General features: G+C 43.9%; 1 protein-coding gene across 2 annotated transcripts; it reads right to left on the reverse strand.

The window, feature by feature from the left end:
- Nucleotides 1-6772: 6772 nt before the first annotated feature.
- On the reverse strand, nt 6773-60087 carry LOC139390266 (amyloid beta (A4) precursor-like protein 1). Of its 2 annotated transcripts, none has more exons than XM_071137517.1 (17): nt 59845-60087; nt 22132-22311; nt 19595-19724; nt 16934-17046; nt 16114-16304; nt 15661-16028; nt 14726-14853; nt 14147-14221; nt 13862-14020; nt 13341-13469; nt 12648-12747; nt 12135-12302; nt 11974-11997; nt 11789-11853; nt 11346-11411; nt 11048-11191; nt 6773-10058 (listed from the first exon to the last, which is right to left on the reverse strand). In XM_071137517.1, exons 1-17 carry the CDS (start codon nt 59908-59910, stop codon nt 9957-9959), a joined length of 2208 nt encoding a protein of 735 aa, XP_070993618.1. In that variant the 5' UTR covers nt 59911-60087; the 3' UTR covers nt 6773-9956. The 2 variants fall into 2 exon arrangements, with proteins under 2 accessions (XP_070993618.1, XP_070993620.1); XM_071137519.1 differs by having other exon boundaries at nt 6773-10055; nt 59845-60085.
- Between the last annotated feature and the right edge of the window lie 263 nt (nt 60088-60350).

Below are 60350 nucleotides of genomic sequence, written 5' to 3' on the forward strand. Positions count from 1 at the left end.
GTTATCAGTATAAAAGACACCTGTCCACAACCTCAAACAGTCACACTCCAAACTCTACTATGGCCAAGACCAAAGAGCTGTCAAAGGACACCAGAAACAAAATTGTAGACCTGCACCAGGCTGGGAAGACTGAATCTGCAATAGGTAAGCAGCTTGGTTTGAAGAAATCAACTGTGGGAGCAATTATTAGGAAATGTAAGAGATACAAGACCACTGATAATCTCCCTCGATCTGGGGCTCCACGCAAGATCTCACCCCGTGGGGTCAAAATGATCACAAGAACGGTGAGCAAAAATCCCAGAACCACACAGGGGAACCTAGTGAATGACCTGCAGAGAGCTGGGACCAAAGTAACAAAGCCTACCATCAGTAACACACTACGCCGCCAGGGACTCAAATCCTGCAGTGCCAGACGTGTCACCCTGCTTAACTTCTTGGATATAGGGGGCGCTTTTTTAATTTTTGGATGAAAAACGTTCCCGTTTTAAACAAGATATTTTGTCACGAAAAGATGCTCGACTATGCATATAATTGACAGCTTTGGAAAGAAAACACTCTGACGTTTCCAAAACTGCAAAGATATTGTCTGTGAGTGCCATAGAACTGATGTTACAGAAAAAACCCAGATAAAAATCCAATCAGGAAGTGCCACATTTTTTAAAACTGACTCATGCCAATGACTCCTTATATGGCTGTGAAGGAGCTAGGAGTCAGTTTACGTTTTCCACGTTTTCCCCAAGGTGTCTGCAGCATTGTGACGTATTTGTAGGCATATCATTGGAAGATTGACCATAAGAGACAACATCTACCAGGTGGTCGCTTGGTGTCCTCCGTCGCAATTATTGCGTAATCTCCAGCTGCAGTATTTTTCCATTTGCTTCTGATGAGAAGCCAACTGCCACCACTGATAGATTATCGAATAGATATGTGAAAAACACCTTAAGGATTGATTCTAAACAACGTTTGCCATGTTTCTGTCGATATTATGGAGCTAATTTGGAAAAAAGTTTGGCGTTGTAAGTGACTGCATTTTACGGTCTTTTTCTTTGCCAAACGTGATGAACAAAACGGAGCTATTTCGTCTACACAAATAATATTTTTGGAAAAAATTAACATTTGCTATCTAACTAAGAGTCTCGTCATTGAAAACATCTGAAGTTCTTCAAAGGTAAATTATTTTATTTAAATGCTTTTCTTGTTTTTGTGAAAATGTTGCCTGCTGAATGCTAGGCTTAATGCTATGCTAGGCTATCAATACTCTTACACAAATGCTTGTGTAGCTTTGGTTGAAAAGCATATTTTGAAAATCTGAGATGACAGTGTTGTTAACAAAAGGCTAAGCTTATGTTTGAATATATTTATTTCATTTCATTTGCGATTTTCATGAATAGGAAACGTTGCGTTATGGTAATGAGCTTGAGGCTATGATTACGCTCCCGGATACGGGATTGCTCGACGCTAGAGGTTAAGCCAGTACATGTCCAGGCCCGTCTGAAGTTTGCTAGAGAGCATTTGGATGATCCAGAAGAAGATTGGGAGAATGTCATATGGTCAGATGAAACCAAAATAGAACCTTTTGGTAAAAACTCAACTCGTCGTGTTTGGAGGACAAAGAATGCTGAGTTGCATCCAAAGAACACCATACCTACTGTGAAGCATGGGAGTGGAAACATCATGCCTTGGGGCTTTTTTTCTGCAAAGGGACCAGGACGACTGATCCGTGTAAAGGAAAGAATGAATGGGGCCATGTATCGTGAGATTTTGAATGAAAACCTCCTTCCATCAGCAAGGGCATTGAAGATGAAAAGTGGCTGGGTCTTTCAGCATAACAATGATCCCAAACACACCGCCCGGGCAACGAAGGAGTGGCTTCGTAAGAAGCATTTCAAGGTCCTGGAGTGGCCTAGCCAGTCTCCAGATCTCAACCCCATAGAAAATCTTTGGAGGGAGTTGAAAGTCCGTGTTGCCCAGCAACAGCCCCAAAACATCACTGCTCTAGAGGAGATCTGCATGGAGGAATGGGCCAAAATACCAGCAACTGTGTGTGAAAACCCTGTGAAGACTTACAGAAAATGTTTGACCTCTGTCATTGCCAACAAAGGGTATAAAACAAAGTATTGAGAAACTTTTGTTATTGACCAAATACTTATTTTCCACCATCATTTGCAAATAAATTCATGAAAAATCCTACAATGTGATTTTCTTTTCTCATTTTGTCTGTCATAGTTGAAGTGTACCTATGATGAAAATTACAGGCCTCTCTCATCTTTTTAAGTGGGAGAACTTGCACAATTGGTGGCTGACTAAATACTTTTTTGCCCCACTGTATGAGCCCTGTATCAACAGGTATAATAAACATATATATATATAGAGTACAGGGAACATAAGGTTGAATATATTATTATAGACCTGCTAGATCTACTGTCTCATTTATATTATGACAGACCAGCTAGATCTACTGTCTATTTTATATTATGACATTTCAGCTAGATCTACTGTCTCTATTATATTATGACAGACCAGCTAGATCTACTGTCTTTATTATATTACAACAGACCAGCTGTATCTACTGTCTCCATTTCACTTTGGCCATTGTTGTGGGCCTGCCCTCCCCTCAACATCCTCAAAAAGGCTATTTCATGTGGGGGTGGGGTGGGGTGGCAGACACACGCATCTCACATTTCATTATATTACATTTCTATATATTGCTACTAACATTTTAAAAATCACAAATAATATTTTATATTATTAATTTCAAACAACGGCATTAGCATGAGAAGAAATTACCAGTCCAAAACGACGTCTTCTCCGTTCAAAAAATATACCTCCATTTGGGAATCGCTAAATGAATCGTCCTCCAACAATCTCTGTCTCACTTTCCCGATCAATTTCTTCTAAAATTGTGTACATCTGTATATCTAGACTTAGATTTAGCTTTAGCTTTCCCTGACTTAGTCGCCATACTGATTGATATATAAACAGCTGAAGATGCGCTTTACCAAAACAACGCTGTGCGTAACATGCATTGCTCCTTCCGGTATGAAACTTCAATGACGAATGACCCTCTTTACGCCGTAGTTTACGACTTAAAATACAGTCAATCAACAAAACAGCGGTCATATCATTGGTGCACAATGTCATTACTTGTTGTCTTTAAATCGGTTTATTTCAGTCAATACATCCAGTGAAATGACCCATCAAGTTTGGTTGTGTTTCAAACAAACCAGTTGATTGCAATGAAACCAAACATGACTAGAAAAGTCACGTTTAATGTGTGTATTTACATCGAATGTGTCGTCAAAAATGGAATGAGGCGGAATTCACGACACAAGCGGTTCACAAAATGTTTCGTGTTAGGCTATAAAAATAGATTTTCTCAAACAAAAGACCATTTATTGTGTAACAATGAGCATTGGGATTGCAAACAGAGGAAGATCGTCAAAGGTAAACGATTTATTTTATTGCAGTTTGTGATTTTGTTATGCCTGTGCTGGTTGAAATACACTGCTCAAAAAAATAAAGGGAACACTTAATCCACACAATGTAACTCCAAGTCAATCACACTTCTGTGAAATCAAACTGTCCACTTAAGAAGCAACACTGATTGACAATAAATGTCACATGCTGTTGTGCAAATGGAATAGACAACAGGTGGAAATTATAGGCATTTAGCAAGACACCCCCAACAAAGGAATGTTTCTGCAGGTGGTGACCAGGCCACATCTCAGTTCCTATGCTTCCTGGCTGATGTTTTGGTCACTTTTGAATGCTGGCAGTGCTTTCACTCTAGTGGTAGCATGAGACAGAGTCTACAACCCACACAAGTGGCTCAGGTAGTGCAGCTCATCCAGGATGGCACATCAATGCGAGCTGTGGCAAGAAGGTTTGCTGTGTCTGTCAGCGTAGTGTCCAGAGCATGGAGGCGCTACCAAGAGACAGGCCAGTAGATCAGGAGACGTGGAGGAGGCCGTAGGAGGGCAACAACCCAGCAGCAGGACCGCTACCTCCGCCTTTGTGCAATGAGGAGCAGGAGGAGCACTGCCAGAGCCCTGCAAAATGACCTCCAGCAGGCCACAAATGTGCATGTGTCTGCTCAAACGGTCAGAAACAGACTCCATGAGGGTGGTATGAGGGCCCGATGTCCACAGGTGGGGCTTGTGCTTACAGCCCAACACCGTGCAGGATGTTTGGCATTTGCCAGAGAACACCAAGATTGGCAAATTCGCCACTGGCGCCCTGTGCTCTTCACAGATGAAAGCAGGTTCACACTGAGCACATGTGACAGACGTGACAGATTCTGGAGACGCCGTGGAGAAAGTTCTGCTGCCTGCAACACCCTCCAGCATGACCGGTTTGGCGGTGGGTCAGTCATGGTGTGGGGTGGCATTTCTTTGGGGGGCCGCACAGCCCTCCATGTGCTCGCCAGAGGTAGCCTGACTGCCATTAGGTACCGAGATGAGATCCTCAGACCCCTTGTGAGACCATATGCTGGTGCGGTTGGCCCTGGGTTCCTCCTAATGCAAGACAATGCTAGACCTCATGTGGCTGGAGTGTGTCAGCAGTTCCTGCAAGAGGAAGGCATTGATGCTATGGACTGGCCCGCCCGTTCCCTAGACCTGAATCCAATTGAGCACATCTGGGACATCATGTCTCGCTCCATCCACCAACGCCGCGTTGCACCACAGACTGTCCAGGAGTTGGCGGATGCTTTAGTCCAGGTCTGGGAGGAGATCCCTCAGGAGACCATCCTCCAACTCATCAGGAGCATGACCAGGCGTTGTAGGGAGGTCATACAGGCAGGTGGAGTTCACACACACTACTGAGCCTCATTTTGACTTGTTTTAAGGACATTACATCAAAGTTGGATCAGCCTGTAGTGTAGTTTTCCACTTTAATTTTGAGTGTGACTCCAAATCCAGACCTCCATGGGTTGATACATTTGATTTCCATTGATAATTTTTGTGTGATTTTGTTGTCAGCACATTCAACTATGTAAAGAAAAAAGTATTTAATAAGAATATTTCATTCATTCAAATCTAGGATGTGTTATTTTAGTGTTCCCTTTATTTTTTCGAGCAGTGTAGCTCTATCCTCAGATAATCGCATCGTATTCTTTCGCAGTAAATCCTTTTTTAAAACTGACAACGCAGTTGGATTAGCAAGATTCTAGGCTTTCGAAACATGTGAGACACTTGTATTTTGATGAATGTTTAACATGACTATTTATGTAGCGATCGCCGTATGTTGTCGAATTTCATCGCAGAGAGGTTAATGATGGGTAAAGAGAGATTTGCACATACATTTTTGCAAGTCAAAGGCACAATTCCCTTTACCCAAAGTACCCATTCATGTGAATGTAGACCTATGTATTTTACAGGAAGTGAGCTATAATCATCCATGTCATGACAACATAATGAAAGAGCCCTAAGCTTTAATATATAAGATTCATAATGTTAAAATACCATAATCCAATTGGTAGCATATTACATAGGAAATGCATGCTTGGTGTATAATTTACAATGTTATAATGCGTGTTAACTGGTGATTTCTATCCTTTGGTGGGCAAATTTCACAATTTAATTTTAATTTATAAATGGTGGCTTTGATCACAGTTTTGAGGTTTAGGTTGCTGGTTGTTTATAGCTAGCTAGCAGCACACGCAAATATTGTTGTGCAAATCTCTCTTCACCCGACATTAACACCAACAATCTCTGAAATCCTCCTCCGTGCCATTGACCTTATGATTTTGTCTCGTGTTGTAGCAAAACAAAATCATATAGAATTGTAAAAACAGACACAGCGATGATTGGCTATCCTCCAACTTTTTTGGTTGCGTTTGTCTGAAACTAATGACAGGCGGAACTGTTTCATGGGTGGGAGATTTTTAAGCAAAGATCTACTCCTCACCTGATTGGTTAACGACAGCGGTGTCTGCATGCAATTTGCATAAAGTAGAGCTGAACTTTTTCTATCGCTCTGCTAGCAGGGTTCGTGCTGCGCATTGGTCAGCATGCTTCCGTTGAAAATAAATGGGCGAGGACCTTCGTCTGGCGAATACGGAAGTTGTGGAAACATTACGTGAGAAAAGGGGACACCAAAGATGTTTATTGCTAAACTCTCTCATTGTTCTATCTGTGGGGACACCGTCTTCCAACTGATGGCGAAACTCAAATCGCACTGAATTATTTCTGCCTCATGCACCAATTCATGTTGTTACATGCATATACTGAATTACAGTCTGTGATGTTTAAATACTGGAATGGACAATTTGAGGTGAAAGAACAGGATGTCATTGTGCTTCATGTTCTATTGAATCTAAATAGGTGCTTGGTTGATGTGTGAAAGTGTTAAACTCCCCGTTCTGACATAAAAATGCATAAACACCATTGCAGAACACTTGAGGTTTTATTCCCTTAACTATCTATGTTGGCTATGTTTTGTACAGATATGAAGGTAGGTTTCAAAGACCTCAAATCCCAAATATGGCAGCACAATGTTTATAGTGTTGCACACAGTGTACCTTCACCAATCTAGATCATACATTAGGCTACACCCAGCCACACAACATAAGCCATACTTTACAACACTCCACTTTCCTGTGGGTGGTGTGTTTATTAATGTGTTATTATAACCAGAGAATATCTCTCTGGTTATAGCTGTGACAGAACACATGCGTCTCTCTTGGTGACCCCATGCTGGCTGATATTATAAAATCAAGACAACTATCCTATCCTGTGCTCAGAGGTGAAGTACAGTGATTCAAGAAACAGTGTTTCGTGGGTTATTTCAAATTTTATTACAGTTTTAATTAGCTTAATCAGATCTCCATTGCTCAGATTTCTTGCACATGAATTACACAACATAGCTCAGGGACAATTGGTCAAATTAGTCAGTTGTCTGACCTCTTCTAGAGCAAAGCATGTGTTTGGTCAAGTTCTGAAGGGATTTGAAGATCAGCTCCCTCAGTGATGTCATCAGTATCATTCCAATCAGAGTATAGTCAAAATGGTGGGAGTTCACATTATATACAGCCAGTATCTGTGTCTGACAAAGAGCAATCATTTGTTCACAGTTGTGCTTGGCGCCACACCATGGACAATTTAGTTATAGACTTACTGACAGAGTATGTCCACTGTATCTGAACTGTTAGACATCACATAACCTCTTTAGGGTGCCTATAGGTATTCTTATACAAGCTACTACATTTTTCATACAGTGAGAAAACATGACCCTCAATCCAATTGATTATTAGAAATAAAAATACATAATTACATCCAAAACACAGCATTGTAAAAGGCAATAATGCAGCAATTAAACTCTCCATATAATTGTTTACATTTTCATTGGCTGGGGAGGGGAGGAAGGCCAACATAGAAGTATCTTAATCAAGAGAGGACATACAAATGTGTGTTCAGTCACTACACTATACACCATTCTACATCTGCTAAATGCTGGTAGGAAAACCTTGAGTCTTTGGGGAAACATAGGCAAGCTTATTCTCTTCTATGGTTTCAGTAGTATCGATACAAGGTTCAACTGACTTAAACTGTGAACATACGTTTTTCACGAAACAGAGCTGTACAAATTATACAAAGACTACCTCAGCTCTCTAATTATCTTGATGCAGTAACCACAACCTGTGATTCCCACAATCCAAAAGCAATACATGGAAAATTCAAATCTCTGAGGTCAAGTATTTGAACTCATCTTCCCCATATTCAAAGCAGTGTTTGAATAAAAAAACAGAATGGTTTGAGGGTGAGTCAGCCACATCTCTCCTCTGATGTGATCAATAATTTACTCCCTTGTGTCACCAGTGGTTTCATGGAGTACACAGCAGAACAACCTAGCCATAAGTTACAAATAAATTATGAACCTTTCAGGATGTTTCAGGACTGGTGGTGTTTTAAAAAATAACATTTTCAGAATTCTGAGAGTAGTGAAAGATGATTGATTTGGTTAGGATCATCTGTAGTACAGTAGGCCAACAGTAGTTACAGTTGACACTGTTGATTATGAAGAAACCTCCTACTGTGTATGTAACCATCCAACACAAAGAACTCTCTCTGGTAACAAAATCATGTAGTGGAAAATAAATTAAATATAAAAGCCATCCAAGAGGTCAACAATCAGCCATTGAAAAGGGGACAATCCCTTATTATCTATATACAGTGCATGATATTGATCATAATAACTGTGACAGATGCATCAGTGAGATGTGACATCTCCCTAGTGGACTAACATTCAACTGGTTTATATACAGCGTCTATATGCTCATCCTGCCTGAAACCTGCTATGTCCCTAATAAAGAGTCAACTTGAATTTGAAGCAATAAACTGAAAATAACTCACTAAGGTGTGCTAGAGCAAATATTGTGGTCCCACCCAATCTGAGCAATAGTCCAGTCCTCGGCATACCTCCTTTACATGCAACTGTTACCCAAGATCACCATGTTGTCAACATCACTATGTTCCCTAATGCTGAAGTCCATTGCACCACAACAATGATTGACATCCCACTGTTCTCATTCAAACCTGCAAATAGTGAAAAGAGACATTCAGTGTTAAACTAGTGAGATAATGAGGAAGGTTTTGGACATGTAGCTTGTCTACTGATTACAGGTTTGTCCTTGGGATTCTACTAGGGGAGTGATGCACTATCGAAGAGGAAATGGAGTCTCAACGTCTACCTAAAATACATTCAGTCAGAAGTTAATTGTGTCATCTTGTGCTGGTTTTTACAACAGTCCGTTTTCAATCAGCCATGTTAGGAAAATGTTCTCTCTCTGAACAGCACAAGGTATTCTTCTTTTTTGTTATTATTCCATTACACTGATGCAAATTCATTCTAGAAATGTCTATTTTGAAGTCATATTTTTTTCTAAAGATATTACATTTCCATCTTATCAAAAGCAAAGAACAGGAACAACACAAAGACGGTAGCATCATACACCAAATCTGCATGCTTTCATTAAAATAATGGACTTTTCATTACTTTGTTACAATTTTTTTAGGTAGCAGTCATTCACTTAACTTAAATGGTACATTTGGTACATTAGTTCAATTATATAGTTCACATGACATGGAATAGGCTCTGGGTGCTGATTGTGTCAGATGTCACAGACTGAAGGATGAGGTTGGGCTGAACATCAAAAGACCACCAACCCATTTTACTATGGATTGATAATATATGTTGGTGTAAGTAATACCTAAGTAACAACTAAGTCAATCAAGCTTCAACACCTCACATTCCCAACCTCCTCATCTCTGCTTAACCTTTACAACTGTGCCTGGCTTTGAAAGAAGATGTCCTTCATTGACTCATGGAGGTGGGGCTGGCTTGGTGGTCATCATGTCAGAGTCATTGTAGCTTTAGATAGAGAACCAGTTTGTGTGGAGTTTTAGATCAGCTATACTATATTGTTTGTTCACATTTTACACCATTTATCTGAACTGGAATATAATGAATCAGAGCTGCAACACAATCCAATAAAGAATAAACAGATGACATACAAAACAAAATGCAGTGTTCAACATTGAGTCAGTTTCTGACAAATACCAATCCATTTTATTAAGAATAAGGGGGTCAACTCAAGCCATTCCAATGGCATTCCTATCCAAGTAGACAGGAGTGAATCTCTCCAAAGGAGATGATTGTTACACTGTGGCATTAATGTCCACCCCTTTATTCTAGACCAGAAGAGTAAGAGGATGGGTCAGTTGGTAATACGTCTCTGTTACTGGTTTACATTCCAAAAACTGATATGGGGACATGGTTGGTCAGAGGTTTGGGGCGTATACCCCCTATTTGCCTGTCAAGTTACATTAAAGTGTTGGTCGTAATGATACATCTTAATACATCATAGGGGGTGTGACTGGGACTGCCCCTAGGAGGGGAAGCAAGGAAAGGGAGCGCCTCGTGTGATTGGGCATGACCGGGAGGCCACACCCACCGCCTCAGTTCATTTGCTCAAAGAATTTGTAGGTGGGGTTTTCGTAGCCGTGGTTCTGCATCTTGTTTAGTTGGCGCTCCTCTGGGGTCAGCATGGGGTCAACCTGCTATGAGACACGGAGGGTCAAATGTCATACTGATACAGATACAGTACAATGCTACGGTATAAGGAAGTGCTATCAGCAGGAAGGAGACACTGTATTGTGCTATAAGCATAAAGTGCCTCTCCTACCTGCCGCTGCAGGGAGAGACACTTTGAATACCTGCCTACGACAAGGCAACTGACATTTACTCCTGAGATGTTGCTCTGTTGCGCCCTCTATAGCCACCATGGTTATGATTTGAACCTGCTGGTCATCTATGAACAAAAATGATCTGGCCTTAATGGCCACATGCATCTCCACTCTGGCCACCCCTCAGAGCCTGATCTCGCTCTAGGTTTCATCCTATAGTAGGTTTATGCTTTTTAGGGAGTTTTTCCTAGCCTCTAGGCTTCCACATCTGCATTGCTTTCTCTCTGGGGTTTTAGGCTGGGCATCTGTAAAGCACTGTGACAACTGCTGATGTAACAAAAGGTTTTATAAAATACATTTGTTTGATTGTGTTTAGTTTTAGTTTAGTTTTATTTTGCATACAGCTAAAAGCTGTACAAACAAACAACTAATCAACAAATTGTGAGAATAATTCATGTACATACTACCTCAATTGGCCCGACCAACCAGTGCTCCCGCACATTGGCTAACTGGGCTATCTGCATTGTGTCCCACCAACCCCTCTTTTTACGCTACTGCTACTCTCTGTTCATCATATATGCATGGTCACTTTAACCATACATACTACCTCAATAAGCCTGACTAACTGGTGTTTGTATGAAGCCTTGCTACTCTTATTTTCAAATGTATTTTTACTGTTGTTTTATTTCTACACACACACACACACACACACACACACGGTTAGAGCCTATAAGTAAGCATTTCACTGTAAGGTTGTATTCAGCGCACCTGACAAATACCATTTGATTTGATTTAATGTGCAATAACGAGATCTACTGAAAGCATCAAAGTGTCCAGGTTCTGTCAGATTCCCTGCCTCCTACCTCCACAATGCCGTGGCTGATGGTGCCATACGGCTTCCTGCGCACCAGCAACAGACTAATCACCATCACCATGGCGATGGCCACGGCAACCACCAGCAACCCCACCATGGCCCCGCGGTTGAACGTCTCCAGGGCATCTGGTTGCTAAGGACAGAAACAGAAAAGGTGAAGAGAGAGCACAAAGAGGGGAAGATGGAGAAATTAGAGGTTGATATCATCATGGGAATGACTTACAAGACCACAAGAGGGGACGGGTCCGCCCAGCCCATCCAGACACTTATCTAGGTAGCAGACTCACCAGTTCATCGGTCTGGATCTCAGGAGACTTGTAGACCACCTGCTTGAGCTCCACAGAGGTGTTAATCTAGAGAGTGAGAGCAAGAGAAAGAGAGAGAGAGAGAGGGGGTTATTTAATAGGTCATTACAGAGGAAGTACCACAGAATTAAATATAACACATTAACTACATATCTATGGGAGTTGACTTCCTGCTGTGGGAGGATGTTATAGTAAGTGAGTAAAAATGTAGCAGTTGATCATGTGGAGGCTGCAGTGCGACACAAGCCATTTTTCCATATACACACGAGGGGGTGAGATTTAAAGTGGGTAGGGATGAGGGAGAGATGATTGACATAATGTGTGTCAGCGTATCTCTTGGCTGTGCTGTAAACACAAGTGCAAGTAGGATGCCATGTCTGTAAAGTGACGTGTATGTTTGCAATAAAAAAATAGATGTTTCTCACTTTCTCCTCATATTCATACGTGGGGCTTCTCTCAGATGTGGCATAGTCATATTCGTCTGTAGAGGCTGAGTGCAAAGACAGAAAACACACAGATTCAGCCATGATCAACTTCAACTTTTTCTTTCTTTAAAAATTACATTTTGGCAGACAAATATCACACTTAATGTCCCTTCCCTTTAACTCACCTTTCTTAGTGTTGGGCTGTGGGTCTTGACAGGACAGAAACAATAGAGAAAAGTAAAAATGTTAACTACTGCTTGTATTCAAATAAATAAATAAATTCCTGAACTATTTGAAGAGGAAACATTTTGTGTGTATGCGTGCATTCATGAGGGTGTGTCCGTACCAATGCGGGGTGGGTAGGGCCTGTTCTGGAAGGCTCTCTCCTCCTCCTCCTCGTCATCCTTCTCCTCCTCACTCTCAGCAGGAAGTAGCTCCTCGGTGGTGCGTGTCTCAGAGAAGGAAGTGGTCATGAGCTCACTGATGTCTCCTCGCTCCGCCTTCACCAGCTCCTCTACAGGGAGGGAGGGAGAAACAAGCAGGTTTTAAACACAAGCTGCTACCCAGCTTGATATACAGTACAGTATAATGTATTTACGGTAAAACGTATTTACACCTCATATACACCAATCCTTTATTTTCTGAATGAGAGTTCCCTAGAGACATTACAAGATAATAATAACCTACTAATTAGATAATGTGTATTTGGAACTTTGAATGTCTTACAAAAGACATCATGATAAATGATAGCTTATCTCTTTCTAAATGTCTTATGAATGAACTAAAACATGAATATTAGGACAAGGGCAGTAACCCCACATCCTGGTCTACATGGAGAGTAGAGAGGAGTGTAGCGTACGGATATCATCGTGCAGCTCCTCAGCCAAGGCAGGGACCTTGTAGAGTAATGCCAAGCTCTGGTTCATCCTCTCCTCAATCACATGGAGGTGGGTGTAGACCTGCAGCCCCAAGAGATCAATGCTGGTTAGGTTCATTACAAGACAAAGCCCCCACAGAGTCTGAAAGAGTCAAGTGTTGGTTTAATGTATTGACATTTACAAGTGAAAATGAGTTTTGCTGTTAAGGATGATTATGACATCAGTTTTGATCATTTTGGTAAAGGGGCAATCTGTAGTTGCTACATGCATTTTTAGACATATAAATAAATGATATGTACCCATTGATTCTTGACAAATATAATTTATAAATGCCCCATGAGCTTAGTTCAACTGTGGTACCCCATTAGAACCCAACCTATAAGCTTGTTTTACTCCAATAGCCTCAAAAACATAATTGATATCATGAATGGTCAGTCACAGTATCCATAGCTCTGTCTATAAACTTGAGTGGTTACATTTCTCCAGCCCGATCCCTCAGCTTTTTACCGAAACAGGGGCAGGGATACACTTTTTTAGTTATTGTTTCAACAGCTGATTGCCCCTTTAAGAGTTATTTCATGAGCATCAATTTTTCATGAAGCAGCATCACTGCTTAAGGAAGATGTACAGTATCTTTTCATCCTAGTATATTCCGGTATATTTTCATTTCACACCTGGAACTTCATCTGCTCAGCCTTCTGGGGGTCGACGGCCTCAATGTGCTGGTAGTGTCTCAGAGTGTGTCTGCGGTCCTTCTGCTCTGCTGCCATGTATCGCTTCAGAGACTGCAGCACCCGCTCCGGCTGTTGAGAGGAGAGGGATATTATAGTCAGAGAATGGAGGGGGTGGAGAAGGTGTGGAAGAAATTAACAACACATTACAGTCCACTCATACTCTCTGCCTAACAAATATACACTGAGTATACCAAACATAAGGAACACCTTTCTAATATTGAGTTGCACCCCTCCCTTTGCTCTCAGAACAGCTTTAATTCAGGTCATGGACTCTACAAGGTGTCAAAACCATGTTGACTCCAATGCTTCCCACAGTTGTGTCAAGTTGTCTGGATGTCCTTTGGGTGGTGGACCATTCTTGATACACACAGGAAAATGTTGAGCAGCGTTGCAGTTCTGTACAGTCATGTTCTCTGCCTAAGAAAATGTAGATATCCCTGCTGCCCCTGCTGTCTGCGGACCTGAGGGGGCTCTGCCTGCACGGCGGTCAGGTAGCTCTCCAAGGCCAGTCTGCGGTTGTCGTTGAGGGTGGCCACCACGCGGGCCAGGTGGGTCTCCACCAGCCTCTGTCTCTCCCCTGCCACCTGCTCCTCCAGAGTCTGCAACACAGACTGGAAATGCTGGGTGGAGAGGAGAGGGGGATCATTGTTGTGTTAATAGGTATGAGTGTCCGTCTCCCATATTTTCTTCCTTCTTTAATCCCCTTCTCCTTTCTTCCATCCCCTCTTCCTATTTCATCTTCTTACCTCATTAAGGGCCTGGCGGTCAGACTTGGGCAGGTTCTTGGATTGGTTGTCAGCCTCAGCCCATTCCTTCATGATCTGAAAAGGCAAGACATGTTAAAGTCCTTCACACACACACAAACAGATTTCCGCAGATAGGAATCCACTGAGGACCATTCTGATGTTTAAAATGCTCCATATCCGCCTCAATCTACAGCTACTAAGAAAGTCTGTCTGTTTATGGGTATCCACTTGGCTTGGTTCACTTGAACAGTGGGACAATCTCAATTGCATACTCCTCGCATCCTCTCTCCTCACCTTCTCAAAACCGATTGTATGAGAAAGCCAGCATCCCCCCCTCCCCCGACCTTCTCCTCCAATGGGTTTTGAGAAGGAGTTGAGAGGACACAAAGAGTATTCAATTGTGATTCCCCCAATATATTAATATTGCATTAAGACCTCACTTCAGGTCCCAGAGCAATTTGCCCCCGACTGTCAACAGTGGGTTCTATAGGAGATCACAGATATGGAAACAGCACAGCAGGTCTGGCCTCTTCTTATTGGTTCATTGCCTGTCCAAACCCGCCTCCCTGTCCACCTTACCTCATTGATGCGTTTCATTCGCCGCTCCTCCAGGTCCATCTTGGCACGCAGGAAGTTGGCGTGTTCACTGTCGTCCCCTGGCATCTCGAAGTAAACATCCACACCATCTGTGGGGCGAGGGGTGGGTACTGCAGAGGAGAAGGAGGAGAGGGGGATAAGGAGAGGAGGGGAATGAGAGGAGGGAGAATAAAGGATGGAAAACAAAGGAGAAGAGAGAGCGAGACAGAGATACAGGCAGTGCAGCAGAAAGAAAGACAGGGGGAAGATGAGGGAGACCAAAAGATATCCCAATCATTGCCATTACCCGGAGAGAGAGAGCCAGACAGCCATTGATCCAGATAGTAGGGTGAACAGTCAGCATTATTGATTTGGAGATGTGTAGTGCTGTAAATACATCAGCCAGCCACTCCCATCTCCTATATCCAGCCAGACAGATAGGCATGGTGAGTGTGTGTGCGCACGCATGTGTGTGTATGCCCTTACATTCATGCGTATGTGTAATCAACCTTAGTCTATTACAAAGATAGCGTGAGAGAGAGAAAGTATTGGAGATGCTAACTGGGCACTACAGTTCATTCCCCAGTAAGTAAGAGTAAGTGGGAGATGGGAGAGTGATGTCAGCATTTACCCAGTCTTTTTACTGCCCTGTTAACCACTAAGGCTAGCAACTACAGTCCATTCCCTTACTGAGACTGGCCTTTAGAGAGAAAGGTTCAGACTAGACACAAAACCTAGACACTACTTAATACCCCACTTCTCCACTTTTGTAGGTAAGAATATAGAAAATATGGATAAAATTCCATTTAGGGCAAAGTGGTATTCCAATAAAGCTTATGCCCATGAAATCCTCTCAGATCTAGTTGAGAGTAGGGGCTAAGAATTGTTTCTGGACAGGGCGAAGATAACTGTGAAATAGAAGGTAGATGGTTACTCACGGCTGTCTCCCCTGGTCTGGGGTGGGGATGTGGAGGGGTTGCGACCAGTCTGACCCTGGCCTTTCTCATAGTAGAAGGAGTCTGTGTAGTCAGAAGCCTGGTAGGGGCCAGAGTCAATGGAGTACTCATACTCCTCTGGGTCTTTCACTGCTGCTGCTTCTGCAACCTCCTGCTGCTGCTGCTGCTCCTCCTCCTCTTCCTCCTCCTCCTCCTCCTCCTCATCATCCTCTACTGCCTCCTCCTCTTCCTCATCCTCTTCCACCACCTGCTCATTCTCTTCCACCATCTCATCGTCTTCCTCCTCCATGTCTGCCTCATCCACATCGGTGTCAGGAGAGGGGCTTGGGGAGGGTGTTGTCACTTTGACTCTGGCAATGGGGTACAAGGTCAAACATTATGATCATCATCATCTCCCCCATCATCACCACAGACAGCAGGGGTAATGGGACTCACCCTGTGTTGACTTTGACCTGAGGGGTCAGGGCCTGGGGTCCTGCTGGGAGAACATCCCCTCCCTCGGTCTCCCCCCTGCCACTGGACCCACCCCTCCCCGGGCAGCACACATACTCCACCCCACGGAAACGTTCGCCGCACGGCAACAGCATCCCATAACTATGCAGCTCCAGACCGTCTGCGGTGCAGGCCTTAAACAGAAAGGATGAGAGAAATCTGTTAAACATGGATCAAGATTGGAAAAGACCAAGGTGAACGAGAGAGTTCAGGGGTGTATAGAAAAAGAGAGGAAATGTGAGTGTGATCAAAGGGAACTAACTAGCAGGAGGAATAGAACACGACCAGCATGATGAAGGTGAATTATAAAAACTACAACCTACATCACCTCCCCGGCCTCCAATAAACGGCCTCACCTCCCCGGCCTCCAATAAACTGCCTCACCTCCCCGGCCTCCAATAAACTGCCTCACCTCCCCGGCCTCCAATAAACTGCCTCACCTCCCTGGACTCTAATAAACTGCCTCACCTCCCTGGCCTATATTAAACCCCTCTAGCTGCTCTCTCTGCTGATACAGTATGGTACTGTATGTTACACTACACCCAGCTGGGTACAGTTAGCTTCCAGCCCCAGTCTTTTACTGTAGTCTACATTGCAGTTTAGTCATTGACTCAATTAGTCCAAGTCCAAGTTTAATGTCTCTATGCTAACTCTCTATAAAGAGTCCTAGTGGTGTTAAAACCCAATTAAAACTTAAGACATTAATTGAAATTTCATTAACTCTAATATAATCTTAGATAATATAATGTCGCTCCACCCGCACCTCCTTAGCTATGTTGTGCCAGTAGACGTAGCTCTCACAGGCATCCATCTGTTCCTGGTGCAGGAAACGGCATCGGTCTGGAACCAACAGGGCTTCACTCACATACTCACCCACTGCAGAGCAAGAGAGAGAGGAGGGAAATGGAATGAGAGGGAGAATATTTTAATACTTGCCTTGGTTGTAACATTTTTTAATTGATAAAAAAACATTGATAAACATCCATAAACCAGAGAGCGAGAGAGAGAGAGACTTGAACTAGAAAGATCCAGTATAATAATATAATGCCAACTCATTACAGTGCCTCTGCACTGTCTGGGCTGAGGAGGGGAGTGGAGATTGATCCAGAACACAATGGTGTGCTGCTGCCTGCAGTTTTACTTTCAATAGCTGCAGGCAGTCAGTCAAGGACAGAAAAATGTGAAATATGCTTAATTTCAGATTTTAATTTAAGTAATTTGATTGCATCGTTAACAATAGTGAAAAGAATAACTTTTGTACTTCACATGCTCTAGAGAAGTTAAAGTTGTATTTATTAACAAATAAGCAATATATTATGCATTATAAAGGTGTCGAGTATGATTAAAAATACAATTTTATTAGGGGCAGCAGGTAGCCTAGTGGTTAGAGCGTTGGACTAATAACCGAAAGGTTGCAAGATCAAATCCCGAGCTGACAAGGTAAAAATCTGTTGTTCAGCCCCTGAACAGGCAGTTAACACACTGTTCCTAGGCCTTCATTGAAAATAAGAATTTGTTCTTAACTGACTTGCCTAGTTAAATAAAGATAAAATAAAAAAATAAATAAAAATTTTAAAAAATGTGTCACCTGCGCCGAATACAACAGGTGTAGAGACCTTACAGTGAAATGCTTACTTACCGACAAAATAAGAATAAGAAATAAAAGTGACAAGATATTAAAGAGCAGCCGTAAAATAACAAGACTGGGGGGTACCGGTGCAGAGTCAATGTGTGGGGGCACCAGTTAGTTGAGGTAATATGTACATGCAGTTATTAAAGTGACTATGCATAGATGATAACAACAGAGAGTAAAAGAGGAGGGGTGGGATTTTGCAAAAAGTCTGGGTGGCCATTTGATTGGGTGTTCAGGAGTTTTATGGCTTGGGATAGAAGCTGTTTATAGACCTAGACTTGCCGTGCGGTAGCAGAGAGAACAGTCCATGACAGTTTTTAGGGCCTTCCTCTGACACTGCCTGGTACTGCCTGGTATAAAGGTCCTGGATGGCAGGAAGCTGGGTCGTTCGCACTACCCTCTGTAGTGCCTTGCAGTTGCCATACCAGGCAGTGATGCAACCAGTGATGCTTTCGATGGTGCAGTTGTAGGACCTTTTGAGGATCTGAGGACCCATGCCAAATCTTTTCAGTCTCCTGAGGGGGAATAGGTTTTGTCGTGCCCTCTTTATGACGGTCTTGGTGTGCTCGAACCATATTGGTTTGTTGAACTTGAAGCTCTCAACCAGCTCCACTGCAAGCCAGTCGATGAGAATGTGTGCGTGCTCACAGATCATTACACTTGTACATAGCCCATCTGTAAATAGCCCATCCAACTACTTCATCCCCATACTGTATTTATTTATTTATCTTGCTCCTTTGCACCCCAGTATCTCTAATTGCACATTAATCTTCTGCACATCTACAATTCCAGTGTTTAATTGCTATATTGTAATTACTTCGCCACCATGGCTTTTTTATTGCCTTACCTCCCTTATCTTACCTCATTTGCACATACTGTATATATACACTTTTCTACTGTATTATTGACTGCATGTTTGTTTATTCCATGTGTAACTCTTGGCCAGGTCGCAGTTGCAAATGAGAACTTGTTCTCAACTAGCCTACCTGGTTAAAAATAAAAATGGGTATATCATTCAGGGCTAGGATATGGGTATATCATTCAGGGCTAGGATATGGGTATATCATTCAGGGCTAGGATATGGGTATATCATTCAGGGCTAGGATATGGGTGTATCATTCAGGGCTAGGATATGGGTATATCATTCAGGGCTAGGATATGGGTATATCATTCAGGGCTAGGATATAGGTGTATCAGTACTTGATTGTATCAATATTAGGGTATTGGCATGTGGGTGTTAGCGTTAGGGCATGGGGAGAGAGGGATGGGGTGTGTGGGTAATTGGATTGAGGTGTGTAGGTAAATTAGCTGAGGTATATACAGTAGATATTGGGGCAAATGTCTGTTCATTTTATTATTATAGGCAGAGCACGGTATGTTCCCAGCACTCACAATTATTTGTACATACTTTCCATTACTATAATTTTTTTAAGCAATTTGGATTACACGTTAGGGTTACTAATGGTATAAGATGTGCATAGTGGCATGTTTGGAAAAATGTGGGAACAAGTGGGTTAAAATTCAACACAGACTGAAAGACCTTTCCACCATTTTGATGGAGTGAAGCCCTTTGGTAGACCTGACAAAGCTTTGACAATGGAATCCATTCATATGAATTCATATGAACTATGTCCGTTTCTATTATTACTTCCCCGAGGCTGAATTTGAAGTATAGGGAATAGGGAAGTTATGCAATGTTTTGAGTGATGTTTGTGTAGGGATATGCTGAAGATTAGAAGGATGATGATGATGATGCTGAGGGTGCAGACATTGCAGACGTGTTGTTCTTACCCTGGCAGCGGTAGGGCATGACGATGAAGGGGCGTGTCTGGCAGTGGCCCCAGCCCTTCTTACACCAGGCTGGGATGGTGACGGGGCTGGAGGACTCCTCCACATGGGAGATCTGTAGGGCTGGGTACATCTGGTTGGACAGATGGACAGGCAGACAGACGGCGGGAGAGACAGACAGAAAGACAGAGGGAGGGACAGATGGATGGATGATATGGACAGACAGGACATCAGGGAGGAGTTAGGACAACAGAGAGGAGAGAGGCAACAGGGTCAGACAAATGCAGAGGGGAAAGGAGGGTTGAGGGGGGAGGAGACGTACAGTACAGACAGAGGGACAGAGGAGGAGAGGGAAAGAGGAGGAGAGGGCAAGAGGGAAATAGGAGGGGAGGGCAAGAGGGAGCGGGAGAGAGGAGGAGAGAGGAGGAGAGAGGATAGCACAATCAATAGGGAGAAAGGTAAAAATAGGAGAGACTCATGCAACGGTCTGAAACACTTTGGCCCTAAGGGTCTATTTTCTGACTATGCACGTCATACACTGATATTCTCCTTAAGTTGTAAGGAAAATTCCAGTCTGAAAAAAAGTTAACCTATACAATCCCATTTCCAATTCTTTCAATAATCCCAATTTCACATCTGACTACTTTCAATTAAAATGTAGGGCAATGGCATAAGCACAGCCCTATAATGAGGTTTAATGGATTGAGAAATGTATTTGGCACGCTGTCTGAGAGCCGGATCCACAGACTTTGAGGAAAAAGGAACGCTTTTGTGGAAAAGCAATCACAGACGCATAATGAGCTGGGTAATCACATTACAGCCATTTCAACTGTGTGACTGCTGTTTTCTTTACCCACTGTGCTTCATTTAGCCACCAGGTGGCGCATGATATCCTTTTATAAAAACAGGCTCCTTGCTCTCGTCGGGGAGGGGGAGCAGCGAGTCTCTAATCAAACCAAGGCTGTGGCTAGCCCTGTCAGGCCATTGATATGCCTTAAGTTTGGCATGCAGAAGACTTAAAGGAATTAGGGGGATAAACGTGGCAGGAGGAAGATCGATGGATGGTAGTATTAATATTCAGGAAATATCAATAAATATTTCCTCCTGACCACCATCACTCTACTATATATATATATATATATATATATATATATATATATATAGAGAGAGAGAGAGAGAAATATATAGATTTGATAGGACAAGACAAACCAATTGAGACACATTGGAAGATTAGGGTTGGTTACTCCTGCTCCTATTCATGATGTTGTGTGAGGTATCTATACCAGTCTGTCCACCCATTTACAGTGCATTCAGAAAGTGTTCACACCCCTTGACGTTTTCCAAATGTTGTTGTTACAGCTTGAATTTAAAATGGATAAAATGTAGATGTTTTTGTCACTGGCCTACACACAATTCCCCATAATGTCAAAGTGGAATGATGTTTTTAAATGTTTTCAAATCAATTTAAAATTAAAAGCTGAAATGTCTTGAGTCAATAAGTATTCAAACCCTTTGTTATGGCAAGCCTAAGTAAGTTCAGGAGTAAAAATGTGCTTAACAAGTCACATAATAAGTTGCATGGACTCACTCTGTGTGCAATAGTGTTAAACATTATTTTTGAATGACTACCTCATCTCTGTACCCCACACACAGAAATATCTGTAACGCCCTTCAGTCAAGCACTGAATTTCAAACACAGATTCAACCACAAAGACCAGAGATATTTTCCAATGCCTCGCAAAGAAGGGCACCAATTGGTAGATGGGTAAAATTATATATATATATATATATATATATATATATATATATATATATATATATATATCCCTTGAGCATGGTGATGTTATTAATTACACTTTGGATGGTGTATCAATACACCCAGTCACTACAAAGATACAGGTATCCTTGCTAACTTAGTTGCCGGAGAGGAGAGAAACCACTCAGGAATTTCACCATGAGGCCAATGGTGACTTTAAAACAGTTACATAGTTTAATGGCTGTGGAGGATAAAACTGATCAACAACATTGTAGTTACCGTATGCCACAATACTAACTTAATTGACAGACTGAAAAGAAGTCTGTACAGAAGAAAAATATTCCAGAACATGCATTCTGTTTCCAACAAGGCACTAAAGTAAAACTGCAAAAAATGTGACAAAGCAATTACATTTTTGTCCTGAATATGTTTGGGGCAAATCCAACACAACACACTACTGAGTAACGCTCTCCATATGTTCAAGCATAGTTCTGACTGCATCATGTTATGGGTATGCTTGTAATCGTTTGCAAAAACATTTTCACTTTTGTCATTCTTTTTTTTTACTCCATATTGAATTCAGTTTCTAACAATAAGTCAAGGGGTATGAATACTTTCTGAAGGCCCTGAATCTACCACTATCTTTATATCCATAAACCTATTTAAAGTATCTGCTCTCTAGTATGCTATTGCAGCAGCATTGGAGATGAGCTGAGCATTACAGTGCAGTAGCAGTGCAGTATGAGGTCGATCTCATAACCATAGCAGTGTTGTTGGCTCCTACCTCTTGGCAGTAGGACAGGATCTGGTTGGGCTCTGTGAAGCAGCCCTGGCGGCCCTGAGGGTCAGGCTCCCATTGGCCAGTCTCAGGGTTCATGTGCAGCAGCTGACGCCCACAGAACATGGCAATCTGCGGCTCGGCCACCAGGGGCCCTGGTCCATTCACCTCAGCCATGGCCAAGGCCTAGAGAGAGGGAGGTAGATAGGGAGAGGAGAGGAGAGGGGGTGAGGTGTGGTAGAACGAGAAGAGAGAAGTTGATAAATAGAAAGAGTAATAGATGGAAGGAGAGAGGGAGGAAGGTAGAAAGGTGGAGGGAGAGAAATACTTTGTTATGATTGTCCTGAGAGAGAGTGTAATGTTTACTGTTAATTTGTATTGTTTATTTCAATTTTGTTTATTATCTACTTCACATGCTTTGGCAATGTTAACTTATGTTTCCCATGCCAATAAAGCCCTTGAATTTAATTGTGTTAAGAGAAAAGAGTTGTCAATACAAACAAAGTGGTTGGATAATATTGAGTTTGAGAATGAAGGACAGGACCTTAGATTAGTCTAAATGTACCAGCTGATACAGTCTCTCTGATCTATCTCCCAACACAAACAATGGCTTAGCTGCAGAGAGAGAGAGTGTGTGTCTGTGTGTATACATTGTTGCATCCATTCTCCGTGTGTGTTTATGCATATATATACAGTTGAAGTCATAATTTACATACACCTTATTTAAACTCAGTTTTTAACAATTCCTGACATTTAATCCTAGTAAAAATTCTCTGTCTTAGGTCAGTTAGGATCACAACTTCATTTTAAGAATGGGAAATGTCAGAATAATAGTAGAATAGTTTCTTTCATTACATTCCCATTACATTCCCAGTGGGTCAGAAGTTTACATACACTCAATTAGTATTTGATAGCATTGCTTTTAAATTGTTTAACTTGGGTCAAACATTTTGGGTAGTCTTCCACGAGCTTCCCAGAATAAGTTGGGTGAATTGTGGCCCATTCCTCCTGACAGAGCTGGTGTAACTGAGTCAGGTTTGTAGACCTCCTTGCTCGAACACGCTTTTTCAGTTCTGCCCACACAATTTCTATGGTATTGAGGTCAGGGCTTTGTGATGGCCACTCCAATACCTTGACTTTGTTGTCCTTAAGCCATTTTGCCACAACTTTGGAAGTATGCTTGGGGTGATTGTCCATTTGGAGACACATCTGCGACCAAGCTTTAACTTCCTGACTGATGTCTTGAGATGTTGCTTAAATATATCCACATAATGTTCCTCCCTCATGATGCCATCTATTTTGTGAAGTGCTCCAGTCCCTCCTGCTGCAAAGCACCCCCACAACATGATGCTGCCACCCCCGTGCTTCACGGTTAGAATGGTGTTCTTCGGCTTGCAAGCCTCCCCCTTTTTCCTCTAAAAATAACGATGGTCATTATGGCCAAACAGATCTATTTTTGTATCATCAGACCAGAGGACATTTCTCCAAAAAGTAAGATTTTCTTCCCCTTGTGCAGTTGCAAACCGCAGTCTGGCTTTTTTAATGGCGATTTTGGAGCAGTGGCTTCTTCCTTGCTGAGCGGCCTTTCAGGTTATGTCGATATAGGACTCGTTTTACTGTGGATATAGATACTTTTGTACCGGTTTCCTCCAGCATCTTCACCAGGTCCTTTGCTGTTGTTCTGGGATTGATTTGCACTTTTTGCACCAAAGTACATTCATCTCGAGGAGACAGAACGCGTCTCCTTCCTGAGCGGTATGACGGCTGCATGGTCCCATGGTGTTTATACTTGCATCCTATTGTTTGTACAGATGAGCGTGGTACCTTCAGGCGTTTGGAAATTGCTCCCAAGGATGAACCAGACTTGTGGTCTACAATTTTATTTCTGAGGTCTTGACTGACTTCTTTTGATTTTCCCAGGATGTCAAGCAAAGAGGCACTGAGTTTGAAGGTAGGCCTTGAAATACATCCACAGGTACACCTCCAATTGACTCAAATTATGTCAAATAGCCTATCAGAAGCTTCTAAAGCCATAATGTCATTTTCTGGAATTTTCCAAGCTGTTTAAAGGCACAGTCAACTTAGTGTATCTAAACCTCTGACCTACTGGAATTGTGATACATTGAAATAATCTGTCTGTAAACAATTGTTGGAAAAATTACAGGTGTCATGCACAAAGTAGATGGCCTAACAGACTTGCCAAAACTATAGTTTGTTAACAAGAATTTTGTGGAGTGGTTGAAAAACAAGTTTTAATGACTCCAACCTAACTCTATGTAAACTTCCGACTTCAACTGAGATATATATATATAAATATGAGGAGAGAGAGAGAAAAATTGACTTTCAAGCTAATGCATGTACCATTTAGTCTCACACACTGTAGCTACAGTGATAGAGAATATTGGCAGAGACAAAGCTCAGAAAATATTTATACCAGATCATGCATTGAGTGACACCAAAAGCAGATGAATAAACCTGATTTATCGACTGAAACTACGCCCTGATTTTGTTAGCAATGTTAAGAGTTGAGAATATAAAGATAGGAAATGTACAACAACTATATACTGTAAAGCTTGCTTTATCTGTCCCTCTTTTATCCTCTTTCTACCACTCCCTCTATTCTCTCATTCTCTGCCCTTCCGTTTCTCTCCCTTAGCTCGCTTTTTCTCTTTTCCTCTCCCGCTCTTTCTGCCTCTTCCTCCCCCCTCTCTCCACCCTCCCCCCTCCTTCCTACCCTCTCTCAACAGCCTGCTAGGATGTTGTTATTGATCATGGGATCCGTTCCATCTGCCTGCAGCCTGGGGGTCGGGCCCAGGGGAGGCACCGTGGAGGAACAAACACCAGCCGGCCCCAGCCCCGCTGCTCCCAGTCAGGTGTTAATACAAGCTCATTGACCGCCGGGCCACTTCAAGTACATTAACACACAGGAGAGGGAGGGAGGGAGGGAGGAGGGGTGATCGTAGGAGAGGAAGGGAGAGGAAAGGAGGAGAGTACAGTAGAGAAGGGAGGGGAGACAATGATGTACACACTGCAGGAGATAATCTCCCCAGATGTAGAGACCAAACGTGCTCGTTTTGTAACACAAGCAGAGTATTATGACGTCAATGCCTCACTAAGATTATTTTAGAAAGGGACATAGAGGGATGGAGTTATCAGGTGTTGTGTTCACACGTACAGTATATATAGCACAGAGATATGACTCCTCTTTGGTGCGGAAAAAGTAGAGGAATATTTCAAAGACATGCTTGAACATCTACCTAACAAATACTTTTGCTCAGTCTTGCCATTCTTCTGGCTTAACAGCCAAGAGTTACTTATGAAAACTGATATGACAGAAAGTTCAAACAATATCCCTATCCACACTGAAAGTGGCAACCCAGAACCCATTCAACCCGTCTTGTGACTGGCCCGACTGCTTTAATCTCCATAGACAGACAGATGGACTGACAGGCAGGAAGAGCAACACTCAGCCTATTAGCATCAAGATGCCCAGGGGTAAGGGGGAGAGGAGAGAGAGAGAGGAAAGCAGGGCGAGTGACGTCTGATCAAAGGGAAGCTCTGCCTCAGCATACTGCTGCTAAAGTGTTTGAAGTTCTAATTAACATTTATATCGGAAATAAAATATATACAAAACCCATGAATAAATATACAATAAATATAATAAGGACCGGAGGAGTCTGAGCATTAGAGCCCCACTAGATATGAATGGAAACTATGATAATGAGTTCATTGGATTATAATTAAAGCTGTATGGACGTGGCCGAGCGAGGCCTTGAGGAATGGGGTTTGGAGATCCAGAATGGTGCAGAGACATCTAATTTATTTGGAGTTCAGCGATAATTAACAAAGCATAGAGCTAAGGTTAAAGTCTCCATGAGTGACTACTGGTACTGTAGTGACTTTATTGATTCAAGTCTTTATGACTACTGGTACTGTAGTGACTTTATTAATTCAAGTCTTTATGACTACTGGTACTGTATGGGACTTTATTAATTCAAGTCTCTATGACTACTGGAACTGTATGGGACTTTATTAATTCAAGTCTCCATGACTACTGGTACTGTAGTGACTTTATTAATTCAAGTCTCTATGACTACTGGAACTGTATGGGACTTTATTAATTCAAGTTTCTATGACTACTGGTACTGTAGTGACTTTATTCATTCAAGTCTTTATGACTACTGGTACTGTAGTGACTTTATTCATTCAAGTCTTTATGACTACTGGTACTGTATGGGACCTTATTAATTCAAGTCTCTGACTACTGATACTGTATGGAACTTTATTAATTCAAGTCTTTATGACTACTGGTACTGTAATGACTTTATTCATTCAATTCTTTATGACTACTGGTACTGTAATGACTTTATTCATTCAAGTCTATGACTACTGGTACTGTAATGACTTTATTCATTCAAGTCTCTATAACTACTGGTACTGTATGGGACTTTATTCATTCAAGTCTTTATGACTACTGGTACTGTAATGACTTTATTAATTCAAGTCTCTATAACTACTGGTACTGTAGTGCCTTTATTCATTCAAGTCTTTATGACTACTGGTACTGTAATGACTTTACTCATTCAAGTCTTTATGACTACTGGTACTGTAGTGACTTTATTCATTCAAGTCTTTATGACTACTGGTACTGTAATGACTTTCTTCATTCAAGTCTATGACTACTGGTACTGTAATGACTTTATTAATTCAAGTCTCCTACTGGTACTGTACTGGTACTGGTACTGTAATGACTTTATTCATTCAAGTCTCTATAACTACTGGTACTGTATGGGACTTTATTCATTCAAGTCTTTATGACTACTGGTACTGTAATGACTTTATTAATTCAAGTCTCTATAACTACTGGTACTGTATGGGACTATTAATTCAAGTCTTTATGACTACTGGTACTGTAATGACTTTATTAATTCAAGTCTCTATAACTACTGGTACTGTAATGACTTTACTCATTCAAGTATTTATGACTACTGGTACTGTATGGAACTTTATTCATTCAAGTCTTTATGACTACTGGTACTGTAATGACTTTACTCATTCAAGTCTTTATGACTACTGGTACTGTAGTGCCTTTATTCATTCAAGTCTTTATGACTACTGGTACTGTAATGACTTTACTCATTCAAGTCTTTATGACTACTGGTACTGTAGTGCCTTTATTCATTCAAGTCTTTATGACTACTGGTACTGTAGTGACTTTATTCATTCAAGTCTTTATGACTACTGGTACTGTAATGACTTTCTTCATTCAAGTCTATGACTACTGGTACTGTAATGACTTTATTAATTCAAGTCTCCATGACTACTGGTACTGTAATGACTTTATTAATTCAAGTCTCTATAACTACTGGTACTGTATGGGACTTTATTCATTCAAGTCTTTATGACTACTGGTACTGTAATGACTTTATTCATTCAAGTCTTTATGACTACTGGTACTGTAATGACTTTATTCATTCAAGTCTTTATGACTACTGGTACTGTAGTGACTTTATTCATTCAAGTCTTTATGACTACTGGTACTGTATGGGACTTGATTAATTCAAGTCTCCATGACTACTGGTACAGTAATGACTTTATTCATTCAAGTCTCTATAACTACTGGTACTGTAGTGACTTTATTGATTCAAGTCTCTATGACTACTGGTACTGTAGTGACTTTATTGATTCAAGTCTTTATGACTACTGGTACTGTAATGACTTTATTAATTCAAGTCTCTATGACTACTGGTACTGTAATGACTTTATTAATTCAAGTCTCTATAACTACTGGAACTGTATGGGACTTTATTCATTCAAGTCTTTATGACTACTGGTACTGTATGGGACTTTATTCATTCAAGTCTTTATGACTACTGGTACTGTAGTGACTTTATTAATTCAAGTCTCTATGACTACTGGAACTGTATGGGACTTTATTCATTCAAGTCTTTATGACTACTGGTACTATAATGACTTTATTAATTCAAGTCTTTATGACTACTGGTACTGTATGGGACTTTATTCATTCAAGTCTTTATGACTACTGGTACTATAATGACTTTATTAATTCAAGTCTTTATGACTACTGGTACTGTAATGACTTTATTATTTCAAGTCTATATGACTACTGGTACTGTATGGGACTTTATTCATTCAAGTCTTTATGACTACTGGTACTATAATGACTTTATTCATTCAAGTCCTTTTGACTACTGGTACTGTACATGACTTAACCTCCTATATACAGTAAGTGGACATAGAAACTGTTTGCATATAATTAAAGAGTGGAGCTAAGAGATGTTGATTTCTGCTGAACTGGCAGCTTTCTGGGAGCATGTTATTGATGTGTGTTAAGGAATGTGTGTGTGTGTGTGTGTGTGTGTGTGTGTGTGTGTGTGTGAGAGAATAAAAGTGCCTGCTTAAGCTACACAGCCCACACTGACAAGCCACTGTGAATGCTGAGGTAGTGGTTAAATAGATATAGATATGTCTCTTGACTCAGGGAAGGTCAAAGCCACAAAAAACTATTCTGGATATTTGAGAAGATGACCTGACAGCTCTGCTGTGCTCCAGCCTTCATCCTGCACTCTCCACTCCTGTACTCTCCACTCCTGCACTCTCCACTCCTGCACTCTCCACTCCTGCACTCTCCACTCCTGCACTCTCCACTCCTGCACTCTCCACTCCTGCACTCTCCACCCCTGCAGAAAATCAATGATGTTCGCCTGCAACTGAATCGCCAGGCTCTCTCCGATCAATAGGAGCCCATCTGGAGCCAGATGGCCTGACCTCCAGCGTGGAGAGGATGCTCGGCAGCACCTCAGCCAATCCCAGTTCTCCCTGATTCACCACCAGATTAGATGGGCCTGCCGTGAAAACAAATCCTAATCACAAACACTGCCTGCATTCCCTCAATGAGCCCTGGATTTGTTTATACATTGTTCCATCTTCTCGTCCTCCTCTCTTTCTCTCGCTCTCTCCTCTTCAAAGTTACCATGTCCTGCTAGCAGTTATAGACATGTTGTCTTTGACCCACTTTGGGAATAATCACTCTGCATTTCACCATCTCACCACCATGACAACCAACACGCAAGGACGTACATCACACCCTCCCACTCTCTCCTACTCCTCCGTGGTGTGACTGCCACCCTACCACGCAGTGTCTCAGCATGGCGCTGACTGGGAGTCACAGGTCTGATGGCACCACTGCAGGCTATGATAGTCCAACTTTAAAATGTTTCAATCAGAGCTTCAGTTCAGTAAATAAAAGCCCTGGCATATTTGCATTATAGTCATTTTCAAACTCACAATTCAAATTCTGAATTACATCAAGGCTGCCTAGCTTCATAAAAAGGTACAGTATCTCTGTTTGTGTGTCATTCATAATTGCATGAAATCAGTCTATTTCAATAGAGAGACCCAGGAGAGAAGTAAACTCTCCCACTCAACACAGACTCATTAAAGAAGCCTTGTCTCTCAGTTGTCAGTGAATCAGACAGGCTGACTAACACTGTTGTTTCCAGAAGGAACGGTACAGTTACATGCGTGTGAACAGGAACTAGCTGCCGTCACTCATTTACTTATGACAATTGTTTAGCACGCCTGTTCTACAGTCACCCAGGGCCTGTTCAATCTGGTGGGTTGCAGATAGAAATGTACTGCATAGACCTGGCATGACAGCTTATTACACATAATATAATGTCATATCTATTCTATACAATAGAATATGGAACATTTTGAACATCAACATCCTAACCATTTAGAACCCATCTCCTGACAGGGACCTATCTGGCTGTGATTGGTTGGTCAGACAAAATAGCATGCCCTCTGCTAATTGGTCTAAATTACTTTTTGAAGGAAGTACCAAAAACCTGAATGAAAGGTGCTGGTGTGGTCTTGGCGCTTGCCTTGGTACACTAGGGGAATCTGCCAGCCAGTCACTAATCTAGTTTAAATGGTCAAATCAAACAAACAGTCAAGTGTAGCCCCCACCTAAACAAGGCAGTCAACTGAGAAGATGCTCTTGCTAAAGGGTAGCAGGAATAAAGCGCCAGATCAAACATTCCTAGGTGTAATTTATTTTTCTATATATTCAGTAGACTTAATATTTGTCCTAATGGAATTGGTCTCACACAAAAAGTATGTTTTGTCAGTTTGACTCCTCTTAACTCTCTCTCTAATTGTCTGCTCATTCTCTGCTCTGCTCAGTTCCTCTGTCTGCCAGGATGGGGGCTTTTCATTCTATTTCTTAGTCAATTAGGCTTAAGACCACTAAGACCTCTATGCTGTGACCACAGTGGCGTGAGCCTCTCAGACAGACACCCCGGCCGGGCGACGTCCTGATCCACAATAACACTTCCCAATCTGTTAACAATTACCCAGCTCCTCCACGGAGAGAGAGATGAGAGAGGTGGAGGCTGGAGAGCTGCTCTGTTCTGCTCTTTTCCCCCCTGGGCCAACCTTAATTGGACGGTAAAGACCTGGATGTCTCCCAGAGATGTACAGTGTGAGCTGAGGTGTGTGTGTGTGGAGTGTGTGTGGTGCCCCATCCCCACTCTTCTCCCTCCACCTCCTTCAAGGCCCTCTCTCTCTCCCCCTTCCCCTCTCTCCCACATGTCACACCTTCCTGCTGAGGGAGCTAAACATAGTGGACAGGAGAGGAGTGCTCCCTGACTCCACCACTGCACAGAGGCAAAGAGCCAGAGCACACCTCATCATTAATAATTGCCTGTTGACACAAGCCCAGAGACATTGATTGCCTTTTTGCTTTTCCTGGTTCCTTCCCGCTCTCTTGCTCCTTATTCTCCGTTGATATTTCCCTCTTTTTTTCTCCAGCATCCACTAACTAGGGATGGATGGACTCTACTCTTTTCATGAACAGTACTCCCTAGTCCCTATGTTCCCTATTCTCCAAGGAAGAAAACATCACAAGGAGTTATTGAGTATCTGACACAAAGAGCAAAGGGCAGAGGGAAGCACAGTGGTCTGGGGATATCCTAGCATAGCATGAAGAGAGAGAGAGAGAGAGAGTCATCCTCATTTCTCAGATACACCTCTGATAGGAGATAGTTAAGCTGCAATGCAGATGTGATACGCTGATGCATGTGTGTGACTGAGTACAGGGGGACAAATAAAGAGACCAAACAAAAACCATAATCTTGCCCATAAATATCTGTCAGCTGGGCTGAGCTCGTGCCAGGCCAGGGCCGCCATCAAATTTACATATTCCTCTGGCATCACCACGTCCCACCCCCTTGTCTAATTAAATATGGAGCACCTGTTCCCCCCCTGCTTGCCTTTTGTTGCAGGATGACTTCATCCTCTGTAATGATGAAACCTCCCAGCCCTACATGGCAAGGCCAGGCAGCGGAGGGGGAGGAGCCACTCCATCATCTGTCAACCCCTTTAATCCATCAGATGGCCCTGCCATAAATGTTAGCTGAGCTGCACGTCTGACACCGACTCATCTGGCTCATCACTTCCTGTGTGTGTGGGGGAGGAGTCCAAGCCTAATGACGCTGATCTAAGGTCAGTTTGGTTTTCTTCCCTGTAGTGGTTAAGGTTAGGACTTGGGGAGGGTCAGCTGATCCTAGATCTGTAGCTAAGGGCTGTGTGATGAGAGGATAATGTTAAGTCTATGTTCAGACTGGTGTACTGATGTTGATGGATGTTTAGTAGGGTCGGGTGCTGAAACGACGACATGGGACCTCTGAGGGGTTAATCCCCTGGCAATAGGGATCTGGGTTATTTCACCTGCTTATTTACAACCCGCCTCCCTGAGGGCTGGCTGGCCGGGTGCCACCGCTAGGGCGAGGCACACACACCGCACACACAGACAAGCACATACACTGGGATAAACACTGTACACAAATGTACTCACACACACGGATTCAAACACATTAATGCACATGAACAGATGCACAGAAATGCATGCACGTACGTACACACACGCTGATACGCACACTTACAAACACACAGCCAGAAGCCTTGCTGTGCCGGTCTCTGTGGTCCTCTGCAGCACAGATGGTCAGATAGTGTGTGGCTCACCTCCCTCCCTTCCACCTTCCCTCTACTCTCTGTCCTCTCCTTCCATTACCTCTACTCTCTGTCCTCTCCCATCCTTCCTTCCATCCCACCCACCTTACCTCTGCTTTCTGTAACCTCCCTCTCAATCCCCCCTCCACTCTGTCCAATCCTTCCCTCCTAGACTATCCCTCCCACATTCCCTTTGATCTCTGTCCTCTCCCTCCCTCTCACCAACCCCCCACTCTCTGTCCTATCCTTCCCTCCTAGACTATCCCTCCAGCCCTCCCACATTCCCTTTGTTCTCAGTCCTCTCTCCCTTCTATTAATCTCTCTCCCTCTCAATACCACCACTCTCTGTCCTATCCTTCCCTCCTATCCCCATCTCCCTTCTATCCCTCCCTCTCTCACACCTCCCACTGACTTCTGATCTGGGCACTCTCCAGACAGCTAGCCTGTCCCACCCCAACCCAGCCTCCCTGCCCTCCCTACCACACCTTCCCTCCAAACACCCCTGCACCTTCCCTCCCCAAACCACACCTTCCCTCCCCAACCACACCTTCCCACCCACCCTCCCTTCACCACACCTTCCCATCCCCACCCCTCACCGCCTTCACACAAAGCCTCACACTCTGCTGTTGTTCCATCCCATCGCTAGGCTCAGACTATATGGTGAAATAGATTAGGGAGCATTCATCATCGTAATCACAGTGTTTAATTATTCATTGGCTTTGCCAGGGTCTCTTCCACATCTGCCAGGCAGGCTGGGCCCATGATAATGAGAGAGGAGCGTCAGACACACAGGGATGCAGAGTCTGGTCTGGTGGAGCGTGGAGACAGTTAAGGTGTGCGTCCAAAAATGGTGGCCCTGAACACAAATAGTGCACTATATTTATAAAATAAATATAAAATACATTTGACTATATATGGAATAGCGTGCCATCAACATCGACCCCATCATCGCTCCATACTAATTAAAACCCCACTGCTAAATTGTTGTGGTTTCCAGTCTGTGTTGGGTACCTATCAAACCAGCTTAGTGACAGATTGGTAGACCCTTAACCTGCTAGTCTTAACCCCCAATGTATGCCATCTCTGTTGAGTGGCCAATCTGATACGCAATTTGATATGCACAAGAGAGATCCAATTTGACATGCATAAAAGTAGACATACCAGGGATATGGTTAAGAGGCCACAGTTCAATAAAAGCTGTCAGGTTCCAGGCTAAGATGCCAAAATATTATTGCACTGCAAGAACGCACTTCAGATGCATTCAATCAATAGAACAATATTTACTATGATCTTCGTGGGCTATACTCAGCCTTATCTCAGGGTAGTAGGTTCGTGGTCTGTTGATATCCCTTGGGTGGTGTGGGGGCTGTGCTTTGACAAAGTGGGTGGGGTTATATCCTGCCTGGTTGGCCCTATACGTGGGTATTGTCGGACTGCGCCAGTGTCACCCGACCCCCCCAGTCTCAGTCTTCAGTCCTGTCTTATCTGGCGTCCTGTCTTCATGGATCTACCTGTGCCTGAATACCCAAGACTCGATCCGGGAGCGTCTGGATCCAGAATTCTAAATAATGTCACGGAAGTTAGGAGATATTTAAATCAATGGAAGATGTCATTACATTTATGAAATAAAAAGTTAAAGGAGAAGGATAGGCTACAACCAGGCTGCTACAAATAACCAATAGGTAGGCTGCTACTTAATATGCTGAAAGGAGATGATGTTTGTAGGATGCGAAAATGCATGCAGCCTCAAATAGCCTAGCTAGCTAATGTTAGCTTAAATAGTTTCTCCCGGTTTGATGCATTCAAGACAGACACTATGTAGTCATTGGTGATAAATAACCTAGCTATGGCAACTTAGTCTACTACAGCGGCTTGCGAAAGAATCCCCCCCCCCTTGGCATTTTTCATATTTTGTTGCCTTACAACCTGGGATTTAAAATAGATTTGGGGGGGGGGGGGGGGTCTATAATTTGATTTACACAACATGCCTAGAACTTTGAAGATGCATAATATTTTTTTATTGTGAAACAAACAAGAAATAAGAGAAAAAAACAGAAAACTTGAGCGTGCATAAATATTCACCCCCCCTAAAGTCAATACTTTGTAGAGACACCTTTTGCAGCAATTACAGCTTCAAGTCTCTTAGGTTATGTCTCTATAAGCTTGGCACATATAGCCATTGGGATTTTTGCACATTCTTCAAGGCAAAACTGTTCCAGCTCCTTCAAGTTTGATGGGTAGTGCTGGTGTACAGCAAAGTTATTCCACAGATTCTCAATTGGATTGAGGTCTGGGCTTTGACTAGGCCATTCCAAGACATTTAAATGTTTCCCCTTAAACCACTCAAGTGTTGCTATAGCAGTATGCTTAGGGTCATTGTCCTGCTGAAGGTGAACCTCTGTCCCAGTCTCAAATCTCTGGAAGACAAACAGGTTTCCCTCAAGAATTTCTCTGTATTTAGCACCATCCATCATTCCTTCAATTCTTACCAGTTTCCCAGTCCCTGCCGATGAAAAACATCCCCACAGCATGATGCTGCCACCACCATGCTTCACTGTGGGGATGGTGTTCTCGGGGTGATGAGTTGTTGGGTTTGCGCCAGACATAGCGTTTTCCTTGAAGGTCAAACAACTCAAATTTTAGTCTCATCTGACCAGAGTACCTTCTTCCATATGTTTGGAGAGTCTGCCATATGCCTTTTGGCGAACACCAAATGTTTTTTTTTTTTTTTTCATTAAGCAATGCTTTTTTCTGGCCACATCCGTAAAGCCCAGCTCTGTGGAGTGTGCGGCTTAAAGTGGTCCTTTGGACAGATACTCCAATCTCCGCTGTGGAGCTTTGCAGCTCTTTCAGGGTTATCTTAGGTCTCTTTGCGGCCTCTCTGATAAATGCCCTCATTGCCTGGTCCGTGAGTTTTGGTGGGCTGCCCGCTCTTGGCTGGTTTGTTGTGGTGCATATTCTTTCCATTTAAAAAAATAATGGATTTAATGGTGCTCCCCTGATCTGTACTTCTCCACAACTTTGTCCCTGACCTGTTTGGAGAGCTCCTTGGTCTTCATGGTGCCGCTTGCTTGGTGGTGCCCCTTGCTTAGTGGTGTTGCAGACTCTTGGGCCTTTCAGAACAGGTGCATATATAGACTGAGATCATGTGACACTTATATGGCACCCAGGTGGACATTATTTAACTAATTATGTGACTTTTGAAAGTAATTGGTTGCACCAGATCTTATTTAGGGGCTTCATAGCACCACTTTTCTGTTTTGTATTTTTCTTCAGTTTTTTTTAACCAAGTTATTTTTTTCATTTCACTTCACCAATTTTGACTATTTTGTGTATGTTCATTACATGAAGTCCCCAAAAAATATATTTAAATCAAAAGGTTGTAATGCACCAAAATAGGAAAAAATGCCAAGGGGGATGAATACTTTTGCAAGGCACTGTATAGCGCTAGACGGCTTGGTTGCTAGCCGTCTCTCCCTCCCTCCTCCCTGTGTCACTCGCTCACAGTACAGCCCCTCCCACACCTGCTAGAGTGGCATCTCTTTGCCTCTCGCGCTTTATCAGCTCCGGTTAACAAAGTAAATAAAAAAAATATACTTTTCTGCTGCTTCCCTCATTCAGATTGGGTCTGGATCTGACCAGGTCTATACAGAATGGTTCTAGTTGTCATCGGGTCCATTCAGAAGCAGTCTCCATATTAAACAAATAAATGTATGCAAATCGGGTCCGGTTGGGAAAGCCTAAGGTTATTTCGGAATGTCGAAATCATAAGAATGCTCCCTCTTATTCGCCCATCTTTCTCTCCCCTCCGGAGAACCTGAGCCCAAGGACCATTCCTCAAGACTACCTGTCCTGGCTGTCACCAGTCCACCTGGTTGTGCTGCTGATCCAGTTTCTGCAGTTCTGCCTGCGGCTATGGAATCCTGACCTGTTCACCAGACATGCTACCTTGTCCCCGGACCTACTGTTTCTACCCTCCCTCTCCCTCTACTATGAAAAGGCAACTGACCTTTCTCCTAAGGTGCGACCTGTTGCACCCTCTATAACTACGGTGATTATTATTTGACCCTGCTGGTCATCTATGAACTTTTGAATATCTTGACGAATTATCTGGCCTTAATGGCCATGTACTCTTATAATTTCCATACAGAAGATAATATGGATTTGGTCTTTTACCAAATAGGGTTACGGCAAGAACAGCTCAAATAAGCACAGAGAAATGACAGTCCATCATTACGTTAAGACATGGTCAGTCAATGTGGAAGATTTCAAGAACTTTAAAAGTTTCTTCAAGTGCAGTCGCAAAAACCATCAAGTGCTATGATGAAACTGGCTCTCATGAGGACCGGCACAGGAAAGGAAAACCCAGAGTTACCTCTGCTTGTCACGCCCTGACCATAGTTTACTTTGTATTTTCTATGTTTTGATTGGTCAGGGTGTGATCTGAGTGGGTATTCTATGTTTCATGTCTTGTTTGTCTATTTCTATGTTCAGCCTGATATGGTTCTCAGTCAGAGGCAGGTGTTCGTCATTGTCTCTGATTGGGAACCATATTTAGGTAGCCTGGGTTTCACTGTGTGTTTGTGGGTGATTGTTCCTGTCTATGTGTTTTTCACCAGATAGGCTGTTTAGGTTTTCGTTACGTTCGTTACGTTTTGTTTTGTAGTATTGTATTGGAGATTCGTGTTTCGTATTATTAATAAACATGGATCGTAAACCACACGCTGCATTTTGGTCCGACTCTCCTTCGTATGAAGACGAAACTCGTTACAGAATCACCCACCACAAATGGACCAAGCAGCGTGTCAACAGGCAGGAACAGCCCAAAGTGGAGTACAGTATGGACTATACTTCTTGGGAGGAGATAGACAGGTGGGCGGTCGACCCAGGGAGAGTGCCGGAGCCCGCCTGGGATTCGATGGAGCAGTGCGCGGAAGGATATAGGAGAATGGAGTTTGCGAAGCAAGCAAGGCGGCGCGGACGGAGGCCCCAGAGTCAGCCCCAAAAATTTCTTGGGGGGGGGCTCAGGGAGAGTGTGGCAGAGTCAGGAGCCAGACCTGAGCCAACTCTCCCTGTTTATCGTGAGGAGCCAAGGAGGAGACCAGAACCAGAGCCGGTGTTGGAGGTGAGCGAAACAGAGACTGTGAAGGAGTTAATGGGGAAATTGGAGGAGAGAGAAATGAGGGAGTTGCTGTGTTGGTGTTTTAAACATGGAATTCGCCCGACGGAGCGTGTCGGGGATTTGATGGCACCTGGGTCAGCGCTCCATACTCGTCCTGAGGTGCGTGTTAGTCGGCTGGTGGAGATGGTGCCAGTCTCACGTACCAGGCCTCCTGTGCACCTCCCTAGCCTTGCATGTCCTGTGCCAGCACCGCTCTCAAGATCTCCAGTACGCCTTCACGGTCTAACCCATCCTGTGCCACCTCCACACCCCAGCCCTCCGGTAGCAGCTCCCCGCACCAGGCTTCCCGTGCGTGTCCTTGGCCCAGTACCACCAGTGCCAGCACCACGCATCAGGCCTACAGTGCGCCTCGCCTGTCCAGCGCTGTCGGAGCCCTCCTCCTCTCCAGCGCTGTCGGAGTCTCCCGCCTGTTTAGCGCTGTTAGAGCATTCCTTCTCTACAGCGCTGCCGGAGTCTCCCGCCTGTTCAGAACTGCCAGTTAGCATAGAGCTGCCAGTTAGCATAGAGCTGCCAGTTAGCATAGAGCTGCCAGTTAGCATAGAGCTGCCAGTTAGCATAGAGCTGCCAGTTAGCTTAGAGCTGCCAGTCTGCAAGGAGCTGCCAGTCTGCAAGGAGCTGCCAGTCTGCAAGGAGCTGCCAGTCTGCATGGAGCTGCCAGTCTGCATAGAGCTGCCAGTCTGCATGGAGCTGCCAGTCTGCAAGGAGCCGCCAGAGCTGCCTGTCTGCAGGATGCCGCCAAAGCTGCCAGTCTGCAAGGAGCCGCCAGAGCTGCCAGTCTGCAAGGAGCCGCCAGAGCTGCCAGTTAGCATGGAGCAGCCAGGGCCGCCAGTCAGCATGGAGCAGCCAGGGCCGCCAGTCAGCATGGAGCAGCCAGGGCCGCCAGTCAGCATGGAGCAGCCAGGGCCGCCAGTCAGCATGGAGCAGCCAGTCAGCATGGAGCAGCCAGTCAGCATGGAGCAGCCAGAGCTGCCAGTCAGCATGGAGCAGCCAGTCAGCATGGAGCAGCCAGAGCTGCCAGTCAGCATGGAGCAGCCAGTCAGCATGGAGCAGCCAGAGCTACCAGTCATCATGGAGCAGCCAGTCAGCATGGAGCAGCCAGAGCTGCCAGTCGTCCAGACTCTTCCAGATCTGCCAGTCGTCCAGACTCTTCCAGATCTGCCAGTCGTCCAGACTCTTCCAGATCTGCCAGTCGTCCAGACTCTTCCAGATCTGCCAGTCGACCAGACTCTTCCAGATCTGCCAGTCGACCAGACTCTTCCAGATCTGCCAGTCGACCAGACTCTTCCAGATCTGCCAGTCGACCAGACTCTTCCAGATCTGCCAGTCGTCCAGACTCTTCCAGATCTGCCAGTCGTCCAGACTCTTCCAGATCTGCCAGTCGACCAGACTCTTCCAGATCTGCCAGTCGACCAGACTCTTCCAGATCTGCCAGTCGACCAGATTCTCCTAGATCCGCCAGTCGATTCTCCCAGCCAGTCGACCAGATTCTCCCAGATCCGCCAGTCGACCAGATTCTCCCAGATCCGCCAGTCGACCAGATTCTCCCAGATCCGCCAGTCGACCAGATTCTCCCAGATCCGCCAGTCGACCAGATTCTCCCAGATCCGCCAGTCGACCAGATTCTCCCAGATCTGCTAGTTGACCAGGATCTGCTGAAACCGCCAGCCAGCCAGGTTCTGGTAGTTTCTACTACCTGCCTGGGCTTCCTCTCAGTGCTGAGCTTCTTCTCAGTGCTGAGCTTCCTCTCAGTGCTGAGCTACCTATCTGTCCCGAGTTACCTCTGTCCCGAGCTGTCCCATGTTATCATTGTGGTGGGTAACCTATTTAGGGACGTTTAGGAGGGGGATTAAAACTGTCATGGAGTGGGGTCCACGTCCAGCGCCAGAGCCGCCACCGCGGACAGATGCCCACCCAGACCCTCCCCTATAGGTTCAGGTTTTGCGGCCGGAGTCCGCACCTTGGGGGGGGGGGTACTGTCACGCCCTGACCATAGTTTACTTTGTATTTTCTATGTTTTGATTGGTCAGGGTGTGATCTGAGTGGGTATTCTATGTTTCATGTCTTGTTTGTCTATTTCTATGTTCAGCCTGATATGGTTCTCAGTCAGAGGCAGGTGTTCGTCATTGTCTCTGATTGGGAACCATATTTAGGTAGCCTGGGTTTCACTGTGTGTTTGTGGGTGATTGTTCCTGTCTATGTGTTTTTCACCAGATAGGCTGTTTAGGTTTTCGTTACGTTCGTTACGTTTTGTTTTGTAGTATTGTATTGGAGATTCGTGTTTCGTATTATTAATAAACATGGATCGTAAACCACACGCTGCATTTTGGTCCGACTCTCCTTCGTATGAAGACGAAACTCGTTACACTGCTGCAGAGGATATGTTCATTAGAGTTACCAGCCTCAGAAATTCCAGCCCAAACACATGCTTCACAGACTTCAAGTAACAGACACAAAATTGAAGATTTTTGGTTCCAACCGCTGTGTCTTTGTGAGATGCGGTGTGGGTGAACGGATGATTTCTTCATGTGTATTTCCAAAGGTGAAGCATGGAGGAGGAGGTGTTATGGTGTGGGGGTCCTTTGCTGGTGACACTGTCAGTGATTTATTTAGAATTCAAGGCACACTTAACCAGCATGGCTACTACAGCATTCTGCAGCGATACGCCATCTCATCTGGTTTGGGCTTAGTGGTGGGACTATCATTTGTTTTTCAACGGAACCAACAATGAACCAACACACCTCCAGGCTGTGCAAGGGCTATTTGACCAAGAAGGAGAGTGATGGAGTGCTGCGTCAGATGACCTGGCCTCCACAGTCCCCCGACCTCAACCAAATTGAGATTTTTTGGGATGAGTCGAACCGCAGAGTTAAGGAAAATCAGCCAACAAGTGCTCAGCATATGTGCTCAGCATATGTGAGAACTCCTTCAAGATGGTTGGAAAAACATTCCAGGTGAAGCTAGTTGAGAAAATGCCTAAAGTGTGCAAAGCGGTCATCAAGGCAAAGGGTGGCTATTTGAAGAATCTCAAATACAAAATATATGTTGATTGGTTTAACAAAAAAAATGGTTACTACATGATTCCATATGTGTTATTTCATAGTTTTGATGTCTTCACTATTATTCTACAATGAAGAAAATAGTACAAATAAAGAAAAACAGTTGAATGAGTAGGTGTTCTAAAACTTGACAGGTAGTGTATATAAAACAAAACAAAATTAACTGGCCATCTAGTGAAACACATTCTCTCCCTGTAATGGAGGATTTTTGTTTTTTCTGACAACCCAGAAACTAGTCGACACCTTACACAATCAAATAAAAAAAACATGGCTTTAGATCACCCTGGTGGAGAGTCTTATTTATGGTTTTGCTGTGACATCATTGTCCCTCAGCGACCCTGACATCATCCAACCAGATTACAGCAGTGCCCCGTCCAGCTGGGCCCACTGGGAGCAGATGGTCGATAATAACCCTGGCACCACACAGGTCATTTAGGACCACAGCACCGGCCAGAAACCAGCCAAAAACCACAGAGCAACATTTAATTTAATTTCAGATGTGGCTTAAAATAAGGGGTGTAGGCGATCAGCTGCCACAAACATCAGAGAGTCTAGAGATGGAGAGATTGGTCAGTAGTTATATAAACCAGTTCATGATGGTGATAGAAATAGAATCCCCAAAATATGACTATGGTGGCTATACCTCTTAGAAGTAAACCTACAGTGTGTATAATTTTTCAGAGTCATATTTGCGCTGGTCTCTACATATACAGAATCACAGATACTTAGTAGAAAAAACCTTACTAGCCTACAGCTCCATTCTCTGAGCTCCTGCTTATCAGGAGCTCAGTAGTATACCACCCTGCATACCACTGCTGGCTTGCTTCTGAAGCTAAGCAGGGTTGGTCCTGGTCAGTCCCTGGATGGGAGACCAGATGCTGCTGGAAGTGGTGTTGGAGGGCCAGTAAGAGGCACTCTTTCCTCTGGTCTAAAAAATATCCCAATGCCCCAGGGCAGACACTGCCCTGTGTAGGGTGCCGTCTTTCAGATGGGACGTTAAACAGGTGTCCTGACTCTCTGAGGTCATTGAAGATCCCATGGCACTAAGAGTAGGGGTGTTAACCCCGGTGTCCTGGCTAAATTCCCAATATGGCCCTCAAACCATCACAGTCACCTAATAATCCCCAGTTTACAATTGGCTCATTCATCCCCCTCCTCTCTCCTGTAACTATTCCCCAGGTCGTTGCTGTAAATGAGAACGTGTTCTCAGTCAATTTACCTGGTAAAATAACGGATCCATTTTTTTAAATCCTGACCTATCAGGCTGTCGCTTGGAGAATAAGCAGCACAGTAAGTTGTGACTTACAGTTGTCATCTCTCCTCTGCAAAGGTCCCGAACTTCTCCTGAAGTCTTTGAAGCTGTGGTTGGCTGGCAAAGTTCTGTCTCCCACAGACCAGTCCAGGAGCATTCCACCCAACAGACTTGTAGGCATCTCCTCCACAAAACTCCCACATTCATACAGATGGGTTCGCAGCCGTGACTCATCACACACACACACACACACACACAGTATTTGTATCAAGTGTAGGAGCACATTTTAATCATTCAATGTATCCGTCTTCTGTCCACATTGTCTCTCCACTCCTTTATCAGTGGTTTGTTTATGCATTTCATACACAAAGGGTTTTATCTAGCTGTTTTCTTCCATTAGAGGCAAGGCTTTAGTCATTTGAAATATGGACTTACACAGAAACAAGCACTAGTGCACCACTTTTGTTGTTATCCATTTGTTTCCCTAATACTTTCTCTCCATTTACTAAACAATAGAACAGAGACTGAAGACACAGCACGAGTCATCCTAACAGTCAATGAAAACCTTACAATTCAATCAACACTAACTCCCATTGACACTAAAACGATTCATCTGCTCTGGAATGATTCCTATTGAGAGGCACTCATTACCAGACTTGTTATATTGACGGTTCTATTGTAGTGTGGATTTCTCTTTAGAGAATGTAGTGTTTGGTTAGAGAGGCCATTCCACCTCATTTCTCTCTCCCCCTCTCTGACTCCCACGTCTTGACAGATGCGTTCTATCTCTGAGTCATGCACCTTTGTCACACTAGAAGTGGGAACCTACGTGCGTACAGTAACTGTTCTGCTCTTCAAACAACATAAAGAGGTCTGCCCAGAACGTCCTGCTGTGCCAACGTCTCTACTGACTGACTACAGACATTGAAAACTGAACTTGTCTAACTTTGCATTAGTAGGCTGTAAAATGTTCCTGTGCTTCAAAAGGAGACTTCCTAACATGCAAGTCCAGCAGTCAGTCAATACCCATCAGAAGATCAACATCATGTCCACTGAAATTCACATTAGATAACCTGGTCCATCGATACAAACCATGAAATACAATTTCCATGTAACATACTGGTCGTCCATGACAGTGAACATCACACTGGTAATGTCATCATGTTAATGCCAAGTGTTGTGTAACTCTTCCAGATGTGATGAAGGCCTCCCAGCTAAAGTGTTACAGATATAAGATCTTAATTTTAACACTCTTTTGTTGCTGAGAATTGTATAACATACTATATAATAAATCTGGTCAAATTAAGATCCTACATCTGTACCCTCAGGGGTTTAAGGAATCAAAGGCTTAGCTCTAGTTGGAGCGCCACTACAGATCTCTCTGACTGCAATACCCAACTGTCAACTCAACTGCCACCCAATCAGAGATTGAGCACTAGAGACTTCACTCAGCAACTGGCTGATTGCCTCAGATAAAGACGAGCAGTATGCAAAGCAGCCTCAACATGCCTCAAAAGACAATATTATCCTCCGCAAAAGCTCATCTATAAAGCTGGTGTGCAACAGAGATGGTATGTTTACTCAATATGCCAATGGTTTAAATTGCTAGATTAAATTATGAAACCATTCTTATACGATACCATGTAAGATGATTCCAGCTCTCCAGAGACATCAATTCAACATCTATTCCACGTTGGTTCAACCTCATTTCATTGAAACAACGTGGAAACATTGTGGATTAACCAGTGTCTGCCCAGTGGCTTGTCTGTCATTTTATTGCATGTGTGTTTTATGCCATGGCCAAGGTGACAAAATAATATCCCTACAGGGATGAATAAAGCATAGGCCTAATACTAATCGCATATGTTCTGTCCCTATTCAAATGAAACATCAAAAATATAAATCCATAGATAGTGAACCAATACAGTGTGGGCTTCAGCTAAGCAGGAGAACCAGGCCTCTAGCTGTAAAGGGCAGCAGTCAGGACAGGACAGCCAGAACAAGACAGGAGAAGACGGGACGGCAGCTGAATCTCCTTTCCTCCTCGATTTGAGTGTGGTGAATCAGCCGCCCTACGTATAACTGGCTGACAGACAGCCGGTGCTTTGAACTGGGTATGTTACCAGTGTGAAATTATTAATCCACCTTTGGAACTGACCACTTTTCATCCCAGGTTATTGGAGATTAGGGAATATGCGTGAGATAGGGGGGGGGGGGGGGCCAGAGACATTGTAGACTACTGCACAGGGGCCAGATTAAAACAATGTCATAATAGATTTAGAACATCCAGATAAACATTTGATCCACTCATTCATGTGTGTTTCCTGTCAGGAAGCATCTCTGATCTATCAGCTTTCCTTTCCTGCTCTAGGCCTTGGTCCCTGCAGCTCTCCATCTCTGCTGACATCTTTATTGAAGTCTTTCCCTCCTCTCCCAGGAGATGTCTTCTGTTCTGCTCGGTCGCTCTTAAAATGGATATGCGTGTCATTTTCTCCCCTTCTCTACTCCACTACCCACATACTTTCTCTGTAAATGGCTTCCTGAGTAGTTCTTTACGTCCTACTCTGTATGCAGGAGCTTTACCTCAGCAGGGCTACTTGGCGCGGGGGGTCCCGTGGGCCTGTGGTACGTGTGCATATTTAAAAGATGGCGGTGGCTTTGGAATATTCCTCCGCTTGATCTCTCAGCCCTGCCATAAACACAGAGTGACTCCTACACGAAAGGTAGTTAAAACTGGAGTGTCTCGGAGAGGGAGGGTGAGAGAGGGGGGAGAAAGAGAAAGGGAGGGCGAGAGAGAGGGGGGAGAAAGAGAGAGGGAGGGTGAGAGAGAGGGGGGAGAAAGAGAGAGGGAGGGTGAGAGAGAGGGGGAGAAAGAGAGAGGGCGGAGAAAGTGTAGTAACATGAGCAGTGCATGCACCTAATTTATTTGATCCTATATGAGATTCAGCTGAAGACTACAACTTCACATTTTTACCTATGGGACTCATCCCGCTCTCCTTCACTTCTCTCCTTTTCTCTCTCTCCCCCTCCCCCATCTTTATCTCCCCCACACAAATTTGTGCCCCCGCAGTTCTCCAGGGTGCCTGTATGGCAGATACATGATATCGAAATAAGACTTTGAAATGAGGTATTGCGTGAGTGAACTGATGGATGGTGGAGGTGGTTAAAATGAGAGATTATTTTGACCGCCTCCGCTGATATCACTCCACAAAGGCACACACATACACACACAAGGGCAATACACACACCGTGAAGCCCACAGCAATAACACACTGTGAAGCCCACACACCTCACAGGTTTGACCTATTGTCCCGGTCCATTCTGACATTTTATTGTATTATTTGAATGCACACATATTACTTTCTCCAAGTTCTGAGGTCTGGCCCCAACACCTAGTGAGTGAGTGCACACGACATCCCCCTCTCCCCAGTCCCCGCCACTCCAGCATGTTTGGCACATTGTTCATGATAATAAAGGAGCTGCTAATGTGCTTTTAATGGACAGGAGGCAGAGCAGCTGGTACTGCCTGGGAGAGAGCTGTGGGGAGGCTGGGGTCTCTGCTGTGCTCCACTGAGGTGACCAGGGGCCTCATTTATAAACGTTGCCTAAATTTCAGACATTTCTGAGATTTATAAACTTGGCACACGCATGTTTCCTGTTATGAATCAGACCGGTCGTAAAACTGTGTGGACATGAATGAGCATTAAAACGCCTGGAAAAATGCCTCCCTTCACCTTTCAAAATGAAAATAACAGTCTTTATTTGCCGTATAATTTGGAACTATTGGCATTAGGCCATGGCATAGAAAAGACGAATTGTTGTTCAATATTTAGTTCATTAATAGATTATTGGGTTTCTTTACCCTGCCTTGGTATAGGCGCTGAGATTAAATAGGCAATGATATCGTGCTCCTATCGCACAGCAATACTGTAGACTACCCTACGGTCAACGATTTTACATAAGCTACTGGTCTATTTATGGTGTTGGCAGAATGTTTTCATCTTTATCAGTCATTTATGCTGTATCTGTAAAAGGACTGTGTCAGTTTCTGAATGAGAAAACATTGGCAAATTGTCATGGACCTGTCAGCAGAAGGTTTGTATACATACAGTACCAGTCAAATGTTTGGACACACCTACTTGTTCCACGTTTATATTTTATTTTTACTATTTTCTATATTGTAGAATAACAGTGAAGACATCAAAACTATAAAATAACACATATGGAATCATGTAGTAACCAAAAAAAGTGTTAAATATAAAAAGTATTTTCATTCTTCAAAAGTAGCCACCCTTTGCTTTGATGACAGCTTTGCACACTCTTGGCATTCTGTCAACCAGCTTCATGAGGTAGTCACCTGGAATGCATTTCAATTAACAGCTGTGCCTTATTAAAAGTTCATTTGTGGAATGTCTTTCTTAATGCGTTTGAGCCAATCAGTTGTGTTGTGACAACGTAGGGGTGGTATACAGAAGATAGCCCTATTTGGTAAAATACCAAGTCCATATTATGGCAATAACATCTCAAATAAGCATAGAGAAATGACAGGAGGTGGTGTGATGGTGTGGGGGTGCATTGCTGGTAACACCGTCTGTGATTTATTTAGAATTCAAGGCACACTTAACCAGCGATACGCCATCCCATCTGGTATGGGCTTAGTGGGACTATCATTTGTTTTTCAACAGGACAATGACCCAAAACACACCTTCAGGCTGTGTAAGGACTATTTTACCAAGAAAGAGAGTGATGGAATGCTGCATCAGATGACCTGACCTCCGCAATCCCCTAGCCTCAACACAATTGAGATAGTTTGGGATGAGTTGGACCACAGAGTTAAGGAAAAGCAGCGAACAAGTTCTCAACATATATGTGGGAACTCCTTCAAGACTGTTGGAAAAGCATTCCAGGTGAAGCTGGTTGAGAAAATGCCAAGAGTGTGCAAAGCTGTCATCAAGGCAAAGGGTGGCTACTTTAAAGATTCTTGTCACACCAGCCTTCACTTTGGCTGCACCTCCTGTCCAGCTCAGGCGTTCGGCGTCACCGGTCTTCTAACTGCTGCCGAACCTATTACTGGCAAACGCCCTTCACTCATTAACCCCGGACTTGTCTTGTCATCATTACGCACACCTGGCTCCAATCCCCACTCTATATACTGTATACACTCCCTCTGCTATTTGTCTTTGTCGGTAATTGCAAATGTTACTTGTTTTCCTGAGAGGAATCTCTCCTGCTATTTCCTGAGTACTTTATATTTTGCACTTGGGGTTTGCCCTGTGCCTTTTGTTTATGTAGATAGATTTTGAGCACAACAGCGTTTGGGTTCCGTCCCGCTTTGATCTATGGTGCTTAATTATACTCTGCAATGGCTATAAAAATAAATAAAACACATAGGAATCTATTTCCTATGTCTAATTATAAGATTCCTATGTCTATTTCAGATTTTAAATATAAAACACAGATTTTAACTTCTCACTAATGGCAAATGGTTGCATTGTTGTGTTTTCCTGTTTTTATTTTATGAATAAGCTTTTCATCATATCCCCCATTAGCACAAAATACATATTTATCAGTGTTCAGTACAACATTTCAACCACTAGCGGATGTGCATACACATGGCCTAAAGCTGGGCCCTCCAACCCTGTTCCTGGAGAGCTACTCTCCTGTAGGTCCACTCCAAACCCAGTTATAACTAACCCGATTCAGTTTATAAACCAGCTAATTATTAGAATCAGGTGAGCTAGATTTAGGGTTGGACTGAAAACCTACAGGACAGTAGCTCTCCAGGAACAGGGCTGAAGAGCCCTGGTCAACAGATTGCAGGCAGATGAGCACATTCTCATGCCAAGTAATTTTTTAGAAATACAAACCTTTGCGTGAAAACTGGCACACGCACATTGTGGGGTATATTTTGTTCATACGCACGGTTTATAAATGAGCCCCCGGGGTATCCCAGCTCTCACACAGTCCCTCTCACCCCTTCTGTCTGTCTCCATTTGAACTCTCTCTTTGTGAAGTGAGGGTAGGAAATTTCCATGAGGAGCGGAGGCTCCGCTAAAAGGACTAATTAATGGAACACGCATCACGGCACACCTCGATGACACACTCACACGTTTTCATCAGCTTCCTCTCATCTCATTTATCATCCCCTCTCTCTCCCCATCTCTCACTCGCTTGCTCACATCACACACTTACGCATACATTTTCCACCCCCCTCACCCCGTTCTTCTCTTTCTCCCCCTCAGCAGCATCACTTGGCCACAGACCCGTTGCCGTGGAAACACCTCCCACCGGAGCTGGCTACCTTCCCTGTTACCGTAGCAACTGGCTCCCTGCAGAATTTCAAAGACGCCACTTGGTCTCCCTCTCTCTTGCTCTCACTGTCTGTGTCTGATAATCTTGTCTCCATGTTTGCTCAGTGATATGGCCTCAGTAGGTCACTGATGGCTGGAGGAATGGTTGGTCCGGCATGTTTAGCTGGTTGTTGTTTAGTTTACACATCCATTCAATTCATTCATTTTTTTTTGTATTATTATTTTTTCTCGACAATTTCGTGGTATGCAATTGGTAGTTAGTTTTGTCTCATCGCTGCAACTCCCGTACAGACTCGAGAGAGGCGAAGGTCGAGAACCATGCATCCTCCGAAACATAACCCAACCAAGCTGCACTGCTTCTTGACACAATGCCCATTTAACCTGGAAGCCAGCCGCACTAATGTGAGGAAACACTGTACACCTGGCGACCGTGTCAGCGTGCACTGCGCCCGGCCCGCCACAGGAGTCGCTAGTGCGCGATGGGACAAGGATATCCCTGCCGGCCAAACCCTCCCCTAACCCGGACGATGCTGGGCCAATTGTGCGCCACCTCATAGGTCTCCCGGTCACGGCCGGCTGCGACAGAGCCTGGACTCTAACCCAGAATCTCTAGTGGCACAGCTAGCACTGCGATGCAGTGCCTTAGACCACTGCACCACTCGGGAGGCCGAGTATGCATTTGTTGGGAAAGACGATGGACATAATGTTTTCAAGAATTCTGTCACGGAGCTGGTGTCAGTCCGTGCATGATATTATGACTGCTTACCCCGGGCAATGGTATGCTTTATGTTTCTTGCTAACCTGTTATTGGAGAGTGTGCATTTATAAAATGTCCATGGAAATGCCTACACATGCTTATTGGTAATTCTGTGTCTTTATTTCATGCCAGTGATATTTGATTGGTCACTATTGGTATGTTCCAGGTGGGAGGATAACCTAGGTACTATTTAAGCCTTGTAATTGCTGTCTCTTGCAGACAGGGGTAAGGGTTCGGGGGTAAGGCTGACATACTGCTGCTTCAGGCATGATTGAGGCCTGCGTTATTTGAGTTTAATGTATTATTTGATTTACTTTGTTTTCCCCAGTTTATGGTACCAGTCTTAGTCATCGTCCCACTCTCCTGCACATAAAATAATAGTACTCCCCCTGGACATTGCACTGCTACAACTTGTCTGCCTCCTCTCTGAAACCTCCATCTTAAGAGTGCCTCCTTTACAAATTACTAGAAACAATTGACACATCAAAATCATTTAAATAAATAAATGTAATTGTCTCACTAAAATGTATCACCAAACAGAAACATCCCATCCAAACAGCCTCTCAGAGTTATGCATGGCTGAGAGTCATGTTAATAGGAATCACATCAATGATTCAGGCCTCAGGTCCAGACTAATGAGTAGTATAGGACACTAACAGAGTGGAGGATAGATCTGTTTAGAGCTCCTTCAAACTCATAACAGTCTGATTTGCTGAGCCTCAAATCAAATCAGATATTTCTTCTTCCCCGGTCTAATCACCCTGCTCTTCCCAGACGTGAGCCACTGGTCAGCGCCACTCCTGATGAACCATTAGATTACCCAATCCCTTATCTTGTGTCAACATCCCTTCTGTTCCCCCTGCCTCAGGGCACTGTGGAATGACAACGCATCTTGCTTCAGAACAGGCTGTGCCTCTCTTTCCTTATTTTTTTATCATCTTCAAGTCTGAATCTGTTCTACTGACAGCTGCTGTGATATGACACACACACACACACACACACACACACACACACACACACACACACACACACACACACACACGTATGACTCAACACCAGAGCCTTGACATGTACAATTCTTTGACACAGTCATTATCATGGAATCCACACTGCCACCCCTATCACCATGTATGAACTGACTGCAGGTGACTCACCCTGTAGTGGAGCTAACACTTCACCACATGATAATAGCACAATAATATCATAAAGGTCAACCATACAAAGTCTAGTACACTATACAATTTAGGTAAGGCTCCACACAATCCTACATGCACTAGTCCTTTAACAGTAGGCTATGCAATTTAGACAAGGCTACATGTCACCATGTTACATGCTGTAGGGCTACAACGATCACTGTGAGAGGCTTGACACCATCTCTCCACTCAATCTGTCATCTGTCTGGAGCCTGTCACTCCCAGACACAGCTCGGGGCCTCTTTATATCAACACTGCATTGTATTATTGCTTTCCTGCTATTCCCCCTCTTTAAATCACAGTTAAAGAAATGGTTTGAGGGCTGGCATCTTGTCGTGATGCAAGATGGAAAAATAGGCACTGCGGATAACAGGCCGGGAATAATGTTATGAAACAATGCCTGGATAACATGTCATGTCTTGTACTGCCCCGGTCTGTGTGTGTTTATTTCACCTTTATTTAACCAGGTATTCCAGTTGAGAACAAGTTCTCATTTACAACTGCGACCTGGCCAAGATAAAGCAAAGCAGTGCAACACAGACAAAACAGAGTTACACATTGGATAAACAAACGTAGTCAATAACACAATTTGAAAAATCTATGTTAAGTGTGTGCAAATGTAGAAGAGTAGGGAGGTAAGGCAATAAATAGGCCATAGAGGAGAAATAATTACAATTTAGCATTAGCACTGGAGAGATAGATGTGCAGATGATGATGTGGAAGTAGAGATACTGGGGTGCAAAAGAGCAAGAAGATAAATAACAATATGGGGATGAGGTAGTTGGGTGTGCAATTTACAGATTGGCTGTGGACAGGTACAGTGATCGGTAAGCTGCTCTGACAGCTGATCCTTAAAGTTAGAGAGGGAGATAACTGAAGCTGGAGTCTTGTATTTTTGCAATTCGTTCCAGTCATTGGCAGCAGAGAACTGGAAGGAAAGGTGGCCAAAGTTAGCGCTGGCTTTGGGGATGACCAGTGAAATATACCTGCTGGAGTGTAACTGCATGTCCTGTCTCTATGTGTTATTTCAGCCTGTGCCACTCTGGTGAGATAATGTGCTGCAGGGTACAGTCTGCTGGTCTGTCTGCACTCCAGTCCCTCAGTAGATTAAACATTAGTATTATCTCATTTCCTCAGGCCATCATGTAGACTGTCAGACGGGGGTGAAGAACGTTTGAATCATTCAGACAAACTGTAAAATGAACCCTCTATGTCCAAGCCTGGAAACCTCCACTTCAGCTTCTTGCCTTTTATGAATGTATTTTTTTGCAGACAGAAGTAGACTCATGCAAAATATCCAATTTGTTAGTGGCGCTAGCGTGAATATTGGCTGGTGTGTGCAGCAGAGAGAGCGTGGCCTTGACCATGCTGATCTGGGGGATGGATGAAATATTGACCCGTCTCTGTCGGAGTCCTATTGTTACAGATTAAATACCTGAGACTTTCCATTAGCTGATATCGAACACAGGTCCCTACGTCTGTCACCTTAGCCATTACCCGAGGAGGTCTGAACCTCTTGACAAGGTTGCTAGGTGTAGTACTAAGGTCACTACAACATGTTTACAACCATGGTATCCTAGGTACATATATTACTTTATGGCAATACATTAAGAGGATATCTGTTAACTCACTTTTGTCGGTGTAGAAATGTGCTATGGCAATTGAGTGCAGTTAGCGATATCTGCTGTGAGAACATACTGTATGTGATTACTGCACCTGTACTGCACCTGTCCATAGCCCACCTATAATTTAGCCCAAACAACTACCTCTTTCCCTACTGTATTTATTTTATTTTATTTATTTTGCACCCCATTATTTTTATTTCTACTTTGCACATTCTTCCACTGCAAATCTACCATTCCAGTGATTTACTTGCTATATTGTATTTACTTTGCCACCATGGCCTTTTTTTGCCTTTACCTACCTTATCTCACCTCATTTGCTCACATCGTATATAGACTTGTTTCTACTGTATTATTGACTGTATGTTTGTTTTACTCCATGTGTAACTCTGTGTCGTTGTATGTGTCGAACTGCTTTGCTTTATCTTGGCCAGGTTGCAATTGTAAATGAGAACTTGTTCTCAACTTGCCTACCTGGTTAAATAAAGGTGTAATAAAAAAATAAAAATTAAAAAATATGTGGAGGATATTGTCTCGGAGGTATGATGAGGTTGGGTGACGATGGAAGACAAGGAAGATGGAGACAGAGTGTCTGTGTATTGTGAGAGAGAACATAGAGATAAAGAGGAGAGAGAGAGAGGTAGAGAGAAAAAGAGAAAGAGGACAGGAGGAGAGAGAGAGAACAGAGAGATAAAGAGGAGAGAGAGAGGTAGAGAGAAAAAGAGAAAGAGGACAGGAGGAGAGAGAGAGAACAGAGAGATAAAGAGGAGAGAGAGAGAGGTAGAGAGAAAAAGAGAAAGAGGACAGGAGGAGAGAGAGAGAACAGAGAGATAAAGAGGAGAGAGAGAGAGGTAGAGAGAAAAAGAGAAAGAGGACAGGAGGAGAGAGAGAGAACAGAGAGATAAAGAGGAGAGAGAGAGAGGTAGAGAGAAAAAGAGAAAGAGGACAGGAGGAGAGAGAGAGAACAGAGAGATAAAGAGGAGAGAGAGAGAGGTAGAGAGAAAAAGAGAAAGAGGACAGGAGGAGAGAGAGAGAACAGAGAGATAAAGAGGAGAGAGAGAGAGGTAGAGAGAAAAAGAGAAAGAGGACAGGAGGAGAGAGAGAGAACAGAGAGATAAAGAGGAGAGAGAGAGAGGTAGAGAGAAAAAGAGAAAGAGGACAGGAGGAGAGAGAGAGAACAGAGAGTGGAGGATTAATATTTCAAGAGCAAACAGTTTACGTGTAGGGAAGAGCTGGTGTACAGTCAGGATCCACTCTGAGGCTGGAAGGGGAATGGGGTGGGTTCTGGGGATGAATGCGTGCGTGACAAGAGTGCCAGTGCCCAATCCAACAAGCAAGAGCCCAGACCTTTCCAAGGCCGTCAATAATTGATGCAACTGCTGCAGCGTGCCATCTTTTTAAAGCAGTGAGTATGTGTGTGTGTGCCTGGATAGTGTGTGTGTGTTGGTGTACCCTGAGTGTGTCTGGGCTGTTTGTCCGTCAATGCGTGTGGAGGTGTGTGTGTGTCATTGAGGTGCATTGTGTAACCACTGCACCTTTTGTATTCATGTGGGCATAGGAAGGAGGAAATGAGCCGCTAGCTAGCCCGCTGCACACCACCTCACTTCACTCCCTGCCACCAGCTGCTGGGTTTGCCCTCGCTACCGCTGTGCCAAGTTGCATCCCTCTGCTGCTAGAGATGGCAGAGAGCAGGGCACTGACACTGATCCAGACATCTCCCTCAATGCCAATCCATTCCACCCATCCAACGGTGTGTGGAATGTTAGTGCACTGCTGATCAACCTCATCGGACCTTCTGAAATTCTCCCCACCACTCCCTGTCAGCCAGGCCAGCCTCCTCCCCACTCCCTGTCAGCCAGGCCGGCCTCCTCCCCACTCCCTGTCAGCCAGGCCGGCCTCCTCCCCACTCCCTGTCAGCCAGGCCGGCCTCCTCCCCACTCCCTGTCAGCCAGGCCGGCCTCCACCCAACTCCCTGTCAGCCAGGCCAGCCTCCACAAAGCTATCTATGCGTCCCGGTGTCATTATGGAAAAGTCCTGTTGCAGTCCAGCCCCGCCCCGCCTCACCCTCCTCTTCACTGGCTCTCTGCATGTGTGTGCATGTATGTGAATGGGTAATGACTAGGCTCAGTGCTATGGCCTGTAGGCAGTGTACTTCCTCCACTTTCCCTGGGTCACCTGTGAATACATATACAGTACATGACAGAGATGAATCTCTGCCTTTCCAGACACCAGAGAGCCTGTGGGTTTAGAGTTTCTCTTAGCACCAACAACTTGCCCTCTACTGCCCTCCTACCCATCAAGCCTATATCGCCGCTCTCTCTCAGTAAACTGTCTCCTCTATCTAGCCTCCCCCACTCTCGCTCTCTGCCTAATGGAGGACACGCTCTTGCTCTCCTCCCAAACACAGAGGACAAATGTTATCACTACACTGCAGATGTCTCGCGGGCGGCTCTTCTGAAACCTCCTGCTGGCTTCGGCAGGGACAAGCCAGACCCACAGCTCCCTTTCGCTTCAATTTTTTTCAGCAGAAATGTAGCCAATTAGGCTTACCAGGCCAAGCCTTTGGGATGGGGGACCTTGGATTGGAGTGATATCTCCGGCCTGCCAGAAGTTCTGACATGCACGCAGGCACTGGAGCCAGACGTGATCAGTGGCTATGGATCTACTGTATATGCCTCACACTCCCTCTCTCCCCTAACTCCTAAACATGCACAACACAGTTTTAGGGAATCATAGTTCCCCTTTGTGCTGCACTCTCTCAACTCTCCTTAGCTGTTGGATTTGGATGAGACTCCCGATGGCCTTTCGTACTTCGTGATACCATGGACTTCCTTGAATGTCTGTCATGGCACGAATAACCCAGACCGCTCATTAAATGGCCCACGTAACATCTTTTCATTTAGCTGTCACCTCCGGTAATGGCTTAATTGCTGAGGCACATTTACAGCAATTCTTTTATCTTATGCCTTTCCTTTCATTGTGCCCGGGTTTAATTTCACACTGACTGTGCAAGATTTTGGATCATGTCCTTGTTATGTGCTTTTCACTTCAAACGCTTGGAAAGAGCACAATAAGAGAGGAAAGATGGGATCCAATAAAACAGCACATTTCATGTCCTAAAGCACACGGCAGAGCAAAGCACAAGGGAAACCATTAATGAAACCATTATCTCCTTCCTCGAAAATTAATTAAACGAGAAAGATATACAGACAGACACAGAGCGAGAGAGAGAGAGATGCTAGTATCCTGTAACCATTTCTACATATCCATAGCACTGCAGTCACAGGCAGGGGGAGTGGAGGGGTGAGCTTCTGTGTTTCCAACACAAGGCCTGAAAATGCTGAAGGGGGAACATGCGCAGCAATTTAGCAACTCCCTGTATCCGTTTAATCTTCTTCCTCCTCCTCTTCTAAACATACCCCACTATCTTTCTCCCCCTTCCTCTCTCCTGCCCTCATAAATTGGAGAGCATATGTGACCTGGAGAGCTGTGTTTCATGGATCTACCAATGGCCATTAGCTTCTCTGGTCTCCCTGCGGCCTGCTCTGCAGTAATTTATCTTGAAAAACACAGAGCTGTGCATTTCCCCCAAAGCTTACGGTTTACTGTTAAAAACTTTACCCCTTTTTCATGGTATCCAATTGGTAGTTAGTCTTGTCTCATCGCTGCAACTCCCGTACAGACTCGGGAGACGTGAAGGTCGAGAGCCACGCGTCCTCCGAAACACAACCCAACCAAGCTGCTTCTTTACACAATGCCCGCTTAACCAGGAACCCAGGCGCACCAATGTGTCGGAGGAAACACTGTACACCTGCATCAGTGTGCATGTGCCCGGCCCGCCACAGGAGCCGCTAGTTTGTGATGGGACAAGGATATCCCTGCCGGCCAAACCCTCCCCTAACCCGGACGACGCTGGACCAAATTGTGCGCCGCCCCATGGGTCTCCCGGTCACGACAGAGTCTGGACTCGATCCAGGATCTCTAGTGGCATAGCTAGCAACTGCGATGCAGTGGCTTAGACCACTGCACCACTCGGGAGGGCATTAGTGTACTCAAATATATGCATTGGCAGAACCTGCTCATTCCTCATCATTAATACATCACTTGACTCTGACACATCCGTTTGATACAAAACATGTCTTTGAGGATACATTAATCTTCATCATTGCCATCTTTCCATTTTCAGGCAGGTGGAAGTAGCATGAGGCTGTAGTGCTGTTAAACAAAATGTTTAAGATCATCAATGTCATCTTTTTATAGCAGTTATTGTCTGTCGGAGTCATGACACACGCTGTGTTATTGTAGGGAAGGTGACCTCTGCTTCCCTGGCTAACAAAACTCTTTGCTCCGGCCAAATGCTACGCCGCGCCCACAGACATCAGTTTCTTCTCTGCAATGAGTCTGAATCGGAGTGCCTCCCTACGATTTCTAGAATGCAAACACTAGAACGTCCTAGACTGCTGATTGGTCATTCTAGACAGTCTGATTGGTCCCAAAAACCAGAAAAGAAAAGGAGAAAAGAAAGAAAGAAAAGAAAGAGAGAAAATATATATACACACACAATATGACTGATAGGGGGCACTGTGTTGACACCACCGTGCCTCCATGTTGGCACCTCCCAACCATTATAAAAAATATTTTGGAAGCAATACAAATGCATTTATTAATGTCTGCAGACACCCTAATGCATACTTTTAAATTTGATTATGTGAGCTAAACATAAAACATTTCAAATTAAAATGTATAACAATTATTTTTTTTTCTTCTAAATGATGTTACTGTCCCCACTAGATCAACAAAAAAAATACATGTCATTTTGTCCTTGAGAAATTGTATTGAAATGCTGTAGAATTCCATTAATTCCTGTGGAGGACTGCTCATACTGGGAAGTGCCAATATGGTAGACCGGTGGCTTCAAAGACTTCCAATGGCCAATCCATCAGCAATCCAGGGTTGGGCCAGAGCCAAAACACACGTGGGTAAAGCCACGTTTTGAAAATTAATCTTTGCCTTTGGTACTCTGATTGGTTAGAGATGATCCAATCGCTGATGGCTTTGTTTTGTACAACACCCCTCATTTTGATGTCACCACAAATGACTTCAATGATTGCAGTCTCAAACGGAAGTATGTAGCGAATGAAGAATTCCGTTTGAGTCGTCAGGCAAGATCTATGCTAGGTTGTCAATCAACTAAATACTCTCAACACTGCAAGTGGCACATGTCATTGCATCCAAGGTGGCTGAGGTAAAGACACATAGGACAGTATAGATAAACTGTCAAAGTATCATGCTAGGAGTGTCACGCTACTGTGTCAGCTTCATGGACACTGACGGGAAGTATACAGTAAAATGTTTTAATTCTACAATGCACTGGTCCCTGCTTTTAACACAATAAGAACACATAGTATGTGAATAGCAACAAAATGGAGAACATGGACAGAGAGCACAAGAACACATTGCATAATGGTTGTGTTTCAGATGAGTAAATGTTGAACTTTACCCTTGTGCTTTGAAACTATCTAATGCTTTCGTTCTCTTACATTTCGTTCTGTGTAAACAAACACCATTTGTACTGCACCCTAAAGCCCTTACATGATACAGACAACAGTTTGCAATGCATAATTGCCCAATTTCAACCTTTACCATGGAAAAGGCAAACAAATATTAAAGAACCATCTTTAACACAGCTAATACCAGGGTGTTAAACCAGCAAGCCAGCCTCTTCAAAGTGTAATCTGGGCTGTAAACCTTCGCATATCTGCAGGTCTCCTTTTGTAAACCTAAGCATGGTTCCTCAGCATACAGCAGTAATCCTCTTACAGCAGTGGAATAATTCCACAATGAAAGGTACAGGTTTATGGCTAATAAAACGCACTGTGAGCAACCAGCACCAATGGTTAATAATACACATGCTAATCTTCTTAACATCTTCAGAATGAATCCTTACACACCCCACTATGATGATTACATGCTTTCTACTGACTGGAGATTGGGATTTCTAATACCTTCCAAGGGCATAATGTACAGTTGGTAGACAGTATATGGATAGATAGAGTGAGATTATGTATGTGAGCTAGTTCTTACAGAGGAACATAGAGCTTCTCCTCTAGTCTACCTACGCCCTTACAATGCAACAGTAACAAAGAGAGGGAACAACTCACACTTCTATTCCCAGGTGGAAAGTGAGCTTGACCCTCACTGTAACTCCAGCTGAGGCTCCATGAGTCACTGCTCACACCCCACTCTCCCCTGCTTTCCACCCAGCACCACCCCTCTGCCCTTTTATACCTCCTCTCCACTTCAGAGCCCCCACAGGGAGCCTGGCCTCCCTCATTAGCTGAGGGGCTGAAGGCCTCCAGGGAGGGGGGGGGGGGGGGGGGGGGGGCGTCTGGGTCTAGTGGTCCCTGGAAGTCTCCTCTGACGCATTGGCACAGCTCGGTGGTGGGTGGCCCATGATGTCACGTATCAGTCTGGAGTCTAGACCTTCACAGGTGTTCTACATAGAACGACCAGATGAGAGAAAATTCTGCACATGGTTTCCCAATTAGCCAAGAGAGTGATTTGATCCTCTGTGGACAAGGTTAAATGTTGTGTCTAAGTGTTAGCACTTTGAGATACACGAGCCATTATTATAAAAAGGTAAAACAGTAGGGGAAAAGCAATTACTCCATTCAAGTAACACAGCAAGGTACTAACAATTCAAATGTCATGATTTTTAGTTGGGAAACTAAAATAATTGGTCTATTCTAGTGATCCATGGGGGAAATGGAAGAGTCATAGTCTGGAGAGTGCAGTGCTATGCTGTGGTAGGGCTCATTAAAGTCTGCTGTCAGTAATAGCGGTATGGTGGGAGGACTGAGTGACTGATGGCTGCCTGGTCATTACATTGATCTGGCCCCAGAACAGTCTGTCTGGCAGAAACTCCTATCTACAACATATGAAGCATTAGATGAAGATAGAGCCTGCTGAGCTGACCTGAGAACAGCCATTTGCATTTTTTAATTTAATTCAGTGCAGTGACAAGATGGAGCTTAGTAGTGGCTCAGGCCTCAGCCTTAGTTCATTCTACATCCTGCTATACAACATGTAGTCGGATCAAATAAGATCAAGATCAAATATGACCCCATATTAAAGCAGGAGGCTAAGGTGTAGGCTTACAGAAAGATAATTTGCTCTCATTAAAAAAAGAAACAAGGATGTGAGATGAAAAGCACCACATTTCACAATCAATACAGAATTTCTCCCTCGCATTCCCCTGGATTCACAGTAGTGCAACAAAAGGTTTAAGCACAGGCCTCCACTGCAGATAAATCTTAATGCATCTGATGCAAGTCCCAGATTCAAGACATAGCCTGGAGAAGACTGTACATTTTCATTAAAATAGTAGGTGTGATGCTACTCTCTCCCTGTATGGGGTGGCAGGTGGTGGTTAGAGCGTTGGGCCAGTAACCGAAAGGTTGCTAGATCAAATCCCTGAGCTGTCATTCTGCCCCTGAACAAGGCAGTTAACCCACTGTTCCTAGGCCATCATTGTAAATAAGAATTCTTTCTTAACTGACTTGCCTAGTTAAATACATAAATATAAGCAGCCGGAAGACCTACTGTGTTCTCTCATTCAGCATTCCTAGCACCAGTGTCATGACAAAGCAGTCAGTCAGTGGGGCTCCTCTACATCCCCCCTACCTGGGATACTGATGTAATAAGGCCACCATGTTCAAACAGCACTTGATTTTACATTCTTTAATAAAGGCTTGCAGGCCTATAATAGCATATACCAGTTTATGGCCTACTGATATGATAAAAACAAATATGAGATGTTGCGTTGTATTCTTCATTTTTTTCAATTAGACCAAAAGAAAAACTGAGTTTCACCAAAAAATAATGGCCCCACCCCAGGCTATGAAGACGTTCAGTACATTTCTCTCTTTGTTTATCAAGGGCAGGTCCCCGATGGTCTCTCTCTCAAACCAGGGGGGGAAGAGGCTGACATACAACGTATCCTAATACAAAATGCATGTATTGTCTTGAATACTTGGTTGGCATGACCATAATGTCTACATATATTTTCTGCATTTCAATAATACAAATGTGCTAATTAGACAGTAGCATTTAGTCTGCGTAGGTAGGTTACTGAGCGTTCCTTCTTGTTGACGTGTAATCTATCATCTGACAGTCTGTGTGCGCATTCACTTGCTAATTAAATCTGTCCAAGATAACGGTGCGCGTCAGCAAAAATAATACGAATTGTTATTCATGACATGAGTGATATCGATAAACATTTACAATGAAAGATAATATTCTTGGTGCTTACCTCGACATTTCCCCATACGCAATGGGACAATACGACCATCAATATGGGTAACACTGAATGTCCCATTTTCACTCCTTCCGTTTCTCAATTGGAATGTTTTCTCTTTATAATCTGAATTGATTCCCAAATACAGTTACATCAGTTACTATGAAGATCTCTATTCTGTTCGGTGACTGCCTCCAATATCTCCTGCGTCTGCGTCCGTGCGCACTTGCTCTCTCCAATCGCAGCCGGGGCTAATATGGGGCTGCAGCCTCGCCGGAAAAAAAAGAACGCCCATCAACGCCCATCTTCGAGTTTGTACTGTACAATGGACTTTCCTCAAAGCGCCAACATTTTTAGATTAACTGCGGTTTGATTTGGTGGAGGGAGACACCCAATGGACATGAATGGGAAGCGCAGGCAGTGGATCGAAACTGGTCTATCTATGGAACTGCCTTAACGGTTTCATAATATGCGTCACGAATTCAGTGACAGCAGTGCCGAAACAGGCTGCGTTCACGTGC

Source organism: Oncorhynchus clarkii, chromosome 3 (genome assembly GCF_045791955.1).
Source record: "Oncorhynchus clarkii lewisi isolate Uvic-CL-2024 chromosome 3, UVic_Ocla_1.0, whole genome shotgun sequence".
NCBI classification, from domain to species: domain Eukaryota; kingdom Metazoa; phylum Chordata; class Actinopteri; order Salmoniformes; family Salmonidae; genus Oncorhynchus; species Oncorhynchus clarkii.

What these genes read in the sequence shown, in the direction of transcription:
- LOC139390266 (XM_071137517.1), bottom strand. Translation starts at nt 59,910, where the DNA reads ATGGGACATTCAGTGTTACCCATATTGATGGTCGTATTGTCCCATTGC. An exon ending in CAGGTCAAAGTCAACACAGG is followed by an intron (nt 16,029 to 16,113) that starts GTGAGTCCCATT and finishes CCCCATTGCCAG; the next exon opens with AGTCAAAGTGACAACACCCT. An exon ending in GCCCTACCCACCCCGCATTG is followed by an intron (nt 11,998 to 12,134) that starts GTACGGACACAC and finishes TGTCCTGTCAAG; the next exon opens with ACCCACAGCCCAACACTAAG.